The following is a 58,450-nucleotide window of genomic DNA, read 5'->3' as shown; positions in this document are numbered from 1 at the left end:
AAGATAGGCTACTATTATTCCAATATCCAAATATGATATTAAATCCCACAGAAAAAAGGGCTTCTATTTGTGACGTGCTGTCTTTGCATTTGAACATTGCACATTTTAAACAGGACACGCATTAGCTGAATAAATGTTAGCCAATACAAACATATTTATAGAAAACAGTTGACAATGAATAGACAGGAGTCCAATAATAGCAAAACGAATCTTATTCTAAAAAGAATATCAAGTATAAGTTAGACGAATCCTACATATAATGAGGGCTGTGTTAACAGTAAAACGTTCGTCATTTAACAAATTTTAAAGACGGATGGATAATACAACATGCTTTCTGACATTTTGACAGAAAAAAACACAAGCAAGAACAAAATTTAAACTTAGCCCATCAATTTTCATTTTACAATTATCTTCTCTCTCTGTGTGCGCACATCTGTGTTTGTGAGAGAGAGAGCTTGCACAGCACTCATACGACGGTACTTTTTAATCCATAAGTAACTAACGCACTAGTTTTCATACAAAATAAATATTTACCATAATTAGGTACTTTAGTTAATATTAACACAATAACGTAACACATGCAGGCTACGTTTCTCAACACTGAGAATGAATAAATAAACACCTGTTTCTCCAGACTTGCACTTATCAGTAATCCACAAATCACAGCACTTTCATAATCACTAAGCCATAGCGATTTCAAATTTATTTAGATTTATTGTTCAGCATTACTTTTTATAACTTGCATGGCTGAATGATGTCTTCCTCTTATCTGAGTGACCATGAATGACGGCGTATTTTAAGATAATCCATGCGATCCGTGTGATCATCGAATCCAAAGGATTAAGTTAACTCAATACAATATTTAAACTTTCCACATCCACCCCAGGCCGTTTACCTTCAGGAGTTATAAGTACCGTGACTACTGTACTGTCCTCGCTTATAAAATCAGTCAGACGGCGGCCGCGGGAGTGGAAGGGGGATCGAGCGGGATTCTTTATTGGTGTCAATTTTGACCACTTCATTAAGTTTTGTTTTGTAGAAAGCCTTTCTTTAAAGTGAATTTCGTTTTGTATAAATTGTATCTTAATTTTAATAAATTTTTCATCAACCAATTGCCTGTATTTAATAAATGAGAAGCAAATATATAGCAGACAATATAATCATGGAGGCGCGCCGCGGTCACTTGCATTGCACGTGAACTGGAGCGCATCTCATCATAAATTAACCGAAACTCAGTGTATGCCTCACATACATGAGAAATACATCTGAAGATAGCTTGGAATGTCTTTAAACGAAACAATTCAAAATGAAAAGAAATAGGCTACTCTCTGATTATGTAATCCATGATGTGGGACCTGATATTCATTTATGTGATATTCATGCTTTTTTTCTTACAGTAAAGCACAGTCCACAAACAACCTCAATTGCAAACTCCCTATAATAAGACAAATCTCTGGAGGCATGCTCCAAGCACACTCTCATCTCATCCCTTTTCCCACATTTGTAGTAATGACACTATAACCAAACCGGAAATTGTAACGCGTGCGCACACGAAAGTTTCGCGTGTGCACGTGAAAGTCTGTATTATTTTTATTTTTTTGCAAAGGTCCCCTCAGGGGCTCCATATCTTTCTGTATTGTTGTGCTTAGGCTATTTTGGGCGCCATATTTATTCCCTTCCCGCTCAATTGGAAATCACTTAGTTAACAGGTACAGGTGACTGCATTCGACTAAGGCAAACATGCCAGGAAAATGTAAATTTCAAGAGCTTTGGCTACAAAATGAACAATTTAAAGACTGGGTGTTAAAAGTAGATGACAGAAAAGCTAAATGTAAAGTTTGTAAAACTACTATTGAGCTATCAAATATGGGTGAGGGTGCACTTCGCAGCCACGCAAACAGCAAGAAGCATGCTACTCGTATGAAGCCGACAGGAGCATCATCTTCGGCCCAAGTGCCCATCACTGCTCTACTGCAGCCTCCCCATATAGCTCCAAGAGAACCGCAATCAGCTAATGAAGCCGCTCCCACCCCCAGCAGTGACGGCAGTGTGAGACACAGTGGAGCACGTCTCAGCTTAACACCAGCAAAGACCCTGGAGGCTGAAATCTTGTGGTGCCTTAAGCTTACTGAGTCCCACTGGTCATACAAGTCATCAGAACAAAGTGGTATGTAGCTATAATGTTAGCTAGCTAACTGTTAGTTATAATTAAAGATTATTTTTAAAGTGTCACGTTTAGCCTAGGTTAGGCAGCATAAGTGATCGCTGACAGAATTGAAAATGTTGCTAATTAGGTTGCAAGCTAATTACTGTTAACTCTTGACAAATTCTTAGCCTATGCAACCGGTATTTAGCCATGTATTTAAACTCATATATTTGTGTAAATTAATCGTTATTTAATGTTTTAATCAATGTTGTATTAATGATACAACAGGCCCTTGAAATTAAATGAGGCAATTCAATCTAGCTTCCAGTCCAGCTTTGTTTGGGAATTTAGCACCGTGTCCTAAACAGATGCGACATGACAACACGCGATAAAATACATTTTCCATGTTAATCATTTGTCCTAACCTGCCGCAACATGACAAAAGATTCTATTTTTGAAATGGTTTCTATATTTCTGGGATTTTGCAGCTGATAGTTCAGCCCATACAGAGGGAACAAGGACATTAAGCAACAAATACTTGTCATTGTGCATTTTAGTTTGAACGTTCTTGTTTCCTTTCATTTCTTTTCAAAATCTGAGGTAAATTATCCATTGTTGCTCTCATAGTGGCAATCAAAGTCTCCCAAAATGATATTCAAGCTCAGACCATTTTAAGCTCAAACAAGTGCATTTCATTACAAAGATTGTATCAGTCACTGATTATGTATTTTGTACACTGGTTTAATTTTGTTTAATTCCGTTTGGTTTTCGTGTTTAGCTGCGAACAGAGCCCACGCGCGGTTATGATTGGCTGTGATTTATGATTGATTTTGTCGTCTTGTAGCTTTGTCACGTCAGGTTAGGACAAGGTAAGCTAAAAAATAATAATAATTATAAAAGGGTCACGGTAAGCAGCCTTTTCACTGCACATGACATTAGGATACGACTGTCGCATTTCGCCCCCTAGTGGCAGTAGCACATCATTTTAAAATTGATCATGCGCAGCCCTTACCTTCATTAATTTACCATGGTAGAATTAATAAATCAATATATGCACATTAGATAAACTACCAACATTACTTCTGAAGGACAAATATTATGGGTTTTCCAGGACTTAAATAATTAATATTTATCAAATAATTATTTCAGACCTACACTACCAGTCAAAAGTTTTCGGACAGTAAGATTTTTAAGAGTTCTTGTCTTAGGAAAACTTTAATGCACTTTTTTGATCCACTTCAAATGTTGACTACTGTATATTCAAACAGAAAACAGTTATTTTAAATAGTAAAAATATTTCAAAAGTGTACTGTTTTTGCTGTACTTTGGATCAAATAAATGCAGGCTTGGGGAGTGTCTTCTTTAAAAAACATTAAAAAAATCTTACTGTCCAAAACATTTGACTGGTAGTGTAAATAATCATCATAACCATTTTACAGAAATAGCCTAGTGTTTAAAGAACAACATTTTAATGAAAACATCAGTTTTTCAAACTTTACACTCATAGCTTTGATCTTAATACATCACATCCAGTCGGTTGGTTGCATACGGTGTAGTCATTCAAGTTCAAATATTAATGTATCCACGGCTCAAATCAGATCTGAAAATTCCACATCTGCAGATGGTTGGCACCTCACGCAGCCCCCTTGTGACTCTCCATAGGAAATGAATGACTTCTGATCTATCGGACATCGTTTGTCATGTGAAAAGGCAGCTAAGTTTGCGGTATTATCAGGGACGTGCACAGACATTTTGAGGGGCAGGGGCTCAAGTGAAATAAAGAGCACTTCTCATAATTACGTTTTTTTTTTTTTTTTTTTTTTTTTAAACAAAAAAGTATATATATTAACGCAACTCTGACTTCCTTTTTAAAAAATTAATTAAAAAAGTTAATTAATTTTATCTTCCTCAAACTCACACAATTGTTTCATTTTCAAAAGATGTCTATAATATGTCAAAATAATCAGTTCACACAGAAACCATGGTCTCCTTAGTATTCACTAGGTTTATAGAGCAGCAAAGGAAACCATTCCACAATGTGCATGTTTTGAAAACATTTTCTATGCTACTAGTTTCAAGTATATATTTAGAATAACCTAAATAACTGCATCAAGCAGAGGGGCGTGTTTTACTAATAATTTGTTTATTTTTGCACAAGGCACTACATCGTTTTAATTATTTTGGTGTTATCAGAATACATAACACTTTAAAATTAAACTTACCAAAATAATTGAGTAAAAATTCAATAAAAGCCAATGTCATGTATGTATTTGTGGTTGTATGGAATACTATTTTATAAAGGTTTAGAGGAAATAAAAAAAGTTAAATTACTCATAAATAAAAAGTTAGGGGGAAAGACTCTTGATGTAAGTCATTAACTGGGGACGTTCTGTATGCAAATTAGGCATCATTCAACTAGTTAAAATGCGCACATTTGCATCTAATTGACAGGGCAATGCAGGTAAATAGGATAAACAAAATAACTAAAGCATATCACCTGGTGGTGATATATGCTTATTTTATTACTAACTTATTTTATTACATGGCTTGGTTGAATTCCAATGTAGAATGCAGTCTGTTATTTCTTGATAACAGACGGCTGTGCGGAGTATAACAGACCGTTGCCATGAAAAACAGAGCGTTGCTATGGACTCACAGGATTCTAACCGTAGAGACGGAGCGTACTATTTTCTTTAGCGGAAGCAACACAATCGTTTAACAATCGGGGGAGAGGGAGCGCTTCAGAACTCCTGACCTGATATTTATATATACTATTCTTCAATAAATATATTTGTTTGACAGGGAAGCTGTGCGCAAACAGAAATATATATTATTTAAAAAAATAAAAAATAAATAAAAAAAAAGCACCCCAGAAAAAAGGGCACTTTCTCTCCCGGAATAAAAAGGGCAGGTGCTCAAGCCCCCTTTGATGTCTATGTGTGCACGTGCCTGGGTATTATAGTCGTGGTGTAGTATAATACTGTGTATTAAGCCGCACTAACTTTAGACCTAGTATACAATTAGGATTATAATGGGTTGTGGTTTTAAATTCATATTATGAGTAGGCTATATTTGGGGCATATATGGTTGTTACGCTCCACGCGTGTTTTGTGTTTTGTTTTTACTGATCTGTGCACGTTAGTGTACTTTGCACGTGTTGGCTGTTGTGCTCATTATCTTCTCTCTGTCTCTAGCTCACTATCTCTGCTCGCAGGTTGCTGTGATTGGCCGAGTTGGACGTCAGTCTTCATTAAGGCGGCGCTAGAGAGCCAATCGGAGGCCGCCCAGCTGGTTTAAAAGGATGGCGTGTTCATTCATGCTCTCTCTCGATCGCGAATTGAACTCTCTGTAGTGGACTGAGCTCTTTGTAGTGGAATGAGTTTTCTGTAGCTGACTGAGCTCTTTGTAGCGCAATGAGTTTTCTGTAGTGAATCGAGTTTTTGTCTCTGCCCGCGGACTGAGTTGTGTGCTATGTGCTTTGTTCTTTGTATTGTGTTGTCTACCTTTTCATTTGCTCTGAGGTATCGGGCAACGGCTGATATAGTGGGAAGAGAACGCAGGTCAGTATATCACGATATACACTGCACCCGTAGCAGATGATTGTCTAGACACACTAGGTAAGAAGTGAGCGCCACTTAATGTATCTTCTGTTTTGTTAGGTAGTTTAGTTAAGGTGCCGGATGCACCGAAGATTTCGGTTTATTTTCTACCTTTTTCTTTGGTTAGATTAGGGTTAGATTAAGGATTGTTTTGTTATATTTTGTTCTTTTCTTTGGCGCCGCTTTTGTTCTTTTCCCATTTATTGTTTGTTTGTTTACATTATCACATTGTACATAGCGCACATTGTTATTGTTATTTTACTGGATCTAGTGGCTTCGGCTTTCATGTGAATAAAAATCCAGTAATTTTTCTTTCAAAGATTGTCTGTCATGTTCTTCCACCTCATTTCACATCCAGCAGCATATTAATATATAAATGTTACGGTACATTCCCTAGACCTTTTAAAGTTCGTAACAATGGTAAATTACAGTGTTGCACTTTTTTTTTTCTTTTATAGGGTCTTTGTTCAAAAGAATGTTCCCGGATAGTGACATTTCCAGCAGCTTTCAATGTGGAGAGACTAAATCATCTTATTTGACTGTTTTTGGCATAGCACCATATTGCAAGTCACTTCTGATGGACAGAATAAGGTCTCTTATGGATGGATATGTTTTGCTTTTTGATGAAAGCTTGAATCGGAAGACCCAAACAAAGCAGATGGACATTCATTTAAGATTTTGGGACAATAATGCTGTAGTTACACGCTACTTCACTTCTGAATTCATGGGCCATGCCACAGCAGAGGATATGGTGGAGGTCTTCCACAAGTTGACAGAGGGTTTGAATTACAAAGGTCTTGTACAGCTTTCAATGGATGGACCTAATGTCAATTTTAAATTCCAAGATCTTATACAAACTGAACTTGAACGAGATGTCAATACTGTGTTACTAAATGTGGGTAGCTGTGGCCTACATATTTTGCACGGGGCATTTAAAAAAGGTGCAGATGCCTCAAATTGGAATGTAGACCAGTTCTTAAGTAATGCTTATTGGCTACTGAAAGATTCCCCTGCCCGAAGAGAGGATTATGCTAAAGCTGTTGGACAAATATCTCCTCTTATGCCACTCAAATTCTGTAAGACAAGATGGGTAGAGAATGTCTCAGTTACAGAGAGAATGATCAATATATTGACAGACTTGAAGAAATATGTGAATGAGGTAGAGGCAGGCAAATTCCACCACCCTGGAACTAAATCCTATACTACTGTCAAAGAAGGTTGCAGAGACCCACTGCTGCCTGCAAAGTTGGCCTTTCACTTGTCATTTTCAAAAGAGGTTGCACCTTTCTTGATTCTATATCAAACAGACAGACCTATGATTCCTTTTCTGGCTGCTGATCTTTCTAATGTTATCAGGTCAGTTATGGATCGTTTTATCAAGCATGATGTGATGGCTAATGCAAACACAGTATCAAAACTGATGTCAATAGTTGTCACAGACAAAACCAATCTCATTCATGCAAATAAAGTTGATGTGGGGTTCTCTGCAGACAAAATGCTGAAGGAACTGGTGTCTTCACAGAAGATTAGTGAGAAGAGAGAGTTGGAGTTCAGGATGGATTGCAGAAAGTGCTTAATGACGCTTGCAGGGAAATTACAAGAAAAATCTCCACTTAAGTACACTCTTGTGCGCAACATGGATTGCCTAGATCCAAGGAGGCAAACAATAAAGATTCATCATGCAGCAACAAGTTGAAAAGCATCCTCAAACTGCTCACTGAGACCAAACGAGTAGATGAAAATGATTGCGATGATATTCTCAAACAGTACAGGAAGTTCATCAATGAGACTGTGCCCAAGAGAATGGCAGATTTCACTGACTTCAATCCTGTCACAGGTCGGGTAGATACACTACTCTATGAAACAATGGCAGGAGAAAAAGTGTACGAAAAACTGTGGAATGTTGTGGCACTCCTCCTAATGCTCTCGCATGGAAATGCAACAGTGGAGCGAGGTTTTTCGGTCAATAGACAAATCGAGGTTGAAAACATGAAGGAAAGTGTAATAGTGGGTACAGGCCGTTTGTGTTTGTACATTTTCTTTGTAATATAGTGTGATGTTAATTTTCCAATACTTTTAAATGTGGTTTAAATGCTTATTTATGCTTTATGTTTAAAACGGAGTGTGTGTTATGCGCATTTATTCATATAATTATTTTCGCTTGGCATACCAGCGTGATGACGTCATCGCACGCATCGCATAGTAACCCCCGCGCTAGTGATGCTTCATTCGTAGTAAAGGCAGAGACGAGAAGCCATCACAATTGCGTTCTTCTCTTCATTGTCGTCTTGTTACTTACAGGAGTACTACAAATTTGGAGGCCCCACTGGGATGATTGTTGGGTGGTCTGACTCCTTCATCAGTGAGAACCACCCAGTCACATTCATCTCTTACCCAGACGTACAGCAGTGAGGCTGCAGAGTAAAGTGGAGAGACAAGGCTGATTTAGTGGTGCGTGCGCTTGAGACACAGTGAGTTCAGAAGCGACGGCACCCAGGTCAGTGAGGTAACCACCACTTTCAACACTGCTAAATACTGTTAAAAAAAGAAAAGAAGAATGGATGCGCTTGAAAGCCTTCAGGAGGAGATAGGAGAAAAATTATGCACACTGTCAAAAGAGAAATTAATAGAACTCTGCTCCTTTTTACACATCCCGTCAGTGAAAGATGTGACCCGCCTCTCACTCATAAATTATATCAGCAGTCATTTATTGAGGAGTGAGCTGGAAGAACTAGAGGATAGTGGCATGGCAGAGTTATTGTGTATTCATGAGAAGATAAGTGACCTTACAGTGGCCACTGCTGACAACCCAGGAAAATGGGTGGAGCCAGGACACGTTGAAAGAGACGTGAACACGGCCCAGAGACCAGTGAGAGAAACTAGTACTGTAACTGAGTCATTTCAGGCTATGCATATTAATACTGCTGTTGCACACACCACATCAGGGGCGCAGGCAACATCAGATAGGCGGACAGACCATTCACAACTGCCCCAGAGACACAGCGCGCCAGTCATTTGGCATAAAGAGTTTAAAATCTCAGGCTTGATCGGTGAACCGGGACAAAAGGACCGATTATCATTCTCTAGTCTCGCTCGTCAAATCGAGAGTGGGCTGGGCAAGGGATATCCTGAACAGGAAATCATAGATGCAGTAATCAGATCCATTACACCTGGGCTTCAGCTGCGTAGCTATCTTGAAGGGAAAGCTGGTTTAACTCTTCCTACTCTGAGACGCATTCTCCGTTCTCATTATCAAGAAAAAAATGCAACTGAATTATACAAACAATTGACCACCGAGGGCCAGCGTAGCAAAGAGACCCCCCAAAACTTCCTAATACGGGCTCTTGACCTGAGACAAAAAATTCTGTTTGCCTCCCAAGAAGATGAATCTGGGCTGAAGTATGACCCTGTTTTAGTGCAGAACATGTTTCTGCATTCAGTTTTAACGGGCTTGCAAAACGACCGTGTTCAGAGCGACTTACAGCCGTATCTTTCTGACGCTGCGATCTCCGATGAAGTATTGCTAGAAAAATTAAATGTTGCATGCTCTCATGAGTCAGAGAGGCAGAACAAGCGGAAAACAGAACGCCAAGCTATTGTTCATGCCACCCAGCTTGATGAACCCGTCCCTGAACAAAAATGTCTGCCTAAACAGTCAAAGCTCGACTTGATGTCTCAGTTAAAAAGACTTAGCGATGACATTATGCAGATCAAAGAGCAAATTCAGCTGCCACAAGTTACATCACAGCAATGCTTTGCAGTTCACCATGAAGAGTTAGCAGTGACACGCTGTCATCCGCAGAACATGCCACAGATCAGTCAGCTGCCGCCAGAGTGGAGCCCAGGGCCAGGTCATCAAGCCCAGAGGCCGGATTCAGTCAAACATGAGCAACAACATTATCAACTTCAGACGCAACATCCGCAATTTGGTGCTGTATCACAGCAACAGTACACAGCACCACAGCCGCTTCATGCCCTGACTCATTTTGCTCAACGACAGCAGCCCCAGCGCCATCACTTTCAAATACCTCCCCAAGCCAGTCAGTCACTATACCCGGTCACACGACAGTACCCAAATGAACGGTTGTCACAACCCCAACGCCAGTATCAACAGCCCAGACGTCAGCAAGCTAGACAATGTTTTCACTGCCAACAGAGGGGAACCACGGAGCAGTGCACCCATTGCTATTATTGCAGCAGCAGCGAACATTATGCAGCTGGTTGCAGAGTACGGGGTACGAGAAACCAGAGGGAGGTTCAGTTAAACGGGGAAGGGTTGCTCCAAAGGGACAGGGAGTGACCCAAGAGACGAGCACGTCCCGACGACGCACAACACGACAGTTCAAACCCAACCTGCAATACCATGTGCCTCACGAAATAGACAGCATAATAACAGCCAAATGCCGAGTTAATCAGCATTCTCCAATAACTACCCTAGTTGGCAGGCAATGCCTGGTGGCCTGCTATTTGCAAGGACATGAGACAGAGGCTTTATGGGACACAGGCTCCCAGGTGTGTATTATTGATGAGCAGTGGAAAGACAGCTACATACCAGAAGTCAGACTGAGAGATATTTCCGAAGCCACAGAAACACCTGAACGTCTACACCTTGTGGCAGCCAATGGTACTGACATGCCGTACGGAGGATGGGTTGAGGTGACTTTCAAGTTGGCCTCCCCTGCTGAAAGAGTGAAAGAATTAGTCATCCCTATGCTTGTTCTAAAGGGTCAGCAACTCCCTAAACCTATCATTGGATTTAATGTAATCGAGCAAGTGATGAAACAAAAAGATACAGACAATTCGGACAAAGTGACTAACAGGCAGCTGTACCAAACCGTTGTAAGCGCATTTCCCAACCTGAAAAGAGACCAAGTCCATACCTTCATCAATCTGGTGACAGCTGATGATCTCGGCGAGTATACAGTGAGTACTGCCCAGGGATCTGTGAACATACCAAAGCACACAATCATGCAAATACAGTGCAAAGTTAAAATGCCACATGTGAGACAAGACAGTGTGTTGCTATTTGAGCCATGCGTCAACCCTCAACACCCTGAGGGCCTAGAACTGTTTGACACTCTGCTGGAGGTGAAAAAAGGTACCCGCCCTTCAGTCACTCTGAGCGTGCAGAACGAGACCGACCACGATATTATCCTAGGAGGTAGGGTGGAGCTGGGCATTGTGCAACCAGTTAAATCAGTCTTACCTGCGACTATGATCTCTCCAAGGGGAACAGGATCTGTGACTCAGGTTACGGTCGAGGAAACACCTAGGGGAACAGAGGAAGACAGCTTGTGGGACCCACCGGTCGACTTGAGCCATCTAACTGCACGGCAACAACAACAAGTGAAGCAGATGTTAAGGGAGGAGTGCCAAGCTTTTTCAAAATCCGACGACGACATTGGTTGTGCAAAGGGACTTCAAATGAGTCTTTCCTTGAACGACAATACACCTGTAGCTCGGACATACAATTCAGTTCCAAAACCCTTGTACCAGGAGATGAAAGACTACCTACAGGACTTAATAGCTCAAGGGTGGGTAGAAAAGTCCAACTCCTCTTATTCTTCGCCAATCGTGTGTGTCCGGAAAAAGGATGGCAGCCTCAGACTGTGTATTGATTACAGGGACCTGAATCGGAAGACAGTACCTGACCGTCAGCCGATTCCTCGGGTGCAGGACGTCTTAGATGGTCTGGGGGGCAATTCTTGGTTCTCTCTGCTCGACCAAGGGAAGGCGTATCATCAAGGCTTCATGACCCCAGAGAGCAGGCCACTAACAGCATTCACAACCCCCTGGGGCTTATATGAATGGATTCGCATCCCCTTCGGCCTTATGAATGCTCCGGCAGCGTTCCAGCGGTTCATGGAGAAATGTTTGGAGGGAATGAGAGACAAGATCTGCGTGCCATATCTGGACGACATCTTGGTCTTCACAAAGTCATTTGATGACCAAGTGGAGGCAGTGAGGAGAGTATTAAGGCAACTATATACCCATGGGATTAAACTAAAGCCACGAAAATGCGACATGTTCAAGAGCGAAGTGAGATACCTGGGCAGGATTGTGTCTGCAGAGGGTAGTCGCCTGGACCCAGCTGATACGGCTGCTGTAACAGCTTTGAAGGAGAAGCGACCAGGCACTGTAGGCGAGCTACGTAAGATCTTGGGCCTGCTCAGCTACTATCGTCGGTACATAAAGGATTTTTCAAGAATCGCCAGTCCGCTGTATAACCTTTTGAAGGGCAAAGCCAATGGTGGGGAAAGTCCAGCAAGGGCCAAGAAAAGGACAGAAAGGAACAAGAAGGGTTCTGTGATGCCATCAAACCAGCGGATTGAATGGACAGCGGACCACCAAGAAGTCTTGGAGAAATTGATTGAGTGTTTGGTCCGACCACCCGTGTTAGGGTTTCCAGATTTCTCTGAACCATTCATCCTGCATACAGATGCATCAAATCAAGGCCTGGGGGCTGTTCTATATCAACGGCAAGGTGGAAAGTTGAGGGTGATTGCTTATGGGTCCAGAACATTGACAGCGGCCGAGAAGAACTACCACCTCCACAGCGGGAAGCTGGAATTCCTCGCCCTAAAGTGGGCTGTGACTGAAAAATTCAGGGACTATTTGTATTACGCCCCAACTTTCACTGTGTACAGCGATAATAATCCCTTGACCTATGTACTCTCGTCTGCAAAACTCAATGCAACTGGGTGTCGATGGGTCGGTGAGTTAGCGGACTTCCACTTCACAATCCGCTACCGGCCAGGAAGAGAGAATGTGGATGCAGACACGTTGTCTAGGATGCCGTTGGATGTAGAGACTGTGATGAAAGAGTACACAGAGGAGCTTCCATCAGATTGCATTGGAGCAATGATACAAGCAGTCGAAATTCAGGATGAGCTGGGTCCCAACATGGCTGTCAGATGTGAGGATGTAATTGCATGGAGAGAGACAGATGAAGCATCACCAACGTCATTGTCAAAAGAGGAGATTCGACAGGCACAGAGTGACGATAAGGACATCAACGTTATCGTCGAGCACTTACAGTCTGGGTCCCGGCCAGGCTCAAAGCAGTGGCGGGCAGTCAACCCAAAGTTCAGAGGTTTAATCCGAGAATGGGACAAGTTACAGTTAGATGAACATGGCATACTGTACCGTAAAACGTCACAGCGGACTCAGCTCGTGTTACCGGCCAAGTTCAAGCTCATTGTCCTGAGGGAACTACACGATGAGATGGGCCACCAAGGGCTGGATAGGACAACAAGCCTTGTTAGAGACCGTTTTTTCTGGCCACAGATGCAGAAGGATATTGAGCATTATGTCCTAAGGGCGTGTCCGTGCATTAAGCAGAAAAAACCATGCCGGGAGATACGAGCACCGTTAAAAAGCATCAAGACAACTTACCCGTTTGAGCTGGTCTCGATTGATTTTCTCCATCTAGATAAGTGCAAAGGAGGATATGAGTACATTCTCGTCGTCATCGATCACTTTACACGATTTGTTCAAGCCTATGCTACCACATCAAAATCAGGAAAAACGGTGGCTGACCGACTGTTCAATGACTTTGCCCTGAAGTTCGGATTCCCTTCGAGGATTCACCACGACCAAGGTGGAGAATTTGAGAACCAGTTGTTTGACCAACTAAGGAAGTACAGTGGTATTACAGCATCAAGAACAACCCCTTACCATCCCCAAGGAAATGGCCAGGTGGAAAGGTTCAACCGAACAATACTACAGATGCTCAAGACTCTGACAGAGAAAGAGAAATCCAATTGGAAGGAGGCACTTAACAAACTTGTCTTCGCATACAACTGCACTAAATGTGAGGTTACTGGCTTCTCTCCATTTTACCTGTTGTTTGGTCGCTCCCCAAGACTCCCCGTTGATGCGTTGTTCGGACTTGACCAGGACCGTGGGACCACTAATCAGCGAGAGTATGTAGAACGCTGGACAAAGGGGATGCAAGAGGCTTACGAGATTGCACGGGACCATGCACAAAAGGCTGCTGAAAGGAACAAGCGAAACTACGACCACAAAGTAAGATGTGCTGACCTGCACCCTGGAAGCCGAGTCCTTGTGAAAAATCTCACTCCATGAGGGGGTCCTGGAAAGCTAAGGAACTACTGGGAGGACGAGGTTCATGTTGTAATCCGTCAAGCCATGGAGGATGTCCCTATTTACGAGGTGAAACCTGAGCAGGGAAAAGGAAGGTCAAGAGTCTTACACAGAAATCTACTTCTACCATGCGATTACTTACCGTCAACCATTGCAGAGAAAAAGGACTCCACACCTAACCAACAGAGGAGAAAAAGGGGTCAGCTTGGAAGGAACAGAGAGTATGTGCCAGAGGCCAACAGTGAAAGTGAGGAAGATGAATACAGCTTCAGAGTGGAATGCCAACAAAGAGACAAAAGGACAGATGGACAACATGAGACAAATAGAGACGTGTTATCAAGGGAGTCAGACTTACCTGGAACATCAGTAGGTACCCATGAACTAGGCCTAGCTCATGAACAACATCCACAGTCAACCCAAGCTGAATTGGAAACTGAGCCTGGAGAAGAGAGACAAGTCAACGACACAAGAGACAGACAGGAAGCTCAGGAGATCGGATCAACTGTTGAGTCTGAGGAAATAGAGTTAGTTGAGAGAGGAGCACCTGCAACACAAGAACAGAGAAACATGCACTCAGTGGAACAAAACAAGTTAACAATGAGAACGCGACGACCTCCAAAAAAATTCACTTATGACACCTTTGGGACACCAGTATGTCGCAATGTGCAGAGCATGAGTGGTGACTATTATCAGGATTTCAGAGTCCCAAACACTTGGACAACAATACCCTTCTATTATCACCAAGCCCCACCTTTTTGCTACTAACTGTGAACTACCATATCTTTAAGTTAATCTACTGTTTGGTTATACTACCAAGTGCCTTTGGGGTGCAAATAATATGGACTGTTTATGGACTGTTGATATGTGGTCATATATACTGGAACAATTGATAAGCTATGAACTGCCCTTTCTAATATGCACACTGAAGAGCCTGGAAAACATATATGAACAATGGACAATCAATAGTGAACAGCAAAGCAGATACTGCTGTGCAATTTAGGGAACATGGACTGTTTTAGGGCTCTGAACACAGCCACGTTAAGCTGTTCTAAGCTTCAAATGGACTGTTCTCGTTTGGCATAAGTGAGATGGTTTTTTTTGTTGTCCTTTCCTGACGACAATTCCACCAAATGGACTATTGCTGAACTTTGAGACTCTTGTCAATATATGACATTCGCCAATTGACTTATATGGACTAAAAAAAAAAAAAAAAAAAGAGAGAGGACTTTCAGTCTTGGTGCCATTGCAATTGTTATGATTCCATTGAAGAATGTGAAAAAAATTATGTGAATTATCACTGTGGCATGAGTGTGTAAAAAAAAGAAAAAAAAGAAATTGGTTTAACAGAAAGCAATATTGATTAAGATTGTTTGAGAAGGGCATTGGTAGATGTCGGGACGACATTTTATCCTGTGGGGGAGAGTGTAATAGTGGGTACAGGCCGTTTGTGTTTGTACATTTTCTTTGTAATATAGTGTGATGTTAATTTTCCAATACTTTTAAATATGGTTTAAATGCTTATTTATGCTTTATGTTTAAAACGGAGTGTGTGTTATGCGCATTTATTCATATAATTATTTTCGCTTGGCATACCAGCGTGATGACGTCATCGCACGCATCGCATAGTAACCCCCGCGCTAGTGATGCTTCATTCGTAGTAAAGGCAGAGACGAGAAGCCATCACAATTGCGTTCTTCTCTTCATTGTCGTCTTGTTACTTACAGGAGTACTACAAAAGCACTTACAGTGCACAGCGTCTTGTGTGTGATCATTTGAGGTCAGTGGGGGGAATTGATAACTTTGTGGTAAATAAGGCCTTACTTCAGTCTGCATCCTCAGCAAGACAGCGATACATCTTTCATCTTGAGGAACAGAAGAAACTTAAAGGAGCAGAAAAACTAAACATAAAAAGGAAAACTCTCTCTGATGAGATTGATGAACTGAAGAAAAAGAGAGCACGCCTCCAGAAGGATGCCTCAGCCATGGAGCAATCTGCTGATGACCTTGCATTAAAGGCAGAAAGTGTAGGCAATCTTACATTCATTGCTCAGTCAAACAGTCTAAGACAGTCTGCAAAAACTAAATGTGAAGAAATAAAAAGACTGAATGATGAACTTGATGACAAACAGAAAATCCTTCAGAGCATTTCACCCCTGAAAGAGTAGAAACCATACAATTATTTCTGTAGAAATTGTACAGAAAAATATCAATGCATTTAACGTGTAAAAAAAAAAAAGAAGAAAAAAGAAAAGTTATGTTTGTGTTTAACTTAGAATTATACTAAAAACATCTGTGAACAAGTAAATAAAGTCTGAAATTGGTTGGATTTAAAACACTGTCTGTGGCTGTTTTTGTCTGCTCGGTGCTCCGCAAAACAGCGGCCTGTTTTGCTGTTCATTATAGGTCATGGAAATTCATCTTTTTAGTCAGTGAAAGTCAGGGAAAAGTCAGGGAATTTGACATTTGGTTTAGAGTGGGAACCCTGATTCTTGCAGAAACATGTTATGCTGCAAAACAATTCATGCTGTGTGTAGACCAAAAAATTGTGAACGAACAAATCTCCAACTTCATCTCTGCTGTCTGCATGATGTTTGCAAGCTTTTACTGCCTCAATATCCACTATCCTGTGGATCTGGGCTCCACACTTGAGTTCCTTCAGAGGTATTTTCTCTCTTTTACAACAAATAACTTAATCTAGTGGTTGATTGTGAATTGCATTCAAAAAGGTGTTTTTTCAATATCAATCCTGAGAAGGGCACAAATGTGGAATTGAAGAAAAACAAGAAGCAACTATCAGTGAATCCAAGAGTCCTCACATTGATCGCTGATCTCTCTGATCATGAGTGGAGCGAGACATGTTGAATATGGACCTTCAGTTAACATCCATTTAAAGTGTTATGACTTAACACTTAAACAGCACTAGTTATATGGAACAGTATCCACTTTACTGTACCTACTGTTCTGAGGTTTTGGGTTAACGTTACTGTTTTAATAAGCATTGTTTATAGTTCTGTAAAATTGACAAACTGGTTTATTCCACATTTTGGTAAAAGTTACTTATGTCTAATGAGTACTTAAGGCCAATGTAACAATTTTTTTGGTCATTTTTGTTAGAGGCTGCGTTTGTTCAGTTTGATCGAAAAACTTTTATATGCGTAGTTTTGATTTTTGATCTACCTGCATATAGTGTAATATGCGTTTAAATTTGTCTTTTGAAAAATTTGACATTTGAAAATAGTATTTGATAGTAGTATGGGGTTCAGAGTGTTTGGCTGTCCACATGCTGAGGTTAATTAAACTTTTTGAAAACATTTTCTGGACACTTTTTTTTTTTCAGTAATGTTTTTTGACCCTTCAGATTAGGTTATTGGTTGTTGGCATTGCTAAGATAAGTAAACTGAACACTATAAAATTATTTATGTTAAAAGTTGTCTTTTCTATGGTGAAAATTATCTTTTCATCATAAGTGTAAAAGTTGACTTTCACTTTTGTCAAATTTTAGGCATTGCTTTCAAACTCATGAGTGGTTATTGACTTGGAGGAAACAACTTGCTGGACTTTTGTGACACCAAAAAAATGGTAAGATTATTATCTATTTCAATAGTTTATTACTTTATTTATAGATTATAAAATATATATGTTTTTGCCATATCTGCTTTGCTGAACTGCAGCAGTAGGGATCAACAGGAAACAATGTAAAGAGACCAGGATTGCAGCACCAGGCCTTGCATGAAATCGAACTTTGGTTGCTGCAACATGTGTTGTATTCTACCAGGTGAGCCATTTGTGAGGAAAAGCTAGTTTGTTTTTCACTGAATATAGCCATGTATTTATTACATGTAATTTACAAAGATTGAAAGACATAATTGAAACAAATTTGTCTTATTTATGACCATGTATTTTCTTTTATATCCTCTTTCTTATGTCTACAAGTGGTTGTGGTATGTACGTGGCATGGACCTCATCAATCTCTTTTTCCTGCGAGTCAACTTTTGGAGATACCTTTAGAGTGTAATTAGTGGTAAGTTTTACTATTCAGCATACATTAATGACTTCCTTACCAAACAGTTTTTAAGTACTACTAAATCATTTAACCCTTTCCTTAACATGGCACAGCAGTAACATTCAGTGCTGACAACTGCAGAAATGGGGGATGGTCAAGTCTCTGATTTTTCGTTTAATTTATAAGCTTTAAACTTGAACTGCCTTGTATCAATAATTGTCATATCACACGTGTTAAGTTTTGGTCACTTGCTCATCTATTTTAACTCTATTGTCATTGATATGGACAAAATTGCAGTACTGCAATTTTCAGTCTTTCATTGCAATCACAATCTTTTCATAATCTTTCCTTGTAAAACAAGGAATGTCAAATTTTCAAATGTCTCAAATTTCTTAAAACGGAGGTCCATATGCTTGATCTCAACTGTTTAATAGGTTAATGTTTATGTTAAAAGAACACACCGACTTTTTGGGACTTTGGCTTATTCACCTAACTCCCAGAGTTAGGTCAGTCCATACATACCCTTTTCATCTCCTTGTGTGCCGTAACTCTGTCTGACGCACCCACCGCTAGCCTAGCTTAGAACAAAGACTGGAGGTAAACGGCTCCAGCTAGCATACTGCTCCCAATAAGTGACAAAATAACGCCAACATTTTGCTCTTTACATGTTGTGATTTGTATAGTCACAGCGTGTACAAATAACAAGGTCACATGAGACACAGCCATCTTCTAACCGTTCACATACTGGGAACTATATTCTCAGAAGGCGAAGCACTGCTACTTCTGCAGAGTGATTTGCTCGCAGCACCTGAGAAGCCCCGTGGTGAGGAGCAGAGAGTTCGCTCAGAGTGTTGCGCTAATCACTCCGCCCATGTAGCAGTGCTTCGCCTTCTGAGAATATAGTTCCCAGTATGTGAACGGTTAGAAGATGGCTGTGTCTCATGTGACCTTGTTATTTGTACACGCTGTGACTATACAAATCACAACATGTAAATAGCAAAATGTTGGAGTTATCTTGTCACATATTGGGAGCAGTATGCTAGTTGGAGCCGTTTACCTCCAGTCTTTGTGCTAAGCTAGGCTAGAGGTGGGTGCGTCAGACAGAGTTACGGCACGCAAGGAGATGAAAAGAGTATGTATGGACTTATCTAACTCTGGGGGATACGGTGAATAAGCTAAAGTCCCCAAAAGTCGGCGTGTTCCTTTAACAATCTTGGTGTACATTCTCTGATCAGATTCTTAACTTTTAATATCATATTACTAAAGTTGTCTTGCACTTGGACGAATATCAGTTTGGCAATATTGCTAGACATACCGTCACCTGCAGTTTTCTTGGCTGATTCAGATGTACGATTGTTTTTTGTAAGTGACCTGACGATTTCGATTTTCTTTCTAAAACATTAATACATCTTATTCAGCACAACGCCATGACGGGTATAAAAGCAAGGTTGTGTGGGATAGGCTTACCATGTTTTTGGTGGCATGTATAAATAAAACCTGTATAAAGTTTGTAGATCACCAATCATGTTAAAAATCAAAGATGGCACTGTGAATAATGTCTATTAACAGCATATACAAACAAAAATCTATTTTTTTTTTCAGTGCAAAAAAAAATAATCTTTTTTTCTGTTTGCAGAGAGGATTATGTCAAAACACAATGAATACGACAACACCTGCTCAAAATTCCAGTTTTCGGAACATTGTTACCTGTCTGAAAAAAACTATGTCCCACCTCTCTTCAATAAGTCTGGAGCAAGTAATTCAGACACCAGTCTTAAGGATAATTGGTAATTAATGGTATAGTTCAGTGAATTTTCACCACCTTTATGTATTTGGCTGGTAACTGGTGTCATCTGATGATTTGTAACAAATACGATGATTGTCGGATTGCTTAAGTGGAGGAAACTGTGTATTTAGGCTGCAGCCTGACAGATGTGAAACAAATGCATGTGATAGGTGCTGAGATTTCTTTCAAGCTTTTGCCCTGATAGTCTATTGATTATCAGAGTGCCGTTAATTGGAATTCAGTTAAACAAAAGAAGACTTATCTCTTTGTAGTCATAATGCTCATGGGCTGTATCTAACTAACTTCTCTTTGTGTCTGTTTCCTGCAAAGAGATTATGCAAGTCCACAATGACTACGTTTGAGTCCTCGTGAGACAATGCAACCTTTACGTTTCCAGTTTTTTTGAACAGACACTGTCCCATATCTTAAGTCAAGTCAAAAACAGAAGGAAGTAATATGATTGAGTTTATAGAAAAGCTTATTCGTGAGCAGCTTAATATCCGGGAAGAGATTTACATTGAAAGGGCGCATCGCGCCGCAGCAACAGGTGTCTCCACGGGATGCGCCGCGGACTTCACCAGATCAATCATCGTTTGTTTCCGTAGTTTTAAGGAGAAACAACGAGTGCTATATGCTGCATGGTCTCTAAAGGACATTCGGATCAAGGATCAAGGAGCTTTCGGATCTTGCTTTTCGGATCTTTTTAAGGAGCGCGCAAAATACAGGAGCGCAAGGAAACAACTCCAGGAGCGAAAAATCAAGTCTCACATTCTCTACTCCGCAAAACTCATGCTGTTTCTGCAGGATGGAAAGACTAAGATTTTTGGAAAGACTAAGATTTTTGAAAACCCACGAAAAGCAGCTGAGGGTCTAAAGGACTTTGGCGTAACGATGGAAGTCCCAAGAAAAGAGCCGGATTGGGACTCAGCGCTGCGGGCTGTAGGATGGCAGTCCCCCCGCAGTAGGAGCAAACATGCTCCCGCTGGGGAAATAACAGCCAGCGTTGAATCTCTTCGACTTTCCTTGGACAGTTATGAAAATGACACACGATGAATAAGGTATGTGGAGATTACATTGTGGCAAGCGCTAATTTGTATAATTGAGTGCAATGTCCGCAATGTGTGAACATATCCTTACACAAGCTGAAAATTCAGAAGGATGTGTCTATGACCATGATGAACTGGACTCGGAGTCAAATTTATTTCCAAACATAAATGATACATGTAAATATTATACAGACGCAGAATTTACTAGTAATATAGAAACGTCTGGTTCATTTTCTCTCATTCATTTGAATTGTAGAAGCCTGTATTCAAATTTGAGTAAAATACATGATTATTTGAACACATTACAAAATAAATTTACTGTTATAGCTTTGTCTGAGACTTGGTTAACGACTTGTAACTCACTTCTGTGAAGTAAAAACAAATAAAGAAAAGTCTAGTTAAGTTATTAGGTTAAGAACTGAGGAAAGACTAAACAGATTTAGGGATGATCTTATGAAAGAACACTGGGACAATGTTTATAGTACAAATAATGTAAATAAGGCTTATGAATTATTTTTTTTTAAAGTATCTATGGTTATATAATAAAAATTGCCCAATAAAAAATATTGAATGATAAAGCAAGAAATAATAATAAACCTTGGTTAACGAAGGGTATATTGAAATCTTGTAAAAAGAAGAATAAGCTTTATCGGGACTTTGTAAAATATCGGACAGTAAATGCAGAAAAAAAATATAAAGCCTATAAAAATAAGCTGACTACTATAATGAGACGTGCAAAGAAAGATTATTATACAAACTTGTTGATGGAAAACAAAAGTAATATCAAAAGAATGTGGAAAGGGAGGTTATGGGCAGTAAAATGAATTATAGTCAGCCATTATACTTAATGAATGAACAGAACGTCGAGATAAGTGGTGAAAAAATGGCTGATGAATTTAATTCATTTGTCATCAATGTTGGTCCAAATCTTGCCAAAACTATACCACTACATAATGAAAATAAAAGCTGGACAGGTGAAAGCAGAGTCATGCAATCCCTTTTTTTTTGACGAAGTTAGTGAGAGTGAAATTATTTCCACTGTCTCTAAATTAAAAAGTAAACATTCATGCGATAGTGATGGCTTAGATATGTATATTGTCAAAGAAACTATACGTTGTATTATTAGACTATTAAAATATATAATCAATTTGTCTTTTAATACAGGTTTCTTTCCAGATAAAATGAAGGTGGCTAAAATTATTCCCCTTTTTAAATCTGGTGATAGGCATAGTCTCACAAATGATAGGCCTATATCTTTGATTTCTCAATTTTCTAAAATTCTGGAGAAGCTTTTTGTTAAAAAATTGGATTATTTTCTTGAAAAACATTCTTTGATACATGATAATCTTTTTGGGTTTCGAAGCACCCGCTCAACAGCTATGGCTTTGATGAAAATCACAGAGGACATTATTACAGAATTGGAGGATAAAAATCACACAGTTGGTGTTTTTATTGACCTTAAAAAGGCCTTCGACACTCTTGATCATGGTATATTGATATCTAAATTACAGACATATGGAATTAGAGGTGTAGTATTAAACTGGATTATTAGTTACTTAGAAAATAGACAACAATATGTAGAGTATATAGGCCATGAATCTAAGTTGGAAACAATACAGTGTGGAGTCCCTCAAGGCTCTGTGCTGGGGCCTAAATTATTTACTTTATATATTAATGATCTCTATGATGAATCAAAGATTTTACGTTTTGTTCTTTTTGCGGACGATATTAATTTTTTTGTATCGGGGAAGAACATAAAAATATGAATGAAAACTATTGAACAAGAATTGGTCCTACTTCAGAAATGGTTTAATAAAAATAAACTGTCGTTAAACTTAAGTAAAACAAAATTTATGTTGTTTACAAATCAAAAATGCTCTGATAATGTTCGTTTGACTTTAAATGGAATAACTATTGAGAGAGTGTCAGAATTTAGGTTTTTAGGAGTACTCATTGATGAAAAATTTAAATGGAAGTCACACATAGCTTATGTAAGAAATAAAATTTGTAAAAACATTGCCATTTTGAGTAAAGTAAAGTTTATGTTAAATTATAAGGCAATGAGAATCCTATATTGTTCCTTTATTTTGCCATATTTTATGTATTGTTTGGAGGTATGGGGTAATTCTTATTTCACTAATTTAATGTCCTTATTTATTTAGCAAAAAAGGGCTATAAGAATAATTAATGGAGTTGCTCCAAGAGAACATACTACAGGACTGTTTCTGAGGTCAGGACTACTCAAATTGATGGACTTGGTTGCTTTACAAACTTTATTAGTTGTTCATAAAGTGGTCTTTGATTTTGCAGCCAAGAACAACATATCTGGTTTCTCCAAGACAGCAGGGAGGGCCGGATATTACTGGTTTCAGAACTTTCTAAAGAGCAACCCAGAGCTTGGGATGCACAAGCCAGAGGTCCTGTCTGCAGCACGAGCTGCTGGACTCAACAAAGAGGTGGTTAGCCAGTGGTTTAACCAGTATGAGAGCCTTTTGGTCGAGCTGGGTATTGAGGGCACACCGTCACAAATATGGAACTGTGACGAGTCTGGGCTTCAGGACCAGTTCAGTTCGACAAAGGTCGTTGGACAGGTTGGCCAGCCATGTGTGGAGGTGTGTGCCGGAGAGAAGGGGGAGACAACGACTTGTCTGGCAGCGTTCAATGCAGAAGGCACATACAGTCGAACAATGATTATTTTTAAGGGGAAGCGTGTTCGTTCTGAGTGGCTACAGGGATGCCCCGGAGAACACCAGCACAAGGTGTTCAGACAATGGCTTTTTAATTGCACATTTGAATATGTGGGTTTGCACCCAGAATGTTTTTTTAATGGCACATATGAATATGTTTGTTTAATGCAGTTTAAATGTTATGTGGCTGTATAAGCAATTGTGTTTTAAAATTAAAATTGATGATAAATTACTATTTCCCTTTGCAGTTTGACTGGCCCATTGTACCTGAAACAGCTGGCCCATTTTACCTGAAACTGCTCATGCAAAAAAAGTTGGCACAGCTGATGTTTCAAGAACTGTAGGGCCTAAATAATTATATTTTATTACATAATTTCAACACAAAATTATCAAAAACAGTCATTATTAATCATAAAAACACATGGAAAAGGCATATATGGTATTGTATTATTGTCCCAAATTTAGCTGATATCACCCTATATGTATTGTGAAAAGTGTTACACAAATTTTTTTTATTGTTTTTTATTCTTGTCTGTTGACAGACCTAATATCTATTTGAACTGGTTGGAATAGACCTAATTGGAAAGTTGGTAAAAACTGACCAGCAATATCAATATATCTGTGTTATTATTGATTATTCCACCAAATGGGCACAGGTGTATCCTCTGACATCCAAGTCGGCTGCAGAGGTTACAAAGTGCATCTTAAAATTTGTGTATCAGTTTGAAGTGCCAAAACGGATTATTACTGATTAGGCCAGAGAGTTTGTCAACACTGTAAGTATTTTCATTTTCAACTACACAAATGCTTTCAAGTACTGCATGTTCTTCCCTTTAAAAAAAAAAATATATTACTCAAATAATATAACAAAATATTATTTTCACATAACCCCTGTAGATCAACACTAAGGTCTGTGAAGTGCTTGGAATCAAGAGAAGCCTCTGTGCCCCGTACCACCCTCAGACCAACGGATTGGTGGAGAGGATCAATGGCACCATACAGAGGTGAAAAATGCATCCACTAAAGTACATATTTACACTGATCAGCCACAGCAAGAAACCCACTGACAGGTAAAGTGAATAACACTGATTATATTATTACAGTGTATCACAGATAAACAGGAGAGGAAAAACAGGTATTGTTGATGAAATGCTTTATCAAGTCCAGAGTCAACACAGCCGTCTACCAGGACATTTTAGAGCACTTCATGCTTCCTTCAGCAGACAATCTTTATGGAGATGCTGACTTCATTTCCAGCAGGACTTGGCATCTGCCCACACTGCCAAAAGAACGAAAACCTGGTTCAATGACCATGGGATTACTGTGCTTGATTGGCCAGCAAACTTGCCTGACCTTAACCCTTTGACACGTACGATCACACCGGTGTGATCAGTCTATGCTGGTCCCTGGAGCGTACGATCACACCGGTGTGATTAGAACGTTCAGTGAATCACGTGATCAACTGCTAAATTCAAAATTTCAAACCTTTGCTTTCACTGCTTTCCCGCTTTGACTGGCACTCAGCCAGACACGGACATGCTCAGCTCTCATCATTATCACAACTGTTCAGTGTATTTTAATGTTTATTTTAGGTTTCATTCACTTTAAATTACATTACACAATAACAAATATATAGTTTATTATTGCACACTAATATTTATAACAGCAAAATAACCTTTTAAACATGATGTAATATTAATATTTATTCGAGTCAAACACACCTTGTAGATAAAACGGCCGTTTCACACAGCAAGTGTCAGACTCGTGAGCAGCGCGTATTTTTTTCGGCGTGCGTGCATGTTAATCAATGAGTGCATTCACACCAGGAGCAGCGCGTGAGCGTCAAGCAGGAGCTTCGCGTGAGATGCAGTGAAGCGGGGGTTACTGTCATATATTTCGGGAGACATGGATGATCTTGCATGTTGTAAATCCAGCAGGCTCCGAGTCCGACTCTCCATCAGTATTGTAAACAAATAATGGCGGCGCCCATAGCCCGTGATAACTTCCTGATCAACATGATCTTTTTTTCTCCAAGTATTAAAACCACATTAGGAGTTCCCTTACATATTGTTAACGATGTTAATAACTACAAGATTGTAAATATTTTGTATAAAATAAAAAAGATTTTAACTGTCATGCATTGCAAGTTTTTTTTTCCCGCTGACAAGTGATGTAGAGCTGACGTCACCGTTACCTCACACTCGCATTTGTTCTACTGTAAAGACACAACTTTAATCAAGCTCACCAACTTCAGAGAAAATGACAGAAAATTTATATAAAAGAAGAAAACTGACAAATGAGGAAATTGAGGACATTTTTTTTAATTCTGATGAGGAGATTTTTGACAGCGAGGCAGAGAGTGACAGCGATGAAGATCTTCCCCCAAACCTTGAAGCTCTTGACAACACTGCAGATGAAGAGACGACACCAGTCCTAAATGAGGCAGAAGAGGTAAACTCATTGTTATGGAAGGCAACCAACCTTTTTAATCCTCCTGGCCCAGGCAATTTTGACAACCAGCTCTGTGGTGTGCAAAATCCACCAGAATCACCCAGTGAGGTCAACTGTTTTAAAATGTTCCTCACAGAAGATGTCATGGGAGAAATTGTGGAGGAAACAAACCGCTATGCCTCTGACTTGCAAGAAAGGGAAATAAAAGGAAAGCTGGTTAAATGGGTTCCAACAAATATCCCTGAAATGTACACATTTTTAGTGTCAGTTCTCCTAATGGGGGTGATAAAAAAACCATCACTTCGTGATTACTGGAGCACAGACCCCATGCTCTTGACCCCATTTTTTAGGTCTTTGTTCTCACAGGATCGCTTCCTTCTGCTCCTCCGCTGTCTTCACTTCGCAAACAATGCGACAGCAGTTTCCAACGACCCGCTGAAAAAAATCAGAAACATTTTCACTGCTCTCACCTCCTCCTTTCGTCGCATTTTTGTGCCATACAGGGATCTGTGTGTGGATGAGTCTCTGATGAAGTGGAAAGGCAGGCTGGCATTTCGTCAGTTCATTCCCTCTAAACGGCACAGATTTGGGGTCAAGTTTTTTGTTTTGTGTGATGTGCTCACTGGCTATGTGGAGGACATGATCATTTACACCGGATCTACCACTGACATCCAACATTACCCAGGACTTGGGATTTCTGGGTCCGTTGTGATGACACTTCTAGCACCTTACCTAAGAAAATGTCATGTTCTTTATGTGGACAACTGGTACAGTAGTCCCACACTTTTCCAGCACCTCTTGTCACTTGGCACTGGAGCTTGTGGGACTGTGCGCGCAAACAGGAAAGGGATGCCAAAGTTCACCTGTAAGATGAAAAAAGGTGAGGTGGAATTCGAAGAGAATGGGTCACAGGTGGCAGTAAAATGGCATGACAAGAGGGATGTCCATGTCCTTACCACAGTCCACCCAACTGGTATGGCAGCCACAGGGAAGCTGGATCACATCACTGGGCAGCCAAGGATGAAGCCAGTCTGTGTGCTCGAGTACAACAAAAAGATGGGGGCAGTTGACAAAGCTGATATGATGACTGGTTTTCATGAATGCGCCAGAAAGTCTACCAAGTGGTACAAGAAAATCTTTTTTCATGTACTTGACACTGTTTTACTCAACAGCCACATCGTCTATCGGCAAATTACTGGTGAGAAATGGATACAAATCATCTAATAATAAATATAAACAAGATAAAAAGTGATAACATTTTTAATTAATGTAATCTAAAGTGTTAACAAATTCACAATAATAAACAGACCACACTGTCACATACTATTCTATTCTCCTCACTCCCTATTGATGTGCTCTACTATGAGTAGGAAAGGAAATCACCTCCCTACAATTCAGGACGAACCTGATGAGAGGGCTGCTGGAGGAGTACAGCACATTGCGGTGTCCAGCTAAAGGAGGGCGTCCTGCCTTGGACACTCCTCTGCGCCTTACAGCTAGGCATTTCCCATCTGAAGTCCCTCAGACCACTTCCCAGGGCAGCAAGACCAGGCGTCACTGCAAGGTCTGCCTCTCCAGCACACGCAAGGGCAAGCAGAGGCACCTCACCAAGCACATGTGTGTGCCATGCAACACTCCCTTGTGTGCTGTCCCATGTTTTGAGGAATACCACACACTGAAGAATTATTAAGCATGTAAAAAGTCAGAGTATATTAATTCATTTATGATGATATTATTTTAATTATTATTTATTGTAATTATATTAAGTATTAAGGTATGTATAATAGTTTGTTTAAAAATGTTTTTTTTTTATCAAAAGTCAGAGTATATTTATAGATTTTTTTTTGTTTGTTTATGATGATACTGTTTTGATTGTTATTCATTGTAAATATATTTGTTATCTGTTTTGTAATTATATTAGTAAGTATAAACGTATTGTCTTAAACTAAAAAATTGAACTTACATTAAAATAGATTTAATAAAACATACATGAAATGTGTACATTTTGTGATTTCTTTTTAACAAATGTCATACGTTTGAATTGTATGAATAATACTTATACTATACATATCTCTCACTAGCAAAGCAGAGAAAAGCTACATGGTATGACATCGTTAAAGGGATAGTTCACTTTAAAATGAAAATTCTGTTATCATATACTCACCCTCAAGTTGTTTCAAACCTGTATGAATTTCTTTCTTTTGCTGAACACAAAAGAAGATATTTTGAAGAATGTCAATAACCAGACAGTTAACTGGAGCCATTGACTTCCATAGTATATATTTTTGCCTACTATGGAAGTCAATGGCTCCAGTTAACTCTTTGGTTACTGACAAATATCTTCTTTTGTGTTCAGCAGAAGAAAGAAATTCATACAGGTTTGAAACAACTTGAGGGTGAGTATATGATAACAGAATTTTCATTTTAAAGTGAACTATCCCTTTAAATTATATTTCCAACAAACATTTGAGCAAGCTAATAATAATAATAATAATTATTATTATTATTATTAAATAAATAAATAAATAAATAAATATATATATATATATATATATATATATATATATATATATATATATATAAAATTGTATATATGTATATGGTCACACAGCTTGCTCAAATGTTTTGTATATAGGAAAATATAATTTAACAATGTCATACCATGTAGCTTTTCTCTGCTTTGCTATTGAGAGATATAAAACTAAGTAACAATATTAACTAAAACAAACAAGAAAATCGATGTAAAGGGTTTACCGTCAAATATGTGCTTTGGTATATTCATGTTATGTATAACGTATCAATTCAACTGAACCCCGACTTTACCTCCTGAATGCACGGATTACTGAACATAAGTTATTTATTTGCAATGTGCAAAACAGCGCATTGACAGACAAACAAACCGTAATGACGTGAACGACCACATTATTGAGCACTGTCCGTTTTACGTTCTTTATTCATATTTATTGCATGCTTGTAAATAATTCTAGTTGCTTCAGAATACAATTAAAAACTCAAATATAGCCTAACGTTACTCACCGATTGTCACGCGGCTGTTGTGAGGGAGATGCAAAGTACCATGTGCAAGCGAAATACAAAGCAGTGGGGGGGGAAACATAAACATAACCATATCAGCCATATTCGGTACACGCAAACAAATTATTTGAGAGGTTCTGAATAAAAAATAAAGCGAAACATTCAAACTACTCACCTGCAGACGGTTATCCATTGTGTGCGCCATTGTGACTGCGGAATGTCACGTGACAAGGTTCATGCGTCTCCATGGAAATTAGAACGCGATTGATTGCAAAATAACGGTCGCAGAAAAAAACTCACGCCAGGCTGCCAGTCTGACTATTTTAGAACGTACGTGCGAAAGGGTTAACCCCATAGAGAATCTATGGGGCATAGCCAAGAGAAAGATGAGAGACATGAGCTGAAGGCTGCTATTGAAGCATCCTGGTCTTCCATAACACCTCAGCAGTGCCACAGGCTGATAGCATCATGCCACTCTGCATTGAGGCAGTAATTCATGCAAAAGGGCCCCAAACCAAGTACTGAGTACATATGCATGATTATACTTTTCAGATGGCCAACATTTCTGTATTTAAAATCCTTTTTTTTTTTTTTTTATAATTAGTATTTTATTAAGTTTTTAAACATCACTATTACAATAAAATCAACATTGTAGTCAACTTCACAATTGACATCTTAACATGTATCCCATAGTGATGATACATTTTAAATGTACACAAATAAATAAAAAGAATAAACAAAAAGAAATAATAAAAAAAAAAAAAAAAAAAAAAAATCAAATATACATTTTTCAATAAGCACCACATTCTCATCTAGTAGCAATATATTGCACATATTTTCCCCATTTCGCCACATATTTTTCTGTCCTGTCATTAATATTGAAAGAATTTTTTTCGTATGATGCCACTTTTGCCAATTCCGTACTCCACTCCTGGAAAGAGGGCTCCCCTGGGTTCTTCCAGTTTCTCATTATTATTTGTTTTCCTACCATTATACTAGTCTGAATAAAGTCCGCTGCTCCACAGTTCGATGTCATCTGTGGATCATTTAAAACAAACAACCTCGGACAGAACTCCAGACCAGTCCGGGTAATATTTTCAATGCGGTCATGAATCTTTAGCCAAAAATTCTGAATCATGGGACATTCCCAGAGCAAATGAAAAAGAGACCCTTCTGAACTACAGCATTTCCAGCAGTCTGCATTATCTCTCAGCTTCAGCCTAAACAGCCGAGTAGGAGTCCAGTAAAATCGATTAAGAATCTTAAACTGAATTAGTCTAATCTTAATGTCTCTTGAAACCCTCTTAATGTTTTCACAGATACGATCCCATTCTGTATGTGTAACATCAATGTTCAAATCTGCCGACCAAGTTAACATTGTTGCATAAGATATGGTAACTGTCTGTTGAAATAACATTGTATAAAAGATAGCAGCTTCATGCCCCAAACCCATTATTTTCGTAATCTGAGAAAGAAGGTTTGACTGCTGAGGTTCTACTCCTTTCCCTATGACAGCAATTAGCAGGTGACGCATTTGAAGATACTTCCAGAAATTATTTCTGGGCAAATTGTATTCACCTGCTAACCTTTCAAATGATTTTATATTATCCCTCTCATACAGATTTGCAAGTGTAATAATTCCTTTTTCTACCCAATCTTTCCATAGAAGAGAATGTTTATTAATACGTAAGGTTGGATTATTCCAAATACAGGATTCAGAATTAAGATAAACATTAATATTAAAAGCTTTAGAAAACTTCTTCCACACATTACAGAGGTTAGATATGATAGGGTGAGATTTTAATTTGGAGGGTATATTGCTAGATAAAGCATTTATAGGGGAAAGTGGTGAGAATAATCTCTGTTCAATCTCAAACCAGGGAGGAGCTCTCTCAGGTGGCAGTGTCCACTGAGCTATATGTCTCAAGCAGAAGGCATAATGATACAGGGCTAGTTTGGGGAGGCCCATGCCACCCTTATTGATTGGCACCTGTAGCCTTTCTAATTTTATCCTTGCGCGTTTACCATTCCATAAGAACTTTTTGCAAATTTGGTCGAATCTTTTAAAGTATTTTTGGGGTATTGTAATAGGCAGGCATTGCAGCAAATAATTCAACCTCGGGATACAATTCATCTTCAGGACATTGACCTTTCCCCATAATGATAAAAATAGTGGTGACCATCTATCTGTATCTAATGAAATTTTATTAAAGAGTGGATTCAAATTCTTTTCGATTATTTTATCAATTTGGTGAGGGAAGAGAATACCAAGATATTTTATGCCTTCAGTAGGCCACTGAAACAGCCCTGCCTGAAATAAAGTTCTTGGACAGTATAAAGTCAATGGAAGGGCCTCTGACTTGGACCAGTTGACTTTATACCCTGATATCTTGGAGAACGATTCAATAACGTCCAATAATGCTGGGACTGATTTGGCTGGGTCCGAAGCAAGCCACAAGATGTCGTCCGCGTAAAGCAGAAGCTTATGTGTAGACTCATTCATTTTAACTCCCTGAATATTCTGATTCTTGCGAATAGCTGCCGCAAGAGGCTCAAGAGCTAGACAGAAAAGCCCTGGCGATAATGCAGAGCCCTGCCGGGTGCCTCTATGAAGTGTGAAATAAGAGGAAATCAAACCATTTGTTCTCACTGCGGCCTGTGGGTCTTTGTAAAGAATCTCTATCCATCTGAGAAAAGTTTGACCAAAACCGAATGTTTTAAGCGTATGAAACATATACCTCCATTCTAGCCTATCAAACGCTTTCTCAGCGTCGAGTGAGATAGCTGCTGTTGGATCGTTGGAGTTAAAATCCTTTTTTTTTATTGATTTCATTTAATATTCTAATTTTCTGAGATTTTGAATTTGGGGTTTTCATAAGCTGTAAGCCATAATCATCAAAATTATAACAAATAAAGGCTTGAAATCTCTCACTTTGCATGAAATAAGTCTATATAGTTCCACCTTAAAAGTTGAATTACTGAAATGAACTTTTGCACGATATTAAATTTTTCGAGTTTCACCTGTAAATATTAATGATAATGTAAACATATTTGTCAAGCTGACTGATATGATTGAATGTAATGTTGTCCAGTTAAAATTAAGACACAATATTATAGTATTTGTCTATTTTATTATAGCACATAGAATAATAATTCCATACAGAGACACTTCATGAATCGTTTAATACTTTAAAAGAGATGTGGCCATTGTACAATCATATCGTCTTTTTTAATAACAATGGAAAGGAGGAAAACTTGACCCAGAATATTTTGGTCCCTTTATGGTGACCAAAATAGAGGGGAAAAGTGTTGATTTTGTGGATTCAGAGGGTCGAACCACACACAAGGTCAACATTGACGACCTCATGCACCATCATGAGGAGACAAGGATACCTCACAATTCGAGGAAGCATCAACAACTTCCCCCCTCTCCGCCAGCTGCTGACTCTTCTTCTCCTCCCGTTCTCTCCTCTCCTCCTCCTCCCGTTCTCTCCTCTTCTCCAGCTGCTGACTCTTCTCCTCCTCCAGCTGCTGACTCTCCTCCTCCTCCCCTTCTCTCCTCCAGCTGCTGACTCTTCTCCTCCTCCAGCTGCTGACTCTTCTTCTCCTCCCGTTCTCTCCTCTCCTCCTCCTCCCGTTCTCTCCTCTTCTCCAGCTGCTGACTCTTCTCCTCCTCCAGCTGCTGACTCTCCTCCTCCTCCCCTTCTCTCCTCCAGCTGCTGACTCTTCTCCTCCCGTTCTCTCCTCCAGCTGCTGACTCTCCTCCTCCTCCCCTTCTCTCCTCCAGCTGCTGACTCTTCTCCTCTTCCAGCTGCTGACTCTTCTCCTCCCGTTCTCTCCTCCAGCTGCTGACTCTTCTCCTCCTCCAGCTGCTGACTCTCCTCCTCCTCCCGTTCTCTCCTCTCCTCCAGCTGCTGACTCTTCTCCCGTTCTCTCCTCCAGCTGCTGACTCTTCTCCTCCTCCAGCTGCTGACTCTTCTTCTCCTCCCGTTCTCTCCTCCTCCTCCCGTTCTCTCCTTTCCTCCTCCAGCTGCTGACTCTTTTCCTCCTCCAGCTGCTGACTCTTCTCTTCTTCCCGTTCTCTCCTCTCCTCCTCCAGCTGCTGACTCTTCTTCTCCTCCCGTTCTCTCCTCTCCTCCTCCTCCCGTTCTCTCCTCTTCTCCAGCTGCTGACTCTTTTCCTCCTCCAGCTGCTGACTCTTCTCCTCCTCCCGTTCTCTCCTCCAGCTGCTGACTCTTCTCCTCCTCCAGCTGCTGACTCTTCTTCTCCTCCCGTTCTCTCCTCTCCTCCTCCAGCTGCTGACTCTTTTCCTCCTCCAGCTGCTGACTCTTCTCTTCCTCCCGTTCTCTCCTCTCCTCCTCCAGCTGCTGACTCTCCTCCTCCTCCCGTTCTCTCCTCTTCTCCAGCTGCTGACTCTTTTCCTCCTCCAGCTGCTGACTCTTCTCCTCCTCCCGTTCTCTCCTCTCCTCCTCCAGCTGTTCTCTCCCCTCCTACTTCAGCTGCAGTCTTGCCTCCTCTTCCAGCTTAACAATCATCTTCTGATGTGACCACTTTTAATGAAATATTTACATAAATTTGATAAACAAACTACATTTCCTACATGTATTAAAGAACTACATCTATTATTTAAATAAAAATAACTTTCTATTTAGGCTTTTAATCAACCTGTGTTTTAGTTAACATTGTACTTAATTTAATTTAAGGCTTGATTTTTTTTTTAAACATTCAGAGATATATTTCATATACTAATAATAACTAATGCTGTTGTACACTGAAGTTATTTCAATTACTATTTTTTCCTCATACAAAGGCATAAGGGATGCCTGGGGAGGCAAAAGATCACATGTCCTGCTGTCTCGAATGGGGCCCTACAAACTTTTTTATTGGTACATTGTGAGGACAGCTCCCGATGAAGAGCTTGAAAGTGAGGTGAGCTTAACTGAATGACTGACTTGTCTACTTGGATTGTATATAATTTATCCAAGGTAATGCTCCTTAAATGATTTGCTCTTATATATTCATTTATCTGTCTCACAGGTCATCAATGCATACATAGCCCACACAGTAAATAAACAAAAAACAAATAAGAGGCAAAAAGGCTCTTCACATTGATTCATTTGAAATGACACATGGGAGGGAAAAAACTCAAGACTGAAGGTATGCACAGGACAATCTTTTTTGTAGGGCCTTTTTAGGTGGATTGTAATTTAATAGATTTATTAACTGATTTTGTAAATGATTATTATCTGTTTTAGTGTGATCCAATAAAGTACAGTGTCATTTTGGGAGCCGTCCATGAGCCTGGTCACTTGATCCCCTGGGCAATGGTTCATTCAAAGTCAAACAGTTTTTGGAGTCCACAAGGTAATTGTTGTGTCCATATATGCAAAACGTTCCCTTTTAAAAACAAAACTAAAATATGTGCAAAATTTTACCTTTGTCTTGCCTTTTCAGGGCCTTCGTCAGAAAACGAGGGTGCAGTGCATCCAGGTGGACAGCCAACACAGCACCACACAGTTGACAAATGGATGGCACTTCATGCGGTCTATTTGTTCTGAAAGTAAATTTGTTTTTGTCATGCTGTGTCCACTTTATTATACTGGTGTCTACTTCATTATACCAGTAAAGTATTTTAAAACAATAGTTTGTTGGTTTATATAGTATATGTATTTATTTACCTTGCACTGACAAATCAGTTAAAGCCTGTGTCATATTAGTATGCAGAGAAAATACTGGCAGGGGAACCTCTGACATTTTCTTACAAGACCTCAGCAGTGAAAGAATACAGAAGACAGATCGCCATGACACTGCTGAATGAGAGTGGTACATTTGTTTAATTGTGTACTTTTGTTTAATAATTAATCTTATTAATTAAGGCACTACTGTATTGCTCCAGGTTGTACAAATTATTTTTATTCAGTGTTAAAGCAAAGGGCAAAAGAGTTCATTTCTATAAACTGCCACTAAAACAGATGTAGCAGTATGAGTTTAACTCGTAACTACTCGGCATTCTATTGGCCAATCGCTGCCACAGCCCCCTATAAATACAGGTAGTTGCCCTTCTGACTGCCTCTTGCTTGCTGGTGACGGAAGTGCGTCATACTTCCGGGTCACTCGCTCCGTGTTTTGCTGCTGCGTTTCTACAGGTAAAGTAGCGGCTCTGCTGTCTCTGCCCTCATTCCATTTGGTATCGGCCGCTGTTATGTTTACTATGCATTGAACGTTCATAGATCTCCGGTTGGCGGGCCAGTCCTTCACTCCGTCGTTCAACGCATTCAAAAGCGGATGTTACTGAAAGCTGCCTGTACTGTTTGTACCCTTTGAGCTGCCTCCTCCTGGGTGATACAAAACGCTGCTTGATCGGTATGTAGGATATATAGTGTAGGATTTATTTGTTTGATTTGGGGTTAATTCATTTTTTAATAAATAACAGGAACCGGGCTGGTTCAACGGGAGATCGACTTCAGTTGCAGAGCATTCATTCACTAGCTGCTGTTTTGCCTGGATTGCTGTTTGTTTAACGCACATTTTGAATATTGTACAATCAACCTTAACGTCATCTGATTTCTGCACGTCCGTCCTGGAGTGTTGCTTGCTTAACGTGTATATTTTGAACATTGTATCAGCAACTTTACTCGATCGCGCTACCTGCTCGTCCTGGACGGCTGTTTCCTTGTGTGTTTTGAACATTACGTACCAGCAACTCTAACGTCACTTGACCACTGTACAGCTGTCTCTTTTAATGCAGATTTTGAACATTGCATCATCAACTTTACTCGATCGCTGCCCGCCCGTTCTGCCTTCACGGCCACTGGGCAATCACGGCCACTGGACACTCACGGCCGTACGTTTGACTGTGCGAGCCTCTAGTTTGACGTGGGCCAGTGTTTTAACTGGTTGAATGCAGTTGAAGGGGTTGGCTCTTTACAGTTATAATTTGAGTTAAGTGTTTATATTTCTTTTCTATTATTTTGTTTTCAATTTAGTTAATTTGTGCTTCTAGTTTGTTTCTTTATCAGTGATTTTGTTTCTTTATTAGTGATTCTAGTTTATCTCGTTAGATAAACTAATCCAGTTAATAGATTTATTTATATTTTGTTTTCTTTTGTCTTAATACTGAATTTGTTTTCCTTGGCCAAGGTTTCATTGTACTTTAATCCATGTTTATTTTGTCTTTCTTTGTTTGAGAAGTGTCTTAGAATTGATCTTCTATTTTTTTGTGGACTGCCTTCTGGAACCATTGTTGGTTCTGGCAGTTTGGCTATTTTGTGATTAAGATTATTTCATTTTGTTTTTTTATTTAAATATTATATTGACTTTTCTTTTTCTGTTGAGTGAATCCCCCTTGATCGTGTGTGTCTGTTTCAGTTGCTGAGAGCCGAAGGTGGTGGTGTTGGTGTCTGGGTGGTGGTATCCCCCTCCTGCGTGCTGTGTTGTCTACCCTGTTTCCTTTGTTGTGTTCACTGTGTTTTTTTAGTGTTTGTGTGTGTTCACGTGGTGACCTTTCCTGGGATTTCTTCGTGCCTTGTGACTCCTTTCTCCTCCACTGGTAAGCCTCAGCAGCAAGTATGAATGTGTTCTGAATTGTTTTAAATTATTGAATAAAATTTATCTCTTTTAAAAATTGAACTTCGTCTCTGGCTGAATTGTTTACTTACCTGTGTGTCCTTAAGTGAATCAATAGTATTGCAATTAGGAAATAAATAATCATTCTCTGGGTGAAATTCCCAGGGTGGCGTAGTCGGTGTTTTTGGGGCAGGTTCCACTTAGACTATAACCTCCTCAGTACTGTTTGGCTCTCTGTATCGTTTGGCTCTCTGTATCGCCACACAGAGAACAGTAACATTACTGCTTCACTGGCTAGCGGCACTGAAAAGGAAGAACCCTCCAATGGGCGCCGATGTCAGAGTATGCAGTGAACATTTTTTGGAGGAAGATTACAGTGAGGAAAATACTTTTGATTCGGGTAATTTAGTCATTCGCCGCACCAACAAACTTAAGCCTGGAGTTGCTCCATCTGTTTTTTATTTCTCTGGCTATAACGCGCACTCTACCGACCGCCCATCATTCAGTGACAACAGTAACACAGAAGCATCAGTCAGACGCAGGGAAAGGGCTCGGAAACATGCTACACTGTACAGTAGTGCAAGTCAGGTAGATATTGCTAATGTTGTAATGTTATGTTTCAGTGCTAAAAAAGTGGGTAGTACCCTCACTTTTTCTTGCATACCGGCACCAATCAAGTTTTCGCTGCACTCACGAATCACCCCTCATCACACTCTGTTGTCACACAGAACATGAAGACACTCTATAGTTATTTATATATGTATGATTAGGTAAAAAAGTTGTTGCATTTGTCATGGCATTACCTGTGGAGAAGACGTTGGAGATCGGTGTGGGTGCATGATATTCTCCAAGCCCGACAGCAGCTCGGAGAATATCACCGGCTGGTGCAGGAGCTGCAGCTAGAATGACGGCAGGTTCCAGCGATACTTCAGGCTGGACCGGGACCAGTTTGACAACTTGCTGTCAAAAGTGGGGCCGCAAATTCGAGGCGAGTTCCTCCTACTGGCTGTAGTCTTTAGCCTCTGGCCAAAAAATCCTCCAATGACGCAAAATGACGATTTTTGCGTCATCGGAGGATTTTTTTCCAGTCAAAAAATACATAAATCTCTCGTCTCAGGGGGATATGAGGGTAGAAAGCACGGTAATTCGAAAATACTACAGGTTTTCTACTAATACAAAGCTTAATGCTAAATCCTGAAGTATCCCTTTAATGCAGCTGAGCGCTTCGCAATTTGTCTACAGTGAGTTCATGATTTTTATTCTTTGTTTTAATTTGTTTCTATATATTTTTATAAGTATTTTGTTTTGTATTTTCAATGGGTTGGATATTGTTTTCATTGGTTGTTAAATGCTATTTACCAGATGTGGACTGTACAAGTAAAAGTCGTGCAATAAAATGTTACTTAAGTATAATCAGGTATAAACATTACTTAATTTAAATATAATAGGGAAAATTGACTCAAAGGAGTATAAGTAAACTGTGACTATTATACTATTATATCATTAGATTATTATTACTCATGTATTAATGTAAAAGCAGAATTTTGAGTTGTTAGAGGAAGTTTGTTGAGGTGGAAAAAATTAAGTAAAAAGTACTATATTTCCCTCTGAAAATGCAGTTGAGTAGAAGTAGAATAGAGATGGTATGAAAAGAAATACTCAAGTAAAATACAAGTATCTAAAATGTGTACGCAAGTAGGCTACAGTAAATATACTTAGCTTCTGTTCACCACAAATTTGTTTGTTTGCTCATTTTGCCTAAGAAATTATTAGTTTTTGCAGATTCTTGGCCACTGGAGAATCCTACTGCACCATAGCTTTCAGCTATCGTGTGGGAGTGAGCACCGTGGCAGGGGTTGTTGGAAAGGTTGCCAGGGCAATATGGGGCAGGAGGTCATGCCAGTCCCCACCACTGAGGACTGGCCAAGCATCGCCACCGATTTCCTCCATCGGTGGAACTTTCCCAACTGCCTTGGGTCCATCGATGGCAAATATGTATTAATCAGGGCCCCTGACAACTCTGGGTCCCTGTTCTTCAACTACAAGGGGAATTACTCTGTTGTGCTCCTAGCAGTGGTGGATGCCCAGTACTGCTTCCGGGTAGTGGATGTGGGCAGCTACGGGAGGACGAGCGATGGCAGTGAGCTGGCTAACTCCACCTTCGGCCAGGCACTTCGAGATGGGACCCTTGGCCTGCCACAGGACACTCTGCTGCCAGGTGCAGAGCATTTGGGACCATAGCCACACGTGTTTCCACTCTGCCGAGACCCTTATGCGGCCTTTCCCAGGACACAATCTCTCCGGCAGGCAGAGTTTTCAATTACAGGCTGTCACGGGCAAGGCTGATTGTTGAGAATACCTTTGATATTCTCACAGCCCAGTGGCGTATGTACAGAGGAGTCACTGAGATCAGCCCTGCCAAAATGGACGCCTGTGTGAAGGCAACCTGTGTCCTGCACAACTTCCTGAGGAGGTCGACTAGCATCACCAGGACACCCATACCATCTACTGGAGACGGAGCAGCTGCTGGCCTACAGGAGGTCACCCGAGTGGGCAGCAATAACGCCACACGGGAGGCTATCCATGTCCGGGAGAAATTTATGGAATATTTCTCCACAGACAGAGCGGTCCCCTGGCAACCTGTGGCATAAGCCATGGCTTTAAATGGCTCTTTTAAGAGACACCAATTAATCAAAAAAAGCATGATTTCCATAAATATAATGTCAAGTGTAACGAGTTAGCTCAAAGAAATATTAATAATCAATCATAACTTTTTATAATTGATTATGAATATTTGGATCAGTTAATAGAATTAACAATGTAGTAAAATTAATATTACAATCAACCCACCTGTTCGTCCCATGAACACTCAGTGTTAATTGTTTATTCATTCTAAGAAATATTAATTTCCAGGCGAGGGAAATGTCTTTCTTACTGTACAGTACAACTAAGAGCCTGTAGTCAAAATCTAAATCGTAAAGTAAACTTTGTTGCAAGCAGAGAATCAGAACCAAATACGTATTGTGCACAAGTTTTATTAACTAAATCACAAACATAACTAATCTAAACACACATACATACATGCATAGGTAAAATGTTGAGTGGCAGAATGGAACCGGAAGCAGGAAATGGAACTATGGAAGAGATCAATTTAACTATGAAAAGAACCATCAGCTTATCATTTTCAGAGCACCTCATTAAATGTATACTTGTATGGCCTTTGCCGTGGAAACAATTCTTGAAGTTCTTGGAAAAGGATGTTGATGGTTCGGTGAGTGTCAAACGTTGAAGTTGCAATTGTTTTCCTCTCCGTTGGATGAAGAAGATATGATGAACTTGAGTGGTTTGTTTGACTCTGTTCTGGTTGAAGGTTTTCTCTCTCTCCATGAGCACATGGCTGACCACATGCAGATTGTGGCCTGCCGGCCCTGGGCTGGAAAGGCCACGCAGGCAACCAAGGACTGAGGAAGTCGGAAGAGTTGATGGTTGCCCATTCAGTGATGGTAGAGTTGCAGTTTTCTTCTGAGTTGGATTGAAGAAAATACAGTCTGACTCTGTTGGGAGAGTGAAGGCATAGCAGGCTGTGGTCAGCTAAGCAATTTGTAAAACAAATAAAATAAAATAAAAAAGGCAGAAGTGACTGCTTTCATTTTAAAATATGCCACATACACCCCTCGTCTCCACCCCAAATGTTCGCCACAGCTCTCTCTCTGGTCAATACAACACCTATGTTTATCGAATGTGTCAATATATTTTGTACTTCAAATGTACTGTGAAATTAGATAACTATGATAACTGCTGATAATGACATCTAATGAAATTTGCTGGGCTAAAGTAGGCTATTGTACAGCATCAGTAAATAGCCGTATCATAGTTGCACATTTAATTATGTAGAGATTGATCTTGTAAAAATTATAAAGTTAACTTTACTGACTGATTTGCAGCAACAACACTGTTTTGCATGCTATAGCACTGTATGCAATTCCCGCTTTTTTTCCAGAAAACATATAACGTTAATGCACATCAGCAACTCACCAGAAACACCAACAATTTCAGACACCTTGGTTCACACAGAATTTTTTTTATATATGTCCCTGTACGCAAACAGGGACAAGTCATAGAGCAATGGGAAACCCGCAACCGCAATGATTAACTTCTCCATTTTGCTTGGGAACTAAAATGTGGTCGGAAACCAAAGTTTACAGGATTGCATTCTCTGGAATTCTTTTTGGTGGAGGATTTCTACATTCTGATTGGTCGCCGCGGAACCGTGTCATAGCTCATTACCATGAAGTTGACCTGAAAAGCGGCAATTCCTTATGTATTATTCAATATATATATATTAACACAATATATTATTCTGTATATTTTCAAATATATTGTTAAACAATTTAATATATTGAGCATTCATATATAGGGAAATATATTTTCATTTTCATTAACCCTTTGACACGTACGATCACACCAGTGTGATCAGTCTTGGCTGGTCCCTGGAGCGTACGATCACACTGGTGTGATTAGAATGTTCAGTGAGTGACGTGATCAACTGCTAAATTCAAAATTTCAAATCTGCTTTCACGCTTTGACTGGCACTGAGCCAGAGACGGACGCGTTCAGCGCTTGTCATTTATCACAACTGTTCAGTGTATTTTAATGTTTATTTTAGGTTTCATACACTTTAAATTACATTACACAATAACAAAAATACTAGTAAAAACTAAATACAGTTTGTTATTGCACACTAATATCTATAACACCAAGATAACCTTTTAAACATTATGTAATATTGTTTTATTTGATTCAAACACACATCTTGTAGATAAAATGGCCGTTTCACACACACATCTTGTCAATACACGTGAGCAGCGCGTATTTTTTTCAGCGTGCATGTTAATCAATGAGTGCATTCACACCGGGAGCAGGAGCAGCGCGTGAGCAGCAGTGAAGCGGGGGTTACTGTTAAATATTTCAGGAGACATGGATGATCTTGCATGTTGTAAATCCAGCAGGCTCCGAGTCCGACTCCATCAGTGTTGTAAACAAATAATGGCGGCGCCCATAGCCCGTGATAACTTACCAATCAACTAACATGATCTTTTTTTCTCCAAGTATTAAAACCACATTAGGAGTTCCCTTACATATATTTAACACTGTAGTTGACAAGTTTGTAACAATATTTTGTAAAAAATAAATAAAAAAGATTTTAACTGTCATGCATAGCGAGTTTTTTTTTCCCGCTGACAAGTGATGTAGAGCTGACGTCACCTCACACTCGCCTTTGTTCTATTTTAAACTTTAATCAAGTTCACCAGTTTTTAACTTCTTCAGAGAAAATGACAGAAAATGTATTTAAAAGAAAACTGACAAATGAGGAAATTAAAATGTTTTTTTAATTCTGATGAGATTTTTGACAGCGATGAAGATCTTCCCCCAAACCTTGAAGCTCTTGACAACATTGAAGGTGAAGAGACAACACCAGTCCATGATTTACCCATGTCAAATGAGGCAGAAGAGGTAAACTCATTGTCATGGAAGGCAACCAACCTTTTTAATCCTCCTGGCCCAGGCAATTTTGACAACCAGTTGCGTGGTGTGCAAAATCCACCAGAATCACCCAGTGAGGTCAATTGTTTTAAATTGTTCCTCACAGAAGATGTCCTCGGAGAAATTGTGGAGGAAACAAACCGCTATGCCTCTGACTTGCAAGAAAGGTTAAAGAAAACTGGTTAAATGGGTTCCAACAAATATCCCTGAAATGTACACATTTTTAGTGTCAGTTCTCCTAATGGGGGTGATAAAAAAACCATCACTTCGTGATTACTGGAGCACAGACCCCATGCTCTTGACACCATTTTTCAGGTCTTTGTTTTCACAGGACCGCTTCCTTCTGCTCCTCCGCTGTCTTCACTTCGCAAACAATGCGACAATGTGAAAAAAATCAGAAACATATTCACTGCTCTCACCTCCTCCTTTCGTCACATTTTTGTTGCCATACAGGGATCTGTGTGTGGATGAGTCTCTGATGAAGTGGAAAGGCAGGCTGGCATTTCGTCAGTTCATTCCATCTAAACGGCACAGATTTGGAGTCAAGTTTTCTGTTTTGTGTGATGTGCTCACTGGCTATGTAGAGGACATGATCATTTACACTGGATCTACCACTGACATCCAACATTACCCAGGACTTGGGATTTCTGGGTCCGTTGTGATGACACTTCTAGCACCTTACCTAAGAAAATGTCATGTTCTTTATGTGGACAACTGGTACAGTAGTCCCACACTTTTCCAGCACCTCTTGTCACTTGGCACTGGAGCTTGTGGGACTGTGCGCGCAAACAGGAAAGGGATGCCAAAGCCAGTCTGTGTGCTGGAGTATAACAAAAAGATCGAGGGCAGTTGACAAAGCTGACATGATGACTGGTTTTCATGAATGCACCAGAAAGTCTACCAAGTGGTACAAGAAGATCAATTTTCATGTACTTGACACTGTTTTATTCAACAGCCACATCGTCTACCGGCAAATTACTGGGGAGAAATGGATACAAATCATCTAATAATAAATATAAACAAGATAAAAAGTGATAACATTTTTAATTAATGTAATCTAAAGTGTTAACAAATTCACAATAATAAACAGACCACACTGTCACATACTATTCTATTCTCCTCACTCCCTATTGATGTGCTCTACTATGAGTAGGAAAGGAAATCACCTCCCTACAATTCAGAACGAACCTGATGAGAGGGCTGCTGGAGGAGTACAGCACATTGCGGTGTCCAGCTAAAGGAGGGCGTCCTGCTTTGGACACTCCTCTGCGCCTTACAGCCAGGCACTTCCCATCTGAAGTCCCTCAGACCACTTCCCAGGGCAGCAAGACCAGGCGGCACTGCAAGGTCTGCCTCTCCAGCACACGCAAGGGCAAGCAGAGGCACCTCACCAAGCACGTGTGTGCCATGCAACACTCCCTTGTGTGCTGTCCCATGTTTTCAGGAGTACCACACACTGAAGAATTATTAAGCCTGTAAAAAGTCAGAGTATATTCATTAATTGATGATGATACTATTTTGATGATTATTCATTGTAATTATATTAGTAAGTATAAACATAATAGTTTGTTTTAAACAAAAGAATTTACCTTACATTGAAATAGATTTAATAAAACATGTATGAAATGTGTACATTTTGTGATTTCTTTTTACTAAATATTTTTTTCAGGAGTTGTTCCAAGGAAATTGTGAAAGGCTCACTGAAATGCCAAGGGGAAATGGTGCCTCGGCACATCTCAACTGACTGCATCATCTTGGCCTTAGGATGGTTCCACAAAGAATTGCACATACAACATGAATTTACTTCAAACTAAAGATTTGACTTTACTTACAGCAAAATACACTGCATCTATTTGTGTCTCATTAGCTAATCCAGGATGGACCTAAAAAATACTCACTCATGGACATTAGGTCAAAGTTGGTGGTGGCACAAAAACAATTAGTTTTTCACAATTAATAATAACATATTTCAACATTATTACCTATTAATTATTGCATATTTGTTTTTTTTTTGTGTGTTTTTAAAGTAGTCTGTGGCCTAATAAGAGTTTGATTTTATTGACAAACCTTGTTTTCATTTAAAAGTAAAATAATAGTTATTGCTGTGGTTCTTATAATAAATGTGTGGCAGTATAGATGTGTGGTTTTGGGCCACTATTGGTTGCTTCAGGTTTATTTATTGAGCCTATCCCAGCTAAGGGCGGCGCATATATATCTGCTCTGTAGTGAACCACGTGACAGAGCTTCTTCCTTGCTTTTCCGGTTCCGCATGCTGAGCTGCATGCGGGAAATTTGTCTGGTTGGTCCCCTGTATGGCACGTAGGAGATTGAGTGCTGTTTCCCACGGCTGACGTTCTGGTGTAGATTTTCCACAGCGTGCACATTGATTTCACCTGTCGGACTGCTGTGACTGGGATTCATTGCACCCCAAGGCAGTGTATTCTGCCGAGTGGCGGGGAGGATTCGGTTGCTGGGGTAACTTGTCGTTCGCTCGTTAATCACGGAGCGCTGCTGTTTTGCTGTTGTTTCAACTGGATTTAAACCAACGGAGTTATGTCAACTTCATTCAACTCTGTCTATAGCCGAATCGAAACTGCTAGTGTTTAAAACCGTATGCAGGTTGGCAAGGAGAGGAATATCGCCTTCCTGTAGTTTTAGTGTGTGTGTGTGTGTGTGGGCGCGTGTGTGTGTGTGTGTGTGTGTGTGTGCGTGTGTATGTAAGCGTGTGTGTGTGGGGCTACGTGTGAGTGTGCATGTTTACAAGGAGAGTGTTGTGTGTTTGCTAATTGTATTGTTTTCTTTCAAATGTTTATCGTTTAATTAATTTGTTATTTTGTATCTGTTTATTGTGAACTGTATTTGATCAATCTATGTGATTCCTTTCTTTGATTTCATTTTGGGTTGAGTGTTCAAAAGCAAAGGGGCGGGGCTTGACTTGCTGATTACTTTTGTGCTGTGTATGAGCACCAGTGTGTGAAGGTGATATTAATTGTGTGTTTAGTTTTCTTTTGCATTTATTGTGCTATTTACTGAGTGTTTTGGTGCTCACTGAGTCCCCCCCCCCCTGCTGGTCACACTCGGTCCTATCATCTGAAAAAGTTGAGATTGTCCCTCTGTTTGTGTATTTATTGTGTATTGATGTTGTGAAGTCTCAGTGTTGAAGTATTATTTTGAACATTTTCCTTGTATCGTCTTTGTCTTGAATTAATTATTATTACTGTGATTAGAAAAATAAAACAATTATTTATTCATCCACGTCTCTTGTCTTATAAGAGGGAAATAAATCTGTGCAGCCTATTTATTAGGTTGGTATTCCTGGGTTAAGAACTCCCAGGTGGCGTAGTCATTACACTAGAAGATCTTTAAGAAAAATACTCTCAATGCCACAAATGTATCAAACAAAAAGTTCCCAATCCCTAGTTCTGCACACATACATTTCTTTTTAGACAGAATGCCATATATTACTCTTTCACTGGTACTTATATCACATAATTGAACTGATACATTGTTAGTGTGTGTGTGTGTATGTAACTTTCTATGCACTTAAATTTCTCCGCACTACACAGGACTTTTATTTTGATCTGATGACGTGACGTCATTCGGCTGCGTCGCGCTGTGATTCGGTTAGGGATAAGGTTAGTATTTGTAAGCTTTTAGAGTGTTTAAATGATACTAACCGTTCAGGCAATTTTATAAATTAATTAATATTGAATGTACAATATTGTAATGCCATTAAAATGCTTTACCTAAAATTAACGAACGTTATTTTTGTCAGTAAAGCGTAACGTTATTCACACGAGTAACGTTAACAGAAAACGTGAGTCTCATTTCGCTCCATATCGTGAATAAGTTTGTCAGTAACACGACTTCGGTCCCTGGCGAGTAGTGATGGAGAAACTGAGATTTTCGAAATTGAGTCAACTGAACCAATTCCTAAGCGAATGTTTCAAACATGACCACTTATTACTCCTTTCTTACTCACAGAATCTCACATATTACTCCTTCACTGCTTGTTCTTTTCAACACATAATTGGACAACATGCTCCATTAATTTGCTCCCTAGTGATACTGAATTTTAACTATAACTTATAAACTTTTAAAGCCTTTCTGTGTTTTATGAGGTTGTTAATAGAATTTGCTTCTGTTGGTCGTCACACCGCATTATTTCAACTTGGTTTTAAAATAATTGTGTTCAACCTTCATAAAGTGTAGGCTACTCTAATCATTAAATACCTAATATTAAAAATAAATATTAAGTGACCGTCAAATTTTTTCTCTTGCTTATTTGTTCTTTATTATTTATTTGTAGTGCTAGTTCTTTTTTTATTCCATGATCTTTCACTCACGCTCACAGTGTGCTGAACTACTACTGAACTAGAGCTGATTGAGAATGATGCACCTTGAGATTTAGTTTGGATTTTTTTTTTTTTTTCTGTCAATTATTCTCATCTTTATCATTACAGAGAAAAACAGAAAAACTGCTGGTCTACGTGACACTATTATAAAGATGGCGTTTATTAACGCGTTTATGGCGTTTGTTAAAGAGAGAGAAAGTGAATACATGAAGATTGAGGAAACATTCAGAGTGAAACAAGAAGATGCTGAGGAACAAACAAAGATGGCGTTTATTAAAGAGAGAGAAAGGGAAGACATGAGGATTGAAGGAGCATTCAGAGTGAAACAAGAAGATACTGAGGAACAAACAGGTTGGTTTCATTCTCAAAGCTGAACTATTTTGTCCTGTACATGTTCTCAATTCATTTGCTGTTGGCAGGGTTTTTTGTTCCCTGTCTGCTCTCCTGGGTTGGGTTGCGTTCTTTCTTAAATTGGAACAAAGTCCACACTAGAGGCTTAGTAACTACTAGCTAGTTTATAACTAACTCTGTATTTTATTCAGTTGCACCATTTGTTCTTAAGGCAGAACATAACTAGTAGGTCGTAAGCTCTCCAGAAAGTAATGCGTAGTCCATAGACTGTAAAAAAATATGGACGTAGTGTCCGTGACGTCACCCGTAGGTTTCTGAAGAGCATTTTTGAAGCCTAAAGTGGGCGGAGCCGGCCGTCGCCATCTTGGCCTTGCATCACTCCCGGATTACAGAAAATAGACAAACAGGCGGGGCGTGAGTGGAGCTGAGGAGCCTGGCTATCTGAAATCACCTAGCTCGACGTGATCGAGTTAGCTGATGATGTAAAGCCAATTAAACGTTCCTATTTTTGCCCTTCGAAATATTATAATAGTTAAAATACATGGCTACAAGTGAGACTGTGTATTACTTCGAGAGTGTTTGTGTATGACAGTGATTTATGTGCATACATGTCCGTCCGTCACTCTTTCATGGTCCGTCAGCGCGGCATCGCTCAAGTTCGTAGAGAGCTTATTCAGTCCATTTTAAATTCTGATGTTGGCCGTCTCTCAAATGGGTTATGGTTTAACCGTTAAACCATAGATATATTGCCTTTGAAGTGCAAGTAAATGCGCTAGAAAATCCACGCTCATTCATGTGCATTTATTGCACGGACGGAGAAAGCGCCGACGCCTGCATGATTTCATCTGACGGTAACTTACATAAGCATAATCCATCTGTTCCATGGGAGCAGAACGAACGAGCATTTATTGACGTTTTAAATTTGAAAACCCCAAAAAGCAACAAAATTGTCAGACATCCATTAGTGCATGTTCACAGAGGAAAACAACTGAAATACAGCGCTGGTTGTTCTCTCGAACGATAACGACGGAATCCAAAGACGTGGGCTTTGTAACGTTACCCAAGTATTAAATTGTATGAAATAATAATCCCGAAAAAAAGCACAAACACTGCAGAGATGGCAAGTTCAGCAGCTAACATTGCTGAGGTGAAGTGACGGCTAGTAACAGCAGACAAACGGCTAGCACTGACAGCGGCAATCCATCTGTCACTCAAGTGGCTTGGCCACACCCTTAAATTTAAATATTAATCAACTAAACGGACGAGTTATAAAATAATTCACCCCCCTCACAGTTGTTATGAAGGGCAAAATTAGCTGTATAGACCAAATCCACATACAGACACCAGGCTTTAAACACGTTTTTTTTTTCTGCTGTAAAATTTGGCATTTTAACATGGGGGAGATACAGATTTGACTCACTTCTGACAACAGCCTCAAGCGGCCAGTCAACGAATTGCAGTTTAACTCACTTCCGTGTTGGTTTCAAGAGAGAGACGGGGAGGTTGCCGCTTGGCGTAGTCATATAAAATGCTTCAAATATGTGAGCAGAAGCTGTTGAAATGCTGTGAATTTCCCTTTATCCTTAATTTTATCTTATTTTGCCTCACGTTACCGACGGTAAAAATAAATAAAAAAATTAATTAAATACGATACTACTTGATCACGAATAATGTATGTTGTGTTTTATGTAAATAACATTCAGAAACTGTATTTGAAACTAATAAGGATCAAATACTGATACAAAAAAACATTAGAAATGACATGACAATTGATTATGACATTTTATTTGACATGCACAACACAGAGCAATGGGATAGATGTTGAAGAGCCATTAACAAAGTAATCTTTTTACTAAATAATGTTTTCTCTCTTCAAATGTAAGCGAGTGTAAATGTCAGCATTATCATTAATGTTTAAAGAATTCAAGTCTGTCAGGTAAAACAAGCTTATTGATGCATGTTACGACCCTTCTTTGGCTCACAGCCGTCTAGGAATTTTTTAGAAGGGGAACATTAAGCCAGTTCAGACACCTGTCACCATTGAGCACTGAATAAAATGAGAAACACGAGAAACACCTCAAGATCAAGTAAACTTAATTTAATAAAAGGTAAAGTGATTAATATTTTACATATGAACAGAGCAAAACGGAAGGAACAAAGGGGAAAACAGGATTGTACCAAACAAACAAAAATAACAATCAAAAAGGAACTAACTAAACCATTTATATCTAATCCTGAACTAAAAAAAAGAAAGATCAAAGAAAAAGTCTTCAACGCCCATGACGTCGTAACTAAACTACTCTAACAAAACAAAAATATAGAGGGCGGCACGAATCCCTAACCTAGTGTATATAGACAAAAATCCAACTGTGTAAATGTATGTCACGTGACGGCCTTACCTATCCCCTCTCCTCCTTCCCACTTAACTCAAGAGCTGTTTAAATCTTTCAGAGCTCACAATTAAGAAGTTTTTGGGGCAATCAAAAACAAGGCACGATTAACATGACACACTAAACACTTAACAAAACTAAATCAAGCAAAGAGAAACAAAACACATCATAAGACAGAACCAAACAAAAAGTCTCTCTCTCGCTGGCAGTAGCATGTTCCTTAAGTAGGGCTTCTCAAGGTGTCAAGCATCAGGATGATGAGGATCCCGCCTCACATGGCACACCCACTCAACTCATTACGAATGACTGACAGGCAAAACAGTGCGTAAGTTGTAACTTAGTGCCCATTTACATCAAGGCGAGGGCGACACATTTGTCCACAGAGATCGCTTTTTAATGTTGCATTATTGTGTATAATGTTGCGCTCACAGCTTTTTATTGAGGTGGAAACTTTATAAAGGAAAGATATTGTGTGCGCGCACACGAACATTCAGGAGCTTTCAACCTCTGCCCCGTGAGTTTTATAAATAAAATGGTTTTATTACTGAAAGCTACATAATATTCCTCAGCAATGAGGCGATAACTTCGCTACAGGAAATTAAACAAACAAGCTTCACTATTAGGCTTCTTAATTCATTCGAATTCATTAAAAAAAATTATCTTACAGCACTACTTTATTTCACTTCAGAATTCTAGATCTAACGAGCTGTAGATTAAAAAAAACAAAAAAAAACAACGAAAATTAGTTATTTTCCTGTATGTAGGCCTCTCCGTTTGGTCAGATTTTGTGTGCTGTAAAACATGCATGACAAGCTGGCATCTTGTCCATGTTGGCAAATAATCATTGCCACCCGACATTAATTATATAAATAATTTTAATAGCACGGCCATTCAAAGCTAGAGGGTCTACCATGTGCGTAGTAAAGCGATCAGTGACATTTATTTTGGGCGGGAATTAATGTAAACACAGATATCGGATACCAGTCATGTCAAAAGTGAATGTAAACAGGCGGGTCAAAAAATCGGATATGGTCAAAAGATCAGATTTGTGCATTAAGACTTGTGTGTAAACGCAACCTTTCTCCAAGGAGAAAATGATGCTTGATCTAAAGCTATTTCAGCTTTATTTAACACTAGAACTCCCAAGGCGGTCATTTTGACCGTTTTTAAATTTTACAGTGTAATAACTTTGTTAAAATAAAATAAATGTGGCTGTAGGACTCTTGACTTTTCCTAAATATGTGTATATTTTATTCTGACACTGTTCTTTTATTAAAATCACAAAACACACAACAGTTCTGACTATTTCTACCTAGAATGACCATAACGGTCATTTTGACCACACGCATTATAAATATCATAAGTCTGCTACATTGCAAGTTTTGCGGAGGGACTTTATCACACGACTGGCGAGCGATCTTCACTCCGACCACATGGAATCAAAAGCCATACAACTGGAGGAACTGCAAACAAAATAAAACCAAGGAGACATGTGCCAAATGTCACAAAGTGTGTGGGAGCTGCACACGAAAGGCGGTGTTTACCTGTGTGGAATGTGCGTAAGCGTCAATGATGCGGGGTGTTTGCGCCGTTCAAATGGGCAGTTAACCTGATTTTGTTCGTTAATATTTTTTGTTCACTGAAACGAATCATTCTAAAGCAGTTCGTTTTCTTGTTTAGCTAATGTTCATGTTTTTTCTTAGCCTGTTTGTATACATTTTCACATTCATTTGAATTAAAATTTTGTGTCCTGTTTATTATTACCTATCATTGTAGATCCATTTATTTTTAGATTTTGTATTGATTATTGAACTTATTTACAAACAAGGCTGTACGTTTCCTAACTTTTGTGCATGTCTATTCACGTGGTGAGTGCGGTGAAAAAAATATTATTTTGACGCAAAACGTTCCTCAAATAGAGACAGCACCTGTCGGGGCAATCTTTCTTTTGTACTTGTTTTAAGGGCTATGACGACAGGAATTAAAAGCTTCATTGGAAAAGAGAAGGTTAACATGTACAATAGATATGACATGACGAAAATGACGTTGAGTACGGCCATATGAACGTCAAAGTATGAACGGTCAGAATGACCGCTATGGTCGTTCTAGTAGTTATGGAATTCCGGTAGTTCTAGTGTTAAAGGATTAAGCATAATTTTCTCTTTGAGGGGTTCTTATGCTGCGTTCACACCGAACGCAAATAAAGCGTCTGGAGCGAGTGATTTCCATGTTAAGTCAATGTAAAGACGCGGTTACGTGAGGTCCTGCGGCGCAATGGACGCGATTTCGCCTCATTCGTGCGCCCAGTTCGCGCGAAAGAGGCGAATTGAGCTTCTGCCGTGATTCGCGCAAGTGATTTTATTTAGTGCTTTTTGCGCATTCACGCGTTTTAAGTGAATTTGCGTCTGACGCCCGAGTTGAAAAATCTGAACTTTGGCATTTGTTCGTGCCGCGTTAACCAATCAGGAGCCTGCTTGCTGCTGTCACGTGGTGAAGTGACGTGATAAACGGGGGGAGGCCCACTTTTCAGTTTATAATGTTATTTTATATGTTTGGCCTCAATACATTATTTCGTAATATGACTAAATGCCTGGTGTGGTTCTAATGCACAACAAAGCAAATCTTTTATCACATAAAAACTTCATTTCAATATAGGAGGCATATTTATTTTGCTATTTATTCCATATCTAAATTAAGATTATATGAAACATTATTATTCTAATGTAAAGACATACTTTAGTGTATAAGAACATAGTTCGTGTCTGAACAGTGTTGTGTGAGAAAAAAAAAATCACAGGACAGGTTAATTAATTTTGGAGGCTGGCTCCATTTATCATCAAAACAAAAATAAATTACAGATTATGTGGGTGAGGGCAAGGGCGAGGGTGATCCTCACTCCGATGCGGGACAACAGGTCATCAAACTGGGCAAGTGGCGGAAGTACCGCTGAAAGCGGCCGTCATCCAGGCGCAGCTCCTGGAGCAAATGGTGAAACTCGCCAAACTGGGTACGCCTCCTGATATATCAGCAGAGATAGAGGGGACGAACCGAGGGCGGGGCTGAGCGGGGGGCGTGCACCTGAGACCCGCAGTGATGGATTAATTGACAGCTGCTGTCAGACTCTAAAATGGAGAGTGACTGGAATGACGCAAGTAGCTTTGCAACAGAGCTGTCATTTGAAGTCGAGGACTTTTCTCCCCCACCTTCACCTGAAGTGGAGGAGGGTGAATTGTCTGTGGAAACAGGGCCAGAGCCATATCAATTCGAGCCGCTGGCTCAAACTGCGGTCTTAACTCCCGCATCGCGATCGGCATCCGACGATGCTAGCGAAGCACCCGCGCAAGGGAGAATGGGGCCAGTGTCTGAGTGGTAAAACATTAGCATTATGGCTAAATTAGGCTAATGCTCATAGCAAATGCTAATGGAACTATCAAAAATTTTAAAACCATGCATTTAGGTTAATTTTGGTATGATTTAGTGTTAATAATTAAGCGAAAAACAGATATTTCAAGTCTCCCTCTACAATTACAAATTATTCTGTCTCAACAGGTGCACATGTGGGCACTGCAGCTCACTGTCCCTGGTAGAGAATGTCTATTGTAGGGAGATACCCAAGGTATAGCTATGAAATATGACAAGACCAGAGTGTTAAGTCCAGTTAATTCATTTATTAAGTACTATACACAAAACCAGGGTTCATACAGATAAATAGGTAAACAAAAATAAACAAATTAAACAAAATAAAATAAAAGGTACAAAATAAAGTGCAGCAGATGCAATGACTGTGGAAACTTTGAAAAGCTTCTAAAGCTAACGTTCTAAAACAGGGGTGCCCAATCCTGCTCCTGCCGATCGACTGTCCTGCACAGTTCATCTCCAACCCTAATCAAACACACCTGAAGCAACCAATTAACATCTTCAGGATCACAAATTAAAGGCAGGTGTGTTTGATTAGATGAACTGTGCAGGACAGTCGATCGGCAGGAGCAGGATTGGGCACCCCTGTTCTAAAGCTTCAGCCTATCTGATAAAGATATAATTTTGTGTGAAAAGATTGCTTTATCAATAAAATTAAACACTAATTTCACATATATTGTCTTTCAATAATTTAAGTTCCATTTCATAAATCATAAATTTCAAGTCAAATTCAAGTACACGCATTTTAAGCATTTTACACCTTGGACGAACCCTGAAAAAACACACAACCTCCACATACCAAATATTAAAAAAATCATTCTAACAAAGTAGTAATAAACATTCTCATGTTGTAACAGCACATCCAGGCTTTGAGCCAAGTAGCACTAAACCCCTATGTGTTACAAGCTGTACGTCCAGTTATATGGTGAGATGGAAGAGACAGTTACAAACAGGTTAGTTCCAGGAAGAAAGTTTAAATTTTATATAAATAAATATAAAAAATAAATGTATATAAAAATAATGAAATAATTTATTAAAAAATGTTTATCCTCCGCTTCAACATACATGTGCACCACCTGTCTTTCAGCACTTATAGACACCTTGCATATCGCAATGTCGTTAGGTGATGCTGGGGGTACCTTGGCCAACATGTTCGGGTGGTCATACCTTCATGCGTTGTGACACGGATCAGGGAAGAGTTTCCTGAAGAAGGACCATACAGAGGTTTCCTTCCCCCACTGCATTTTTGAAAAAAAAATGTATAATATAAAAATAAAATAAAAATTAATTATAAAGAAGCATTTTTAACTGGAGTTACACACTACACAATATGTACCAACCTATTTCTGCCCTCTTTAGTCTAAATTTGAATCAGTAGTGCTTACACACTGGACTCCTACCAAAAAAAAAAGTGCAAACCATTTTTCTTGAATGTTGTAGATGACAGACAGGTGTGTCCAAGCTGGCAGAGTGGGTATAACCTCATGTGTTTTTAAAGAACCTTGACCTGTGTCTGCTCACTGCCTCCTCTTTGTCGGGCCGAATAAACTGAGCACACAGTTTTTCTGGTACAGCCATTTGTCCAGAGAAGTCCAGGTATGGCTGAGGGTCTTCCACCACGTGGTGGAACAGCAGCTCCATTAATTTGTCAATGTAGCCTTCAGAAAGAGAATTATTACAATATATATTATATTTTTTTCTGAGATACCTCAGATGAGTATAAGTTACCTGTGGTAGGATTGTTCTTCAGAGCTCTCACTGTGAATTCTCCATGCTTAAATTTTGGGGAAACGATTGAGTATCGCAGATCATCAGCTGCAGTGGATGCCTGTGATCTGCCTGCATTTTCATTATAATGCATTGCAGCAAGCTGTAGTCTGAAAGGAAAAAAAAATACATAAATCAATATTATAATGAAACAATCTCTAACTTGACTTAAGATAAGTTACAAATGTGTTTTTACAGGTTACAAAATTGTAGTGTATTTAGTAAGCAGCACTAAATGTGTAATCCATTATCTTGTTTACCTGCACAACATTCCTTTGAAGGAGAACACCATATTTTTGGCTGAGAACTTCAGAATGAGGCTGTGGAAACACTCGATTCCAGAGGTGTGGTATTCTGTACTGATTTTGTGCATGTCTTTAAGAAGACATGGTGACAACAAAATTGCTGTGAATTTTTCACATGCTGCTGTGCCTAAACAAAAGATTTAAAGTTGTTAATACAACAGTTGATGACAGTGTGGCCGGAAAGCTTTAAATTCTATCACATTAACACAATACATTTCTCAATACTGTTTTATAATTTGGATTAACTTTGACTTGTTGCAATGGAGATAGTTCAATATATAAATCTAGAGAGTGACGCAACTACAAAATAAAAAACATTAGCATTACAGCTTATCTGTACTTACTTGGTTTGAGCCAGTGTCTTGTCTGATCACCAACCAGAGGCTCGTGGAGACAAGAAGGAAACAGGGCGTTTTCGTGGCTGTGGATGTTCTGAATGTGGTTTGCTACAGAGCTCCACTTGGCCACTACCTCCTCCCCAGATGTTGATGTGGTCGCAGACCAATAAAGGTGATTGACCACACTTTCCTCACAGCCCCACGTCCTGCAGTCCCTTACCCTTACTAAGGGCATCCATTTTTTTTTACCAAGCCCTGAACACAAAGAATAATAAAAACAATTACTGTAATCAGTGTTTCCCGCAGCACTTTATAGACCAAGGTGGTGGACTAACATTCAGTATAGGCTATATGATAAAAAATAAGTTTATGTGATATATTAACCTTTTTGGGGCATCTTAAAAAGTTCACTTTGTGCAGTCTTCCCGTATAATTGTCTACCACTTTAAATGAAACATTTTCTGTTAGAAATACTGGTACTGTTTTCGTTCTATTCAAAATACTAACCTTTTCCCATATGCCAAGGGTTGAAGAAGTGTCTGATGTTCTTTTTTTGTTTCCTCATAAACTTCTGTACCCCTGTGTGACGGTCAGTCACCAAAGACTGGACCACAACACCTCTTTCCTTTAAGAAGAGACAGGCTTCTTCTCCATCCGTTGGCTGTTTCCAACTTCATTGCTCTGCAAATACAAACAAACAAATACTTTAGATCAATGCACAGTATATAGTAATTCACATAACAAAATGTTTTCATTTGTGTAGTTGTTTACCTGGACTAGTTGGATGTCTATGACCCTATTGGCTTTGAGGTCCATCATGGTGTAGCTTCCATATTTTGCTGAATGTCCTACAATTGTGTTATTTGCACAAAGCCAACGTCAACAAAGCCTGACAGCAGTCTAATACATATATATATATATATACATACACACACACACACACATATATATATATATATATATATATATATATATATATATATATATATATAATTAATGAGTTATTTATTACCAGGTGAATCAGCTCTCATGTCCCCACCAAGAGTCACAGCCCCATCAGCAATGGCATTTTCATTCTGCTCAATCTTCCACTGCCAGTTTATGGTTGGGATAAGGAGCTTGGCCTGATGCTTGTGGAAGCACGGCTCAGAGATCCCCTGGATTTTGAAGGTATCCAAGAACTAAAAGAAAAAAATACATCTTCATATATTAACCTGAGGGGTGACGTGCAAATATGACAGCTCTGTTATCTGTCACCTTCGATATCTGGCAAAACGATGAGCCAGTGAACAGAACAGCTGCAAAGAGCTGTAGGTTTCCTGCTGGTATATTGTTTACCATTGGCTGGCTCGACCAATCACTGGAGTACTCACAGTAAGCACAGTGCTGTTTGACACGGAGAAGTGTCCCAATGGTTGTTTGTGAAACAACCAAACTCCGGGTGCAGACAGGTCATTTTCTAAAAAGCTCCAGCAGTTTATCTTCATAAACAATGTACTTAGTCACTTTGTGGGGTAATACTTCATTGGAGACTCTATGTAAAAGAAAAACAAGTTAAAACAAATTTAAATAAAAGCATAAATAATCATAATTTGGTTATGTAATGTGTATGTATTAGAAATAACTTAATGACAATCAATCAAAAGTATTTAAAAACAAGTAATAGCTAAATTAGAACATTCAAATATAGCCTAACTGAAAAACCTAACGGGACTAAACGCATTAACTTGTACAGTTCATGGTGCTCTCACTTCCATCTTGATGGTAGCTGGAGTCATCAGTGGACACCTCATATCTTTTGTGGAGTCCATGCAGGAGGAGCAGCGTTTGGCACTGCGTCGCTTTTCAGCGCGAGCTGTGTGGAGAAGCACATTTCCATCTCTATTGCGTTGGAGAAGCAATCCCGTGTAAAATGCAGTTTGCACACTCCAGCTCTAGATTGGAACTCGCGGTCTTCCAGGCCAAGTGCATGCAACCACTGGCGCCTAATTTCCAAGTCTGCTGGAAAGCTATGCAGTCCAGCAGTGCTGTTGCAAACAGCAACACTACACCTACGTACCATCCTGACCACTAAATACAGATAATTCTATGCTAACTTGAAGCTATCCTAACTGATGCAATACTATGCTACTAACTAACTATGCTTCTAACAATACTACACTAACAACTATGCTAATTAACTACCTAGGCTACACAAAATAATCTAAATAACTATATAAATGCTATGCTAAATAGATGCTAAAATACTCTATCCTGATCGTTTTCAATACTCGCAATTCCAACTCCTGACTCGCTACAGTGGTTTTGACGAAACAAGATGGTTTTTATACTGCCAAGGGCGTGGTAGCTCGTACCAAGGGCGTGGTGAGCTGGAACCTGCTTACGTCACGTACCACCGCAAACATCCAATAGGAAAATTTAACTGCAGTAGCCACTGTTCAACCTGAAGAGGGCAGCACTCAGACGTTTTTACACCATATATTGTGGAATTAAAACACTTTATACCCAAATGTCAAAAAAGTTACTCGAATCAATGAACAGCACTAATAAAGCCCCATTCTTACAGATCATTAACTAAAATAAGTTGGTTTAGGGTTTAGTTACCCTTTAAGATCATCTAACTGCGTGACAAAAATTACATTATTCACGTAATTTTGCGTGCTTTAGTAATTTATTTGCATAAAATTCTTTTAACAATTTTTTTTCCACTTCCTTCCATCTTCTGACTCCTCCTAATGTGGCACTGTGTGGTAGAGCGAGGGAGAAGTGAGAGAGAGAGACAGCGATTAGCTTTGGAGCGAGTAGCGACTCTAGAGTCATACTGAGAGAAAAAAAGTGTCTCCCCTGTTCTTTCTGACCACTGTGGGAAATCTGTAGCATGAAAAGTTAACCCTCTCCAAGCGACGTGTATTTTTCGAGAGGTGCATGTCGGACGGGACGCTTCATAAACAAAATATTGCATAATTATCGCGAGACTTTCGATATAATATCGGGCAACGTGATATCGCGATAACGACATTGAGTCGATATATCATGCACCCCTAGTTCTGAGATAACATGCTACAGCATTCAATAGCTAGTGTAGACATCTTCAACCCTGCTCCTGGAGACCCACTGCCCTGCAAAGTTTATTTCCAGTCTGCTTCAGCACACTTGTCTGTGTGATTCTGAAGAGCTTGATAAGCTGATTCAGGTGTGTTTGATTAGGATCGGAGCTAAACTCTATAGGACAGTGGATCTCCAGGACCTCTGGCTTAATGGGTAGGAACTAGTCTATATGTTGTTGGTTTTAATGCTTTATATGTCTAAATGTATTGATGTCTGTTGCTTTGTGCCATTAAACCGGGGTTAACTTTTATTGGTCTCTTTTCACCTTAGACCTGATGCAGCTGAAAGAGGAGAGTCTAGAACTAAATGAAAAGGAAGACAAAGAGCAGAATGAGAAACATGAATTTATAACTGGAGAAAATTTTTTTATTTTCTCTCATACTGGAAGGAGTTTTGATCAACATAGAAACCTTAAAGCCCACATGACAGTTCACATTGGAGAAAAGCCTTTT

The 58,450-nt window shown here is 39.5% G+C and overlaps 1 protein-coding gene and 2 long non-coding RNA genes across 4 annotated transcripts in view; 2 read left to right on the top strand and 1 right to left on the bottom strand.

Moving 5' to 3' along the window:
• The first annotated feature begins 5,108 nt into the window (after positions 1–5,108).
• LOC311080516 lies at positions 5,109–16,075 on the top strand. The gene is made up of 3 exons (XR_014605627.1): positions 5,109–5,256; positions 6,591–7,746; positions 15,590–16,075. It is a non-coding gene; the product is annotated as an uncharacterized lncRNA (long non-coding RNA).
• Positions 16,076–25,546: 9,471 nt separating this feature from the next.
• On the bottom strand, positions 25,547–27,244 carry LOC311081880. Its single transcript, XR_014606038.1, has 3 exons — positions 26,781–27,244; positions 26,557–26,687; positions 25,547–26,259 (listed from the first exon to the last, which is right to left on the bottom strand). It is a non-coding gene; the product is annotated as an uncharacterized lncRNA (long non-coding RNA).
• An 18,316-nt stretch (positions 27,245–45,560) lies between these two features.
• LOC311081009 (uncharacterized protein) overlaps positions 45,561–58,450 on the top strand; it is a 14,501-nt gene continuing 1,611 nt past the window's right edge. The window contains exons 1-4 of one of the 2 annotated variants that reach the window (XM_084111343.1): positions 45,561–45,602; positions 46,431–46,673; positions 54,934–55,062; positions 58,269–58,450. The exon at positions 58,269–58,450 is cut by the window's right edge and continues 1,611 nt beyond it. In XM_084111343.1, coding sequence (XP_083967469.1) covers positions 46,475–46,673; positions 54,934–55,062; positions 58,269–58,450 — 510 coding nt within the window. In that variant the 5' untranslated portion in view covers positions 45,561–45,602; positions 46,431–46,474. The remainder of the gene's footprint in view (positions 45,603–46,430; positions 46,674–54,933; positions 55,063–58,268) is intronic. The other variant, XM_084111344.1, reaches the window with a different exon arrangement.

Source organism: Abramis brama, assembly GCF_963993115.1.
Source record: "Abramis brama genome assembly, chromosome: 4".
NCBI classification, from domain to species: Eukaryota; Metazoa; Chordata; class Actinopteri; order Cypriniformes; family Leuciscidae; genus Abramis; species Abramis brama.
The sequence above is the reverse complement of the archived record's forward strand: the minus strand, read 5'-3'. Positions and strand labels throughout refer to the sequence as shown.